This window comes from Callospermophilus lateralis, unplaced genomic scaffold, assembly GCF_048772815.1.
Source record: "Callospermophilus lateralis isolate mCalLat2 unplaced genomic scaffold, mCalLat2.hap1 Scaffold_1734, whole genome shotgun sequence".
Taxonomy (NCBI): Eukaryota; Metazoa; Chordata; class Mammalia; order Rodentia; family Sciuridae; genus Callospermophilus; species Callospermophilus lateralis.
The window spans coordinates 210898-282986 of record NW_027512799.1 but is presented as its reverse complement, the minus strand read 5'-3'; the positions used below and the strand labels follow the sequence as shown (position 1 = coordinate 282986).

The 72089-nt window shown below is 38.2% G+C and overlaps 1 protein-coding gene and 2 pseudogenes across 1 annotated transcript; 2 read left to right on the top strand and 1 right to left on the bottom strand.

Moving 5' to 3' along the window:
* The first annotated feature begins 24655 nt into the window (after positions 1-24655).
* Positions 24656-33729, top strand: LOC143387109 (olfactory receptor 14C36-like; annotated as a pseudogene).
* A 12349-nt stretch (positions 33730-46078) lies between these two features.
* Positions 46079-47038, bottom strand: LOC143387114 (olfactory receptor 2H1-like). The gene has a single exon (XM_076841751.1). The coding sequence runs from the start codon at positions 47036-47038 to the stop codon at positions 46079-46081; it is 960 nt and encodes a 319-aa protein (XP_076697866.1).
* A 12628-nt stretch (positions 47039-59666) lies between these two features.
* Positions 59667-60615, top strand: LOC143387115 (olfactory receptor 14C36-like; annotated as a pseudogene).
* Positions 60616-72089: the final 11474 nt, after the last annotated feature.

The window sequence follows — 72089 nt, the reverse complement described above, 5'->3', positions numbered from 1 at the left end:
ACTTTTGTACATGATCAAATTTAAGTTGTTATCTGTTTAAAACATATATTTATAAACCAAGATAAACTAAGATTGATAGATGTAATTCCCAAAATAACTACACACAGACACAGACACACACACACACACACACACACACACACACATACAAACAATATCTATATGTATTGCTTCAATACAAATGAGAAGTGAATCAAACATCACTACAAAAATAATCAAACACAAAGGATATAAATAAAGGAATGAATAAAAATGAAAAAAGCTCCAAGACATACAAAAAACAATAAATGGCAAAAAGAAGTCCTTCCCGTCATTAATATCATTAAAATTAACTGGATTTGATTGTCTAATCAAATCGCACACATCAGAAAATAGGATTTTAAATATCATACAACCTTATTCTGTCTCCTAGAGTATTGACTCAGATCTTAGTCCACACATAGGATAAGACCAAAAGGATGAAGAATGCATGAACAGCAACCCAAAGAGTCCAGGGTGCTACAACAATGTAAGAATGAAATTAATTCAAAGTCAAAAACTTTTAAAAATACAGTGATCATTACATAATGATAAAAGTGTTAATGTACAGGTGGGATTAACAATCAAGAGAACATACATACCATGTATCAGAGCTTCACAATAAATTAAGAAAGATTAGGCAGGAAGAAAAGAGAGATACAGCTCTGAAATAATATTCATACACTTCAACATCCAACTCTATTCAACTAGTAGCTCCAACAGACAGAGAAGAAATAGGAACACAGAAACTAGAAGAGCCACCCCAGTCCTACATACCCAACTCCACCCAGTAATGGGGAAGGCATGGACTTGGGTTCACAATGGATTGCAACTACATAGCGAAGACAGAATGGCAAAATATGGTAAATATACAAATATGTGTAAATTAACATTGTCTCCTACGAAAATAAGAGGTCAGAAAAGAAGTTGCCTTCTCTACCAGAAAATCTCCTTATAAAAGTGAAGTAAAAGCACAACACACTGAAATTGAAAGGATGCAGAGAGAACAGTGGGAAAGGGAGATTTGTATTTGAAAATACTCAGACTCATAAAAGAAAGATTTCATATCAGTCACTTAACTTTACACACTGAAGACATAGAACAAGAGAAACAAATTAGACACAAAGTTAGTAGCAAGTGGAGTAATAGAGATAAAATAAAAGGAAAATAAAATACAAAATCCTCAAAAAAAATCAATAAAACTTAGATTATTGATTCTTCAAAACAAAAATTTAAAGGAATGACACCAATCTTAGCAAATCACCAAGATTCTCACACAAAAATGAGAAAAAATAAAAACATTGAAAAGGCCTGGCGATGGAGCTCAGTGTTAGGGTGTCTTGTGTTCAATTCCTAGTACCACAAAAAATAACTTTTATAAAACTTATACAAAAACAAAAGGCAGAAAATATATCCTAACACATTTTTTGAGACTAGTATTACCTCATAGAAAGCCAAAGTCAAATTAGGAAAATTAAACCCAAAACAGATAGCCCTTATGAGTATTTTTAAAATCATACACCTTGGTACTTATCCAAAATAACTAAAACCAGTGTACTACAGTGAAACAGGTTTATCAATGTTTACAGCAATGTTTACTCTGGCCAGTCAAGGACCCACCCAGAAGCCCACCAACAGATGACTGGATTAAGAAAATGTGGTACAAACACACAGTGGGGTTTGACTCAGCCACAAAGAATAAGGATATCATGGCCCTTTCAGGTGAATGGATGGAACTGGTGAACAGCATGCTAAGTGAAGAAGACAGACTCAGAATTCAAGGGTTGAGTGCTTTCCCTAATGTGTGGAAGAGCAAAATTAGTAAAAAAAGTGAGGATATCATGAATGTAGAAGGAAATCCATGGAGTAACGGTCAGGAGTTGAGGGGAGTGAGGAAGGATGGGAAAAAGATCAAACTATTGTATGTTCATATGTGAATACATCCTAGTGAATTCCACCTTCAAAACATCAAATGAAAAAAAATGAATGGAAGGAATATCAGAAGAGCAGATGAAAGGGAACGTGGGGAGGGAGGCGAGTAGAGAAAAAGGAGACACTAGGGAGTGGATTAGAAGAAACTATGTCCCATGCTTGTACAACTGTGCCATTATAATCCCCAATATTATGAATAACTAGACTGCACTAATAAAATATTGAAAAATGATATCAAAAAGAGTTTAAAAGCACAATGAAAGTGTTACTCAGCAAAATAAGTGGTGTGTATCCCTAAATGCAAGAGAGTTTCAATACACACACACACACACACACACACGCACGCACACACACGCACACACACACACAAATCTCTCAATGTCACAAACAGGCTAGGAGTCATAAGGGAGAGAAATCACTCATGATTCTCTCCACTGGTGGAGAAGAAGCACTCTGTAAAACTCAGTATTTTCATGATCAGATATTAAACTGGAAATTCAAGGAAATAGGAATCCACAAAGAGAAACAATAGGAACAGAGAAAGAATGTGAATCGTAAGAAGTAAACACTAAGAAGAAAACTACCTCCAAATAGTCAGAATCTCATAGTAAATACCACAGCAAAGATAATGACCAACTCTGAACATCTGGGAGGTTCTTTTAAGATAAGAATAAGACAAATTTCCTGCTTTCACTATTTTCACTTAATGAAGTACTGAATGTCACAGGCAGAATTATGAATTAAATAAAAATAAATGAAAGATATCTGACAAAGTAACTGACAGAGTAAAATTATCTTAATTTGCCACCATAACGTGATCTTTAGTGTTAAAAAAAAAGTTTCCACAACAAACTGCAAGAATTACTAAATCAGTGCAGCTAAGATGCAGAATACAAAACTAATAGAAACAGACATTTATCTCTATAGCATAACCATGAACAATCAGAGGAGATAAAGAATTTCATTGTAGTAGCACCCAAAAGAATAAACATGATCTTCTTTTGCTCAGATTTCCTTCCAATGTTGACTTGAGGTCTCTCCCTTGACAGTGGCCAGAGGCCAAGGTTGGCACTCCCTGGATGAGCTCTGACTGACATCAGGTTCAGGTGTGTCAGACAGAGGGCAGAGGGGGAAGAGAAAGTCCAGTGCATGACACAGAAGAATTGTACTGCTCTCCTATGCTCATGTCCCAGAGGTGTTATAGGTGCCCACTGAGAGTTGGAAATGACAGGGAGTTGCAGTCAAGTTGCAGGGGAGACATCATGGGATTCTGCCTTTACCAAGGTCAATGGGCAATATCCATAGGCTTCCCCAGGGTACTGGCTAATTAAAAAACATAATAATAATAACACATGCGAATGGAGACATTTGTTCACCTAACTGTGGTGCTGGCCAGTAGGTTGGTAGTTGCAGGGGTGTTGGGTTGGGGCTCAATGTGATGGGAAACCAGCTGCCTCATCTCCACAACAATATGAGGAAAGCTTGTTTCACTCAGGGCAAAGGCAGGGTGCACCTGGGCTTCAAAGTGTTTAAAAAATTAAAAAATGCACACCAAGGCAGCAACTGTACTAAGCAAGGGCACAACAATAAAATATTCAGGAATCAACTTGAACAAGGAGGTTACAGTCTCATGTGAAGAAATCTCCAAAATGCTACAGAAAGTAGTCACAGTAGACATGGATGAATGGAAATGTATTCCACACCCATGTAGTTGAAGACTTGAACAACAACTTTGATAGAAATGTTCAAATTTGATAGAAATTCAGAGAACTTTGATAGAAGTGTTCAAGTGACCTAAAGACATTTCTCTAGATGAGATAAACAAATGGATTATGATAAGTTCAAATTATAATAAATTCTGAAGAGGATATGGGTAAAGGGAACACTTCACACTGTTGGTGGGACTGAAATTTAGGACAACCACTATGGAAATCTGTATGGAGTTTCCACAAAAGACTGGGCATGGAACCACCATTTGACCCAGGAATACCACTCAATATTTGTCCTAAAGAATTAAATTACTCACTCTACAGGGATACATGCAGACCCATATTTATAGCAGCAAAATCCACAACAGCCAAACTATGGAACCAAGCCTAGGTGTCAAACCATGGATGAATGGATAAAGAAAATGTGGTGTATGTACATGATGGAGTTTTAGTCAACTATGAAGAAAAATGAGATTATGTCATTTGCAGGAAAATGGATGGAACTTTAGCTCATTGTGCTGAAGGAATTAAGCCAAACTCAGAAGGTCAAGGGTATGTTTCTCTCATGAGTGGAAGTAGATTAAAAGAAAGAAAGAAAAAAAGAAAGAGAGAGAGAGAGAAAGAAAGAAAGAAAGAAAGAAAGAAAGAAAGGAGGGAGGGGGGGAGGGAGGGAGGGAGGGAGGGAGGGAGGGAGAGAGAGAGAGAGAGAGAGAGAGAGAGAGAGAGAAAGAGAGAGAAAGAAAGAAAACATGATTGAATCTCCTGAATATAGAAGGAAGATCAGTAGAGTAGAGCCAATATCATGAGAGAGAGGAGGAGGAAAAGGGAAATACTGAGGAATGATATTTACCAACTTATATTGTTATATTGTGTATGTGTGAATATGTAACAATGAATTCCACTAGTATGTAAAACTATAATTCACTAATAAAAACACATACAAAAGAAGATTAAATAATATATCATACAAACTCAATCCCAATTTACAAAATTATATTTAAAATTCTTTATCATGACAAAGATTGATTTATTATTTCAAAACATCAAATGTTGTTTAGTCTTATTTGAGAAGAGACATGTATCATAAGACCTTAGGGCTTCACAAGTCTAAAGATGAAGAAGCATCAAAAACAATAACAGAAGAATGTTTCCCATTTAGAAATATGGGAAAAGATAGATAATTTTGTATTCATTGAGAGTGAAATACAGAAGAGTGTTTAAAACATAATTTTGAAAATTTAATTTAAAAAAAAATTTGATTATACTATACAAGTTCTGAAATATTCATATGAGCATTAACAGTGCTTTATAGACAACCAGATTTCCATATGCAGAACAGCATGAACACCTCCCATCACATCCTATATGTATCAGCTCAACTGTATGAAAGACTTAATGGTTGGATAGTCTAACACTACCACACCAAGAATCTCAATCTCACCACTTCTACCACCCAGGGTATGGAAAGTACTAGGAGGAGGTAGCAGGCAAGAAAAAGGGATAAAAGTCACCCAAATCGAAAAGGAAGATATATAATGATCTCTGTTTACAGATAACATGAAGTTATATTTAGTACATTTCAAAGTAACACACACATACACAAAAAAACTGTTAAGACTAATAAATACATTCAAGAAAGTCCTTGATAAAAAATCAACATTAAAAGTACATCTTGGCACAGATAATTACCTAGGTAAAAAAGACATAAAGAGAATAATCCCATTTATGATTGCATAAAAATAACTGTAGAACTGAATTAAGCAAGGAAGTGAAAGATTTGTACACTCAAAACTGTGAGTACTGGTAAAAAAATATATACAAGGAATATATACATGGAAAGATAACTTATCTTCCTGTGTGGGGAGAATATATATGGTAAAATATACAAATAAAATATAAAATAACCATGCTACCAACAGAAATGTAGATATGGTGGAATCTTTATTAAATCTCAAAAGACATTGTTCACAAAAATAGAAAAAAAATTCAAAAAAATTGTATGAAACCAAAAACCTAAAATTTTCACAGATATACTGGGAAAGAAAAACAAAGTTGAAGGTATTCCACTTTCTCATTTAAGGTATTTTTACAAAGCCATTGCAATCTACAGGACTAGCATAATACTAACAACCTAGACAAATTGAACAGAGTAGACAGGGTCAGAACTATTCTAAACATATGTAATCAGGTGGATTTCAACAAGGGCACCAAGAAGACACAGTGAGGAAAGAGGAGTGTATTCCATACACATTGCTAAGAAAAATGTGAATTTCCAGAAGTAAAAGAATGAAACTAGGTGCTCATCTTACTTCACATGTAAAAATCAGCTTAAAATGGATAAGTGACATAAAAGTAATGCCTGGAACTATCAAACTTCTGGACAGGAACAAAAGGGAAAAATATCTCAATGCTGATCTTCACAGTGATTTTTTTTTATTATTTTTTTTTTGGATTCCAGCCCTGGAATCTTACAAACAGCCTGAACTCAGAAAAAGCACTCCCAACCCACTCTGGGTACAGTTAGAGGGCCACACAGGACAGAGGCAGAATAATGAGCAAAACACAGAGATAATCATTGGCTGGAATCATGAGGGGAAATTTGAAATCTGACAAATGAAATTTTGAAGAATCGTCATGGGACTCATTAAGCTAAGAAGGTAGAAGATTACCTCTGGGAGCACATCAGAGCTCTGTCTTCTGAGCATCCCTCCCACATGAACCCTGGTGCCTCTAACAGACAACACCCAGAGGCATCCCATGTGACCCTCAGGTGTCTGATGCAAGCAGGGATCTTAGGGAAAACTAAGGAGTCAAAAGGACTGAGAAAATTAGTGCCCCAAAGCATGTTGAAAAGTAAATTGCCAAGAAAGAAGAGAGAGGACTGAGATGCTGGGCTAATTATGCTGCTAGAGGAGCACTTGGCTCCTGGCATGAACAGGCAGGACATTCCATGTTTCTGTGAGAGAATACAGTTTACCTTTCTATCACATTTTTTTTTCAAATAATGTGAAAATAAAACATTGATAGTTTATATTTTTAGAAGGATGATTTTGATTGGCAATTATTTCCTTTGAGAAATGAGATAGAGAGGTGATTTACTAGATAATTCTAACCAATATTTGAAGAATTTATAGCAATCTTTCTCAAACTCTTTTGAAGAACTGAAGAGAAGGTAACACTCTCACTTTATGCTGAGAGGCAAATCATTTCCCTGAAACCTCAACCATGGAAATTACAAGAAAAGAAAGCAAAAGAGCAATATCCCCAAGTGACTAGTAACTCAAAAATCCTGAAGAATAAAAAAAACTAGCAGATTGAAGTGGACAGCACCTTTTAAAAAAAGCCATACTCCTGAGCAGATGGGATTTATACATGGCATGCAAGGATGGTTTAACCTATGTCAATCAATGTAATACAGCAAATTAAAAAAATGAATACAAAAACTATGATCATTAAAATTGATGTAGAAACATTTAACAAAACTGAACAAGATAAAAATGTACATTAAAGTAGGAATAGGAGGCAAATACATCAACATAGTCAAAGGCAGGCATAAAAAGCCCACAGATAACACCAAATGCAATGGAGAGATGAAATCTGTGCATTGAAGAACAGCAATAAGGCAAGGTCCCCTCTCTCAGCACTACTGCATAACAGAACATAGGATGTTACATTCTACCCAGAGGACACAGATATGTAGAAGCAGCAGGAGGCATTCAGATGCATTAGCACACTTACCAGTTCACATAGTTATCATTATTTTGATCTGTGGTGAGAACATTTAGGATCTGCCCTCTTCAACTATCAAGTACGCAGTGCCCTGAGTACAGTCTTCATGCTGGGCAGTTGCTGACCCGAACTTACTGACCCCACACAACATCACTCCATTTCAGCCTCACATACTTATGTGGGCTCAAAATTTTCAGATATCACATACAAAAAGTTTAATTAAAATTATCATTTTGTGCATACTGCACATATGCCTCACAAGTACCTGAAACAGGTATATCTTATATATGTCTATATGACATACACCTGTAATATATGTATGTAATAAAACATAGAAAAATTTTGGAAAATTTGTACGAAATCACAAAACTTTACATGTTCACAGACATAATGGGAAAGAAAAACAAAGTTGGAGGCATTCCACTTTATCATTTAAGGTATTTTTACAAAGCCATTGAAATCTACAGGATAGCACTGGCATAAAACCAGTATCCCAAGCAAATGGAACAGAGTAGACAGGTCAGAAATATTCTAAATATATGTAATCAGGTTGACAAATTTTCAACAAGGACATATTTATATAGTAAATGTAAGCAAATTTTGTTGTTTCATTATACCTCTATTAGATGGAAAAAATACCACTCTGAATATTCTTTTTAACAGTATTCTTTTTGTTTCCTTTTTCCTACAGCTCAACCGAGGTGTGTTTCACCACTGAACTACGTTCACTGCCATTTTAATTTTTGACCTTGAGTCAGGGTCTTGCTCCATTGCCAGACTGGCCTAGAACTTTTGATCATCCTGCCTTAGGCTCTCAAGTCACTGGGATCACAGGCGTGCACCACTGCACCAGACCTCAACTACACCCTCAAAGAGAAACAATCAATTCTAACTCCTCACAGTTCTACAAAGTCACTGCAAATGCTGGATTCATAAACACTGCCCCGTTGCCATCATGAGAAATGCAGTTTAGGCCCTGAAAACTCTGATTGCAACTGATCACAGCCTTTTCACCAACCGACTACACACATTCCCTGTTCTGTGCATGTTTCTGGGAGAGGACCTGCTTTTCAATGCACCTCATCACTGTCAGCGATGTGATGCAGGCCACACAAAGCTCATCCAATTGTAAGGCACATCAGAACTTAATAGTGCTCATGGACACTGGAAAGTAGGTCAACACCACACATGGGTGGCCTTCTGGACAGCAAAGCACCAAGAGCATAGTAACTAGAGCAGAGAGCCAGGACCTTGACAGAGAGAGAGGACACTGGTGTACGAATTGAGAGCCCAAAGAAGAAGAAGAAGGCAGAGTCCTGCTGCATCCTTCCTAAACCAGGAGTATGCATTGGGGTAACTAAAATAGTGCACTGTTCTTGAATTTTAGGAGTGGTCCTTAAGGGCTGCAAGTAGAGAGTCTGGGGTCACATTTGTGGGAAAATCACAACAAGCAAACTCACAAACACAGAATCTGCGAAGAAAGTTCAACTGTATGCGGTTTGATATAAAGAAGTCTGATAAACAAAATTATGAACCTATGACAAGAAATTGCCTCAAATGAAGAAACAACAAAAATTAGGGAAATTGTTTGCGTATATCACAAATGTGCCGCTAAAATGTTACCTTTAATTAAATTTATATATATATATATATATATATATATATATATATATATATATATATATATATATCAGGTGTAAGGATTGAAATTTTAAAAGAACTTAAAATATGTTTAGAGATGACAACATTTTACATGTAAAAAATCCTGAAAATTTACTAAAAAATTTGTTGGAATGGACAACTAATTCCAAGAAGTCTAAAGATAGAAACTCAACACTCAAAATTTTATAATTTGCATTAACAATAACAAATCACAAAAGGAAATTTAAAAAGCGGTGGATCCCATTCAATTATGTATCAAGAAGGATAAAGTACATTTAATCAAAATCTTAATGATTCTGCATACTGTGGGGTCAGGCTCCAAATTCCTGAATAGGACACCCATAGCACAAGAGTTAATAACTAGAATCAACAAATGGGACTTACTCAAACTAAAAAGTTTTTTCTCAGCAAAAGAAACAATAAGAGAGGTAAATAGGGAGCCTACATCCTGGGAACAAATCTTTACTCCTCACACTTCAGACAGAGCCCTAATATCCAGAATATACAAAGAACTCAAAAAATTAGACAATAAGATGACAAATAACCCAATCAACAAATGGGCCAAGGACCTGAACAGACATTTCTCAGAGGAGGACATACAATCAATCAACAAGTACATGAAAAAATGCTCACCATCTCTAGCAGTCAGAGAAATGCAAATCAAAACCACCCTAAGATACCATCTCACTCCACTAAGATTGGCAGCCATTAGGAAGTCAAACAACAACAAGTGCTGGCGAGAATGTGGGGAAAAGGGTTCACTTGTACATTGCTGGTGGGACTGCAAATTGGTGCGGCACATTTGGAAAGCAGTATGGAGATTTCTTGGAAAGCTCAGAATGGAACCACCATTTGACCCAGCTATTCCCCTACTCGGTCTATTCCCTAAAGACCTAAAAAGAGCATACTATAGGGACACTGCTACATCCATGTTCATAGCAGTACAATTCACAATAGCAAGACTGTGGAACCAACCTAGATGCCCTTCAATAGACGAATGGATAAAAAAAAACAGTGGCATTTATACACAATGGAGTATTACTCTGCATTAAAAAATGACAAAATCATAGAATTTGCAGGGAAATGGATGGCATTAGAGCAGATTATGCTAAGTGAAGCTAGCCAATCCCTTAAAAACAAATGCCAAATGTCTTCTTTGATATAAGGAGAGTAACTAAGAACAGAGCAGGGACGAAGAGCATGAGAAGAAGATTAACATTAAACAGGGATGAGAGGTGGGAGGAAAAGGGAGAGAGAAGGGAAATTGCATGGAAATGGAAGGAGACCCTCAGGGGTATACAAAATTACATACAAGAGGAAGTGAGGGGAAAGGGGGAAAAATATAAGGGGGAGAAATGAAATACAGTAGAGGGGGTAGAGAGAGAAGAGGGGAGGGGAGGGGGGAGGGGGGATAGTAAAGGATAGGAAAGGCAGCAGAATACAACAGACACTAGTATGGCAATATGTAAATCAATGGATGTGCAACTGATGTGATTCTGCAATCTGTATACAGGGTAAAAATGGGAGTTCATATCCCACTTGAATCAAAGTGTGAAATATGATATATCAAGAACTATGTAATGTTTTGAACAACCAACAATAAAAATTAATTTAAAAAAATCTTAATGATTCTTACATGAAAGTATAATAAAATCATTGTCCAAATAAATTAAAGTTATACATAAGTAGAATAATGTTCCATGCCTGTGGATAAGAAGTCTTAATGTTATTAAAATAACTTTAGTTTCTAAAATACTCTACAGATTCAATGCAATCATTCTCAAAAATTTTTTATTCATCTTTTTCTTTCAGAAACAAAAAATGTATTATAAAATTCATATAGAATAAAACTGTCCTGAAAAGCTAAAATAGTCTTGAAAAGAAATGAGCAAAATTAATGGTCTCACACTGAGGTTTCCAAATATACAAGAGGGAGATTATTTATGACAGCACCTGCATCCCTCACACAGTGCAAACAGCAGAAGGTCGAGCCTCACAGCAGCCCTTCCACTCTGGGCCTGGAGATTTTAAACAAGGGTGCTGAAATTACCCAATAGGGAGTCAGGCTTCTCCACTGCATGGTACAGGGACCTCTGCAAAAGGGTGACTTGGGCCTCTATACCGCACCTGATCTTAGCTCAAAATGCACAAAAGCCTAACTGTGAGCCTTAAATCCATTGAACTCCTACAAGAAAGACCTGTGATAAAGCTCCAGGACTCAGGACATGATCACAGTTTCATGAATCTGAACCTAAATGCAGAGGGAAAAAATGAAAAATAAACAAATGAAAACTACATCAGGGGCTGGGGATGTGGCTCAAGTGGTAGCGCGCTCACCTGGCATGCGTGCGGCCCGGGTTCAATTCTCAGCACCACATACAAACAACATCAACAAAGATGTTGTGTCCGCCGATAACTAAAAAATAAATATTAAAAAATTCTCTCTCTCTCTCCACTCTCACTCTCTCTTTAAAAAAAAAAAACTACATCAAACTTAAAACCCTCTGCATATAAAAAATATTGTAAGATTGGAAAGGCAACCTGCCTGTGGGATGGGAAAGAGAAATTTGCATCTGATACAGAATTTTATTCTAGATGTAAGTGACTTCTATATTCAATCACAATAAGCCTGATTAAAAGTGGGCAAATGACAGATATTTTCTCCAGAGATAAAGCAAAGCACATCCCTGTGTGGGCTAACATGCACATGTGTGAGTGTGAGCATGCATGGGGATGTCCATCACTGGGCATTTCCCAGCACTGCTGCTCACTTCATGTGGTTTCTTATGAAATAGAAACATACCCCCCTACCCTGCAAAGTGTAGAACACATAGCATATGGCAGTTTTATTCAGACACATACAAAATGAACAGGAAGTTCCTCTCCTTCCTAATGACCTCTAACTTGGTAAATAAAAAGTGTTTGAGTGAGTCAATAACTCTAATTTATTTTCTGAGAAACTTTTTTCTAAAATTACTTACCAATTCACAATTTCCCAGTTTTATGGGATTTTATAAAATTAGAATAATAGAATACTTCTATCCCAGCTACTTATGCTATCTTTTGTGATATCTTTCCTCCAGGCTCCAGGAGGAAAGACTGTGTTGTTTACTTCACTGTTCTAACTGGTGCAACTAGAATTGCATGTGGATGAAATACAAACATACCAAATAAAGTAATGAGTGCTTCCTCCCTTCACCCAGAACATGGAGTGGGTGCTACCCATTGTTATTATGGTGGACAGAGTTTGGCATAGCTACTCACATGTGGGAAGTGAAACTTCACAACCTCAGCCCCTTAACTCTGGGGTAGAATGAAGCCAGTTGCAGAAGCTTTGCAGATGTAGAGGGAGGAGAACCAGTCATCTCCACATAGCATAGTAGTCACAGCTGTGACACTGCCTTGCATAATGTTTCTTCACTCTTTTCCATTAGATGACGTAACCCTGATGTAGACAACACCACTTTATCTCAGGTGGTGACGCATGAACCAGCTAACTCCAGAGCACTGGGAGCGGTCATCTCTTTAGGGGCCTCCCTTCTTCCTGGATATTAGTGCTACAGAACCTCACAAAACGAAGGAAATCTCACCAACAACAAGGTAAAATTATGAACCTGAATTTTTTGATGTATTTGAGAACCTAACGTGCATGGCACAAATTATAATTTTTTTTTCCAGTACAATTTTTGAATGATGTTCCAAATTAGCAAACCATGTAATCTTTTTAATTTTTTTTAGTTTGTCCTCAAACACAATGAATTTGATTGATTTTTACTGAGAAACCTGTTTCAGATTGAACAAAATGGTAAACAGAAGATAGGAGATAGAGAAAATATAAAGCAGCCTGTGTACATTTCTGTGAACACCTCCATGTAACTAATTAGGTGTCTCCATTTCCTTCCACATAGCTAGTATACAGGAAATATGCAGATATAGCTCTTTTATCTACATGTGCACAAACTGTTATGGGGAAGACCACTCAGAAAACATACCAAGTCCATTTTGTTCAAATTGGAGAGTCTTTATTTACCTGGCCAGCTGGCAACTGCTCCCTACAGCACCCATAAATTTTTCAGCAAGGAACAGCCCCAAGCCTGAGCATTTCAAGTTCTTTAAAGGCAAAAACTGCCAAAACTACATCTGGGTTGATGTAGCTGCAAGCAAGCAGGGGCACAGAAGCTACACTGAGCAGTTAGTAAGACAATGCAATGGGTACATTGGTATTTCCCATGGGTCTTTCCAGGTTGGCATAGCAGCAAGCAAGCACAAGGGAAATGGTTCAAAATGACGCTAGTTGAGTACAATTTAGAGAATGGTTACTAACATCTAGACAATCAATCTCTGACAGGGTACACTGCCCATGAAAAATGGGAACCAAAGAGAGAACAACTTCAAATTGTATAAGAATTGCCAATTTATGCTGCAAACTTGCTATGCTAAGCAACTATTGATAGGTACAGAGGCATAGTGTTTCCATGGGAGATGCATTTCTTACATGACATGGAGTCTTAGGGTAAAATGGAGTCTGTTTGGTCATTGCCCATATAGCCTGACCCATAACACAAACAAAAAGGCACTGAGCTCTATATTTCCTTTAGCATATTTACAAGTAAATAAAGAAACTTCTTTGCCATTTATAATTCATTTTAAATAGTTATTACATTACAGTTTCTAAATATGCATCAACTTCATTGGAACAATTATATATCTTACTGGATCCTAACTTATCAAATTCCTCCACTGTTGATTGTTATACAAATTACTTTCAGATTTCACTACCATAACTGCAATTCACAAAGCCCACACTGTTTACTTGTTGGTTATTTTCTAAGTTTCTAAAAGTGGAATTTTAATCAATATTGTGATAACCTACTTACACATGTTGCTTGACTTCTTAAAAATTGTACCAACATGTGTTCTAGCTAATATGAAATGGATTGTTAATTTCATGATGTCATAAATTCTCAATAATCTTCATATTAACTGATTTTCAATTGAAAAGCACATGGTTTTGTTCATTATGAAACAAAAATGTAGAGCAAAATAATGACAAAAATGATAATGTCCCTGTTTTAGTACATCCTAATTCCTGGGCATTCTATATTTATGAATCAACTGATTATTTACTAAGACAGACAAGTAAGAATGCTGCTTACTATTAATTTAGTAATAATATCTATAGAATATGCATATTGAGAGTGTGATTCATCCAATTCTCCTACCCTGAAGGCACAGGCGTGAACTAAGCAAGCTAAAGAAACAATGTCACCAACAAGCAGAAGCTTATTCCAAGGGCTCACCCAGACTACCCTGTATACTTACACTCTCATATAGCTATTTAATTAGACCAAAATATTACATGGTATCTGTACACAGACTTTCCATACATGTAAATGGAAGTACTGAAAACTCTAGTAACATTCTAATGTGACCCTTCTACAGATAATCAAATGGTTCCTTGGGTAGTGCAATGTTCACCTGAAGTTTGTGTTATCTTTCTAGCTGTTGTGAGAGATCTCTGGACCCAATGGACCCTGGAGGTTCCTGGTGTTGTCATCTAGGGCTCCTGCATTCACTGGAAGCTCTATGTCAAGTCATGTTGACCACATCAAAATTGATAAAGAAAAACTGAGACCAGTATAATGTAAGAAAGTTTACTGCAGTGAGAAAAATGTCTTAGCACTGGCCAGCATTCCACACAGAAGGACATTGCTAATGTGCCCCAGGCCTCACAACCAGGAAGACAGAAAATGGCATGCAGGGAGTCCCCAGTGGATGAGGCCTGGCCTTGGCCTCATTTCAGCATCACTGGACAGGCTTCGGCCTAGGATTGGCTGAGGCACAGTTGCTTAGATATAAGGACACACTGATGGGTCATGTTATATCCTGCTTGGAACCCAGCTAGGTGTAGTTCATGTATGGAGGCTGGTACATGCGTACTCATCATGAACACAGAGGCTTCCCTGATCTCCCTCAAATAATGATAGATTTAACAAAACTACAGATGTGGGCAGTGACAGCACCTACTGCCACCATCACAGGCAAGCTGCCTGATACCTGTGCAGCTTATGTCACAATGGCATTCCATTTAGGTGACTGTTATGCTCTCCTTTATTATGCCAGTCACAATAGCACCATGATACATGAGAGATAACTGCCTCTAGGTGTTCAACAGCTCTGGGTGATTACAACACAACCCAATATCCAGAGAAAAAATACCGAAAAATACACACTTCCTCATTAAGGAGAGTCTCCAGGATGCAAGCTAGTCAATTTTCAAATTCCTTTTCATTACAACCTTTTCTTGTTTAAATGTTAAACTTCTCTAAAAAGGAAGAAAACTGGCATCAAAAATATCATTCCAAAAGGAGAAGAAAAGCAAATCTGCTTCCACAGCTGGACAGTTGCTTGAGGTCAACTGCACTGGCCAACCAGGTTCCTGGAGCACCTCTCAGGTTTAAGGCTCAGAATATCTCTTCATGCCAATCCACACTCAGTCTTCAGAAATTCATCAGCATTGTCCTGTAAGTTTATGGCCCCAGCAGCTCTGCACCAGGCAGCTGCTCTTGGTTGCCCATCTACTCTCCCCTATTGTATCCTCCATAGTCCAGGGAGGGGCAGCAGCTCTGCAGCCTTTAAACAAAACACTCAGGAAACTCCATTAGAAGCAAGTGACAGATGGGCACCCAGCTTCAGTGATTTATCATTTGACAAAACTCTGAATAAAGACAAGGCAAGCTTCCGATGGACACTCTCCTCACCTGCAGAAGGCTTCCTGGGTCTGGTCTCACTTTTGGTTTTTCTCCTTGTCTTGCTTGTTGCTGTTGTGTTTCTATAGGTAACTCAGAAAATCTGTTGGTTACAAACAAAAGATATTTCAAGGAAAGAAATCTACAGACCAATGTTCCTGATGAACATAGATGCAAAAATGCCCAATCTTTTTCAGAAAACACATTTAAAAATACATGAAGAAAATAATAAACCATGATCAAGTTATATTATCCCAGGGATACATGGGTGGCTTAATAAATGCAAATTAGTAAATGCAATACACCACATAAATAGAATAAATAGATTTAGAGCTATGGTAACAAAAAGGGTATGGTTATGGCACTAAAATAGATATGAAGTCCAATGGAATTGAAAGTAGTTGCAGAGACAAACCCATGCACAATCGTCTGACTCTTGACAAAGGGGTCAAAAATATATGTTGGAGAAATGATTGCTGTGTAAACATGGTGCTGGGAAAACTGAGTATCCACATGTAGAAGAATAAAATTATGTCATTATATCCCACCCTGCACAACAGTCAGATCAAAATGGATTGAAGATGTAGAAATCCAGTCAGAAACGTGCAACTTCTAGAAGAAAGCATAGGGTCAGCAAGTATTGGTGCATCCAATGACTTCCTTAGCAAGACCCCTGAGGCTCAAGAAATAAAACCAATGATCAGTGAGGTAGCATTAAATTAAAAAGCTTCTGCATAGCCAAGGAAATCATAAAGAGTGTGAAGAGAGCACAACTTCAGAGTGAGAGAAAATCTGTGTCAGCTATTCTTCTGACAAGAAATTTATATCTAGAATATATAAAGAAGTAAACAATCTGAATACCAAAAAAAATCAAATAACCCAATAAAAATTAAAAGAACTAAACAGATATTTATTTAGAAAAGAAATACAAATGGCCAGAAAATATATGAAAAAATGTTCAACATCTCTAGCAATCAAGGAAATGCAAGTCAAAATTACATACAGATTTCGTCTCATACTAGTCAGAATGGCAATTGTCAAGAATAAAAATAATGAATGTGGGCAGGATATATGGGGAGGAAAGGACCCTAATGGGACTGCAAATTAATATAAACATTGTAGGAAGCAGTATGGAAATTCTAGGAATGGGATCATGATACAACCCAGCTTTACCATTTCTTGGTATTTATCCAAAAAGCTAAAATAAATATACTATAGAGATACAGCCATATCAATGTTTATGGAAGCACAGTTCACAATCGGCAGTTATAGAACTAGCTCAGATGGTTGTCAACAGATGCATGAATGAAGAAAATGTGATATATGTACACAGTAAATTTTATTCATTCAAAAGAAATAATTAAATTGTGGCATTTTCTGGTTAATGGATGGAAGAATGAAACATCATGCTAAGTAAAATAAGACAGACTCAGAAAGTCAAGGATCAAAAGTTTTCTCCCAAATGCAGACTCTAGAGTAAAGTAAGGGGGGAAATGGAGTTGGATATCATAAAGATATATGGAAGACCAGTGGAATTGAGGAAGGAGATCCGGAGAAAGGGAGAGGGATTGGAAATGGTCATGTGCATGTATAAATATACAACAATGGATTTCAACTGTATGTGGATCTGTAAAGCACTATTAATTTAATATAAACATTAATTAAAAATAAAGATAAGGCAGACCAGTCGAATAGAAGATGGGGAATCAGGGGAGGAAGAAGAGGAGAGAAAAGAGGGGAAATCAAGAACTATAATGCAGTAAAATAAGTTCAATGTACATATGATTATGTGAAAAATAGTCTTTATGTACAACTATAAAGCACTAATAAAAGAAAGATAAGTAAATAAAATAAAAAGGTTCCCATAAAGTAATTCTGAGATAAGCAGTTACTACCTTTGGAAATGTAGCATATCAAGTAAATGCTGGGTACTAGGGGAGAGATGACACCTTAAATCTTCAGAAGAGACTCCTGAAAGGAGGGTCTACTAGTGAAATTGACATTGGGAGTTCTGAGCTGGATCTCGCAGTGCCAGGATGTGGACTTCAAGTAGGGAACTGTGCCTGGCCAATGCAGGTATCCCTGAAGAGTTCAAGGAGGCTGGTTCTCAATATGAACTGAGTTAAAGAAGAATAACCCAATGACTGTTATTAACCACTGTTCATCACACACAGGGGAAACTGTAAAAAGAGACTCTCTAATACACTCCCTTCTCAGAAATTAATGGTGAAAACCTATAGAGGATTGATATTCATTGAATTACAGAAGAGGGTGTGATAGAGGAGAAATTTTTGTGTTGGTGAATATGCCTACAGTGGCATTTCTGTTCATTATAATGTACTATCAAAAATCAATTAAGAAAAAATCATATTTACATTAGCATCAAAACTATGTATACACTTCACAATACTGTGATCCTGATTAGAATAAGATGTACTCCATGTTTCTATAAATATGTCAAAATATACTCTACTGACATGCAAAACTAAAGAAAATTAAACTATAGATCAACTATTTATGGAAAATTTAACCTAAGAGTGAACTATCTGTGGACCTAAACTACACAATATTGATGAGTGAAATTGAGAAAAAAATTAAAAAATGGTCTCAGATCTCTGGACCAGGTGGTGTGAGCTGCTGTGTGTACAGCTTGGCCAGGCACTGAGGACAAAGGGCCACCAAAGCTTCAGTGGCAGCATCCATGTCTGTTTAGGGACCCTGGGTCAGGCAGAGAAAAGCTGTAGACAGAGCAAAAGAGACAGTGGAGGAGATAAGATCCCAGAAGATATGCAACATAGTAGATTGGATATTCCTGCTTTAATACCCAGTGTGAGGACTCACAGTGAAAGGAGAGTCTCTGAGCCACTGTGAGAAGAGAGGAACTCCCCCTCAAGGTTGGTGACTGAAGGTGTGGGTCGTATTCAACATGAATAAATTAAATAAATAGCAAAGGAGAGTAAAATGATATTGACTAGCCGTATACTTAGGTCAGTTGGTGAAACTCTTGTAGCTATAGTTGAGAGAAATCAGTGTACTCGCATATTGCTGAAAAGAACAAAATTAGCTCAACATAATATGCACAAATTTTTCCACCAAATATTGGCATAAATGCATACTGAAACAATGCACAGAAATGTTGCCTGAACTGGGTACTTTGTATGTATTTTGTATGCGTGAAAATGCGTGCCATTTTATATTGATTGACCATTCTTCCATACTTCTGAAGCTGGGAAAATTTTTGTTTATGGACTTTTTTCTGATGATCAACTTCCTTTGCAAAAATAAAAAGTAAACTAACTTTAAATTAGAGACATTTGAAGACATTAGAAAATATTCATTTTACTAAAACTATTAATGAAAATGCAACCATAACATAGCAAAACCTATGACATTCATGAAGCACTACTAAGGGAAGAGGTGTAATACTAAATGCCTACATCAAAAAAGCAGAAAGTCTAAGAACAGATCCTACAATGACAGTAAAAAAGCAAACACAAATGACACTTAAAGTAAGCAGTTGAAAAATCAATGATAGATATTGGAGAAGAAATAAATAAATTAACACTAAATAGCAATACAAAAAGTATCAATGAAAGCAAAAGTTGTTTATGAAAATACAAACAAAATCAACACACCTTTAGACCTTTAGAACTTTAGACCTTCTACACTAACAATAAAAAAACCCAAGGTAAATAAAATATCACAGAATAAAAGAAACCTTATAGCTGGTGTCACAGAAATGCCAAGATCATTAGCAACACTTTTGAACAACCACATCTCAACATATTGTAAAATATACAAGAAAAGGATAAATTTGGGACAAATATAGCATACAACATCTGAATTATGAGAAAATATATGACCTGGACATCCATAATGACCAAGAAATTTGAATCAGTATTAAATACTTCCGAGTAAAACAAACAAAAACAAAAACATAAAAACCTCCAATAGCTCATGGCTTCACTACTGTTCTATACCAAACATTCAAAGAGAGGTGACCCCACCTGTCTCGAAACCACTCCAGGGAATTGAGATGAATTTCAACTCCTCAAGTCACATTCCACAAAAAAACATCATTTCCCTAGTATAAGATCCAGAAAATTACACAAAAATCACAAAAAAGAGGATTACAGACCCTTATCCTTCATCAAGACCCATGCAAGCATTCTCAGCAAAACATAGAAAATGAATTCCAACAGCACATCAAAAAGATAGCACCCTTTGTACATATGGAATCTTTCCCAGAAGGGGAGAAGCTCAAAGACAATGACAAGCAATGCCACACTATGATAACAGAACAAAGGACCAAATGCTTATAGAAGGATATATAGACTTTTAAAGTTGCTGGTATACATATATAAAATGTTCATTCTCTAAAAGAATAAAATTGTAATAAACACTACAATGTGGATTAATTTGAAAAACATTCGACTGACCCAAGTCATAAAAAAGAACCCATACTAAATGATTCTACTCAACCAAACCTGCAAGACATAAATTTAAACATGGAGATTATACTTAGTGTCTTCAAGTGACTGTAAGTAAGGATACGTAGGGACAATGGATAGTGTTTCACTGAAAGTGATAAAAATATCTGGGAACAAGATGTATTTGGAAGTTGCACAATTTGTAATGTGGTAGATAACACTGAATTGATAATCATGAACTTTTACAAAGGTTAACATGATGTCATGTAAATTTTATCTCAATGGTAAGAAATTTTTGCAGCAAAACTGCAGATAGTGTTAGAGGTTTCCCATTTACAGGTTGGCGAGTGAATGAGAGTTGCCCACTACTCTTAATATTATCTGACTCCCAAATACCCCTAATTCACACTGAGGTGAAGGAGGGCAGAGATGGAAACACACAGTGAGAAGCATCAGTCTCTCCTCAGTGTTTCTCATTTCTCCACTGATGTCCAGCAGAGGAATTCCACTGCTTCGTCCACTGTCCATGCTGGCATGTGGCCGGGTCCTTTCTCCTGGGCTCAGGAGGGATGATACCTGGTGGTGTGCTCAGGCCTCCTGCTGTCTCTGCAGGCTGAGCTCTGGGCTCCCTGGAGTCCTGCTACCACTGGGCAGGCACCAGGTTCACATAAAGCAGAGGGGAATGAGTCTCCCACATCCCACATAGCATTGAGCTGACTGCACACATGCACCCTGGCTGCAGACAGAGTTGATGGGAAAAACCAAGGAGAGATGCAGTTCTGCTCCCCCCAGAGAACAGGAGACACTAAGGAGTGAGTACTTGGCAGTTAGAGTTCAGGCACTTCTGAGCCTTATTTTCATGCTGCTCAACAAATTGCAGTTTCATCCAGATTGTCAGCCACCCCAGGAAAAAAAATGGTTAATTCTTCAAAGAATTATAGGAACAATGAAGTCTTGTAAACACAGTACTATTTTCTGATTTCCAGTGGACTGGACGACTGCACAGTGTTTGCAAGTAATACATGTGATAGTTCTTCATGTTACTTCTTATTGGTTTAAAATTCTTCTATTCAAATAGCTTTTATTTACCACACACCTAGAAAATGCACAAAATTATCTGCACAGTTTTGATGGCTGACAAAGAAATATATTCAGATTAAGGCACAGGGACAAAATGCCAAATACATTGCAGATGACAGGGAGGTAGATATGAATTCATTTATGCAAATTACATACATTCATATTTTTCAGTAGCTGTTGGAAATAAAAACATCCAATATGGTATATAATTTTCATTGAAATATTTTGAATTCATCAACCTCAACTTTTTGTCCTAATCACAAATATGTTCTCATTTTCAATAATTGTTCACATTTTAGAATGAAAGCATATCATTTAATGAGGATGTGAGTTTAGTGGTAAAAATATAACTATAGGGTCATGCAGCTTTGGAAGCACAGTATGAGGGTCAGAAGTGCTAAAGTGCTCCTCAGCATCACTCAGTAACTAATCAATAAAACTAAACCATAATTGCTAATATAAAAATATGTAATTTAGAAAATAATTAAAACCTGTATTTTATAACACAAACAATCCACTGCATTTTTTAATGCAATCTACTTATTTGATAGTTAAGAACTGTCAGAGAAGTACCAAAAGGAAAAACTCCCAGATTTCTCCACTAACAGACAAAAGTATTTGCAGAAGCCCTTCTTCAAATTACTGGCATTAAAAATATGCTAATTTATCTTTATGATTCTATTCTTGACCTTTTTGTTTCCTGACCTTTGTTTTATTTATGTCACCAACTTTTGGTGTTTATGGGAATTTTCAATAAGCATTTAATTCCTTAGAGGACAATGTAGTTCTAAACATGCTAAAATTATGAGGTCAAACTAGAAAATTGAAGGCTTATTTCTTATTTTTAAAAAAATCTAGGTGAAGAAATTAATCACATTTTGGAGATCTACAAGAATACTTGGAGGACCCCAGGAAATAAGGTAGTGGTCCCATATTTATTTTGTCATATCCATAATCTGAAGTTTCCTGTGAGACTGATCCATGAAAAAAGTAAGTCAAATATAGAGAAGAATTTTTCAAGAAGTAGTTAAACACATAAGCAATGAAGGACATCAATTAAATTCATATGATTCAAACTGATTACTAGAAAATTTACTAAGTTCTATTGGAAAAATAAAAATAGTACATGGGTTAGTATAAAAAGTGGAAACAAAAAAAGTCTCTGTAGTTTATGCCAACTTCCAGATCCTGAGCACATATTTATTTATCTTATATTTGACACAAATGTCTAGGGGTGGTGAGAAAGGACTCCTGTAGTGTCTGGAAGTCAGTATAAAAGGATGAAAACCTGCAAAGTTTTTAATATGCATTTGTCTCTTCACCCATCACCTTCTGAATTTGTCATATGCATTTATATTTTCACATAATGTATTATTGTATTATTTCTCTTAGGGTAATCAATTTACTTGAAAATACCAATATTTTTCTTCTTTCCAAAACTTAACCATCAAAAATAGCTGTAGCCATAGTTGTGTCATCGGTTATGCTTCTTGAGCAATTACTGCTATAAAGACATCTTACCTTGCAAGTGCACAGGGCACCTTCGATTGCATGACCTCCCACCATCCTGCACTGTGTATGCTATAGTAGTGTAGAAGGGGCAGAGCCTGCTTGGGAGCTCTTCATCTGTAAGTCAGTAGCATAAAGAAATCCAATCCAGGGGAGTGATCAGTCAACAAAGCCACCAGGCATTAGTTCATTACCACTGTGAATGAAGTCATGCACAAGCTACTAAAAAAGATGAACAATACAAGGTCCCAAATCAAGAAATTTTCACCAGTGATCTGAGTGATGAATACATACAGATTTAATTCAAAGCAATACAATATGTCTCTTTCTAACACTGTGCAGAAGGGGGAAAAGTTTAAGATTGTAAAGCAGTTTCCAGAGGAAAAGTTTCATTTGAGCCTTCTTTAAAGCCCAATACACAGTAATGGAGAAAAGTATATCAAACTATGTCACAGTTAGAAAAGGCTTCTGTCAGCAAGTTCCAAGGTATGCTATAAACAAGGGGGTCACGTGGGAGTGAGCCTCAGGTTTGTGTCAGGGAGGAATGGGGGATGAAGCAAGACAGTGTTCAGGTAGACAGAGTAGGACTCCTTGAACTTCACCCTCACTGTAAAATTAACACCAACCTACATGTGTCTGGCTACCCACCCCTGACCCTGGGGGACACACATTTCCAGAGGAACCCAGGGAGGCTCAATAGGAAGATCACTTTTCTAAGGGTAAGTGTGGTTAACCTAGAAGGCCCTGAGAAGGACCAGGTTTGCAGAGGGCAGAGGAAATGACAATATGAGTGATTCTGAATTGAGTCACCTATGGGTGGTCTGAGCTGCTGTAGAAGTGTTGTAACTAACCATGGGAAAAACATTCTTTTAACATATATATTCAGTACTTTTTGTATAATTATGATGCCATTGAGATGAAAGAAAAATAATGGAAGTGTCAACAAAAAAAGTATAAATTATTGTCTAGACAAAGGAAATTTCAACTTCATGGTGCTGAACACAGAGTGAGAACATATAAATATACAGAGTAGAGGTTTAGGAGAATGTCAGCTGGACGGGGACCCAGAGGCTCTGAAGACCTTACCCTGATCACCTGGAGAGGAATAAAGAGCCCCAGCAGGAGCTGGAACAGGTCTGGCTGAGGGTGTGTGTCCATGAGACAGCACCACCTTTGTCCTCGGGAGCACCAGGGAGAGTGGGGGATTTCAGCAGAGTTCAAGGGCACTTAGGTCACCTCAGTTTTCCACAACACTCTACTTGTGATGCTGGAAGGGGAAAATTTGAAATCTTGAGATGGTTTTCTCATGAGTAAAATGTTTTCATGTTCGTAGTGATCAGTACTCCACATGATATATATAGATCTTTAAAAAAAAATACAATATACAGTATAAGTTGAATTATTAGGTGTGGACGTAACGGCAAAATAATATTGAATTTTGTCTATGGAGAAGGATGAAGGTAAATAAACTACAGATCATTAAACAATGAACTGTCACACAGGTGGGCATGCAGGCGAGGAGGTGGGCAACCCTGGAAATGCTCTGCATGGAGTCTCTGGAGCTCAGGGGAGGCCTTATGGGGAGCTGAGCACAACCCGTGCAGGTGAGGCCCAGACCCTGTGCTGCAGACTTCAACACCAGCACTGGGAGGTTCACTCTGCTCAGAAATGAGTAAACATATCAGAAAAACAAGAGTGATGTTTCAATGCAGAGAAAGTGACTACAAAATATAAGAAAATTATTTGGACATGAATGTGTGAACTAATTGCATTAATGAGGTTTTTTACTTCCTCTTTTTAACTCTTCATCATCTCAAACAACCAGAATTTCTAGTAAATGGCCAATTCCACCATGGTAACTGAATTTCTCCTCATGGGCTCTCCTGATGGCTGGGATCTGAGTTTCCTCTATTTCACAGTATTCCCAATGACCTACCTGGGTACCCTGTTAGGGAACCTTCTCATCGTCACTGTCACCACTGCTGACCAGAACCTGCACACACCCATGTACTTCTTCCTCTTGTTCCATGTACCTGTCCATCTTGGACATGTGCTACATTTCAGTCACTGTCCCCAATGCCTGTGTCAACTCTCTCACTGGCAACAGGGCCATTTCAGTGGCTGGCTGTGCAACACAGACCTTCCTGGTCTTTTTTTGTGCATATGTGGAGATGCTATTTCTTACCATCATGGCCTGGGACCGCTATTTGGCCATCTGCCAGCCCCTTCAGTACCTCTTCATCATGAACCCCCAGATTTGTGTCCGCATGACCCTGGCCACCCTGATCAGTGGTGTGCTGTATGCAGGTATGCACACTGGGAACACATTCCAGCTGTCATTCTGCCAGTCAAACGTGGTCTATCAGTTCTTCTGTGATGTCCCCTCTCTGCTGAGGCTCTCCTGCTCTGACACCACCAGCAACATGATTCTTATTCTTGTCTCTATTATAGTTGTTGGTGGTGGCTGCTTTGCTATAATAATCATGTCATATATTCACATATTTTCTGCTGTGCTGAAATTTCCCACCAGAGCCCCAGGGAAGGCCTTCTCCACCTGCACCCCTCACATCCTCGTGGTGTCCGTCTTCCTCAGTTCTGGCACAGCTGTGTACCTGAGGTCCTCAGTAACCTCTGACACTCTCCAGGACATGGTTCTCTCTGCCTTTTACATTATGGTTCCTCCCTTCTTGAATCCTCTCATCTACAGTCTCAGGAACAAACAGGTAAAGGAAGCTGTGAGGAGAGTTATGCAAAGACAGTTGTTCTCAGAGAAATGATAAAGTTGCATTTCAAGATTATCCTCATTTCCCTGTTTGTGGTTCTTAGATAAAGCTCTTCACATTTGGACTTTCCATCTAACCCTGCCTACACTGGGATTACATCATTAGGAGCTGAGTTATTTTATAAGGTATATATTGTGATTTACCATATTTTTCTATGGATACTTCATAACGTGTAATTTTGTCATTGTATACATTTTTATTTTTAATTATTTGTTTTAATTTGTTATACATGACAGCAGAATGCATTTTAACTCATTATTCTAATTGGAGTATAATTTCTTATTTTTCTGGTGGTATATGATACAGAGTTTTACGGTTTGTGCAACCATACATGTATGTACGTAGGGTGATAGCGACTGCCTCATTTTGCCAGCCTTGTCCACCCACATCCTTCGTCCCCTCACTCCCTTTTGCTCAATCTAAAGTTCCTCCATACTTCCCTATGTTCCCCCCATTTATGGATCAAAACTGCATATCAGAGAAAACATTTAACCTTTGGTATTTGGGGATTGGCTTATTTCACTTAGCATGATATTCTCCAACTCCATCCATTACCCGAGAATGCCATAATTTTATTTTTTGAGGCTGAGTAATATTAAATTGTGTACATACTACATTTTTGTTATCCATTCATCTGTTGAAGGGCATCTAGTTTGGTTCTATAGTTTAGCTCTTGTGACTTGAGCTGCTATAAACATTGATGCGGCTGTGTCATTATAGCACGTTGTCTTTAAGTTCTTTGGGTACAAACCAAGAAGTGAGATAGCTGGGTCATATGGTGGTTCCATTCAAAGTTTTCTAAGAAATCTCCATACTGCTTTCCAGAGTGGTTGCACCAATTTTCGGTCCCACCAGCAATTTATGAGTGTACCTTTCCTCCACATCCTCACCAACAGGTATTGTTGATTTTTGTTGATAATTTCCATTCTGACTGGAGTGAGATGAAATATTAGAGTAGTTTTGATTTGCATTTCTCTAATTGCTAGAGATGTTGAAAATTTTTTCATATATTTGTTGATCAATAGTATATCCTCATCTGTGAAGTGTCTGTCCAGTTTCTAAATCTATTGATTGATTGGGTTATTTGTTGCTTTGGTAATAAGTTTTTTGAAGATATATATATATCTGTCCTGGAGATTAGTGTTCATTCATGTACATGTGGTAAAGACTTTTTCCTATTCTGTAGGCTCTCTCTTTATGTTCTTGATTTTTTCCTTTGTTGTGAAGAAATGTTTTAGTTGATATCCTCCCATTTATTGATCTTTGATTTTATTTCTGGTGTTGTGGGAATCTTTTTAAGGAAATCATGTCCTAAGCCAACATAATGAAGATGTGGTTCTAATTTTTCTTCTACTAGGCACAAGATCTTGGGTCTACTGCCTAGGTCTTTGATCCACTTTAAGTTGAGTTTTGTGCAGGGTGAGAGATGGGGATTTAGTTTCATTTTGCCACATATAGATTTCCAGTTTTTACAGTACTATTTGTTTAAAAAGCTATCCTTTCTCTGAAATATTTTTGGCACCATTGTTTAGTATGTGATAATTGATATTTATGTGGGTTGGTCTCTATGTCTTGTATTCTGAACCATTGGTCTACAAGTGTATTTTGGTGCCAAAACCATGTAGTTTTTGTTACTATAGCTCTGTAGTATAGTATAAATTTCTGTATTGTGATGCTTCCTGCTTTACTTTTCTTGCTAAGGATTGCTCTTGCTATTCTGGATCTCTTATTTTTCCAAATGCATTTCAAAATTGTTTTTTTCTATTTCTATAAAGAATAACAATGGGATTTAATAGAAATTGCATTAAATCTGTATAAAGATTTTGGAAATATGGTCATTTTGACAACATTAATTCTGCCTATCCAAGATCATGGGAGGTTTTCCATTTTCTAAGGTCATCAATTTCCTTCTTGTTTTTTGTTGTTTTCATTGTAGAGGTTTTCTACCTCTTTTGTAAGATTGGTTCCCAAGTATTTTTTATCAATACATAATTTAATAAAAAGTATAATTCAACATATTTGCTGAAATTCTTTGAGGATATATATATATATATATATATATATATATATATATATATATATATATCATCCAATTCATCCAATATGTCCTCTTACAGATATCAAATACTGTGAAAGAGGAAAAATTTACCAATTTAAACTACAGATAACTTATACTCCATAATCTATTCTTACTCAGAGCCAGTGTCAAATATGCAAGAACTGTGATATATATTTTTGTCAATTAATTATTTGAAAAAAATACAAAAATCAAATCCTAAAGAATTTGTGACCAAAAATCCAGAGAGAAACACAATAATATTTCTCTCCATCTAGAACATTAAAAAAGAAGAATTTCTTCGTCCATGAAGTATTCAGAGGACCATTGTTACCACCCCCTGAGTCCTGATAATAAATCCAACTGCTGGGAAATAGACCCCACCTTTCTTAGCTGTTCATGAGTGACCCAGTGTCAGGGACCAAACCCCAAGGCTGAAATGCAGGTCATCTTTTGGACAGTTTTCCTCCCACTATGTAATTGTCTGGCCTCAGTGTCTGATTCCATGAACACTTAAATTTCTCTCACTTTACTAGACTTTTAACTTCTCTCTGTACTTGTTTCCTAAAAGCTTGGGGCAGTTTATTTAATTATTTATTTTTCCCAGAGCAGCAATTGAATCCAGGGGAGCATCTTCATACTTTTATGTGTTTAATATAGAAACAGGGTCTTAGTAAATTGTTTACTGTCTCATTATGTTCCTGATGCTGGCTTGGAAACTCTTCTTCTCCTGCCTTAGCTCCTGATGCACTGGAATTGCAGGGGTGGGCCACTTCCAAATCTTGTGGCAATTTTTCATCATCTCACAAAAGTTATTACTCTCCAAACATTCTAGTGTCCTCACTGACATATGCTTTGCCAACTATTAATTATAGCTGACATATGCTCATATCAAGTTACCTAGGAATACTTATATAACAAAAAGAGAAAAAACATATATATATATATATATATATATATATATATATATATATGAAAATAATTACATCAAATTCTAACTTTTGAGAAACAATTTTATTCACCAGTACACTAATAGGAAAAAAATGCAAAAAAAAAACCTATGTAATTATTACCTAGGTAAATTTAAAAGCCTGAACATATTTGATTGATTAGTAAAGGCATTTCTTAAAGTTTGCAGGTAGGGGAATGCTTGTAATAGGAACCAGTGAACACCTCAGCACTGGCTGCTACCGGAAGCCTTGACTTGCTTAACAGGATCCAAACAGAACACAAGCTCCACTGTGTCTATGGTTTCTGGTTCCCACTGCTCCAATGTTCCCTGCTAGAGCAAAAAGACCTTCAGAGTATCCCAGATGAATTCTGCAAACCCCACATTTACATGTATTTCCTCCAGAACTATAGCTTACTGAACCTCTATGGGTGACTTGTATCAACAATTTTTAAGTTAAGTTAGGTGGGTAAAGTTTATACTTAATATATGAATTAAGAATGAAATTAAATTGCAAAACCATCCCAAATGACATGTATCTATCTTGATGAAGACTTTGGATGTTTTCCTTATGTTATAAGATGTTTTATATTGAAAGATTTGGTGATGAAGGAAACCAAAAGAGAAAATATTGATATAATAACTTCATGATATTTCATATCTTGTGTCAAATTACCCAAAAACACTGTAGCTGTGTGGGTGTGATATGAAACTTCTTCAGAATTTAGAAAAAACTTTACTTTGTGTGCAAGTTTTGTACAAAGAAACAAATTTTTATAGTAAGATAAATTGTGTGATAATATCTACTGTAAAGAGAGCCACCAACAAAACATTATGGTAACATAATCTACTGATTGCTTTCAGATAATATTCATGACTGACAATATTATGCCATAACCATTACATTTTTCCATGTTTTAAATAGCCTTTACAATATTCATATAAATACCAGAGACATATAGCACTGTAAGAAAGCAGTTGCTTATTTTAGTAGAGTTAAAATCCATATTTGATAAAGAGTTTTAACGTGATCATTGAGAAAATGAGGGCCAAGGAAGGTGTGGTGGTAAAGTCATTGCAGTCCCTTAAGAGATGTCAACTATTTCAAACTGACAAAATACAGAAGAAGCTTAGGACATGTAAGGAATTTGCAAGACCACCTCTGTTGTACACTCAAGGATGTAGAAGACAAATTTCATTCCAAACTGCCTTGGGGCCACCCCACTATCACAGGGGCCCAGAAAGTGAGTTTTCCCTGCTCAGCAAGGAAGTCATTCAGAAATCATCACAGCAGTAATTTCAGGTACCCAACTGTAGTGCAAGCTGTCAACAGACTTTGGCATTATATGCACTGTGCTGGCTCTGCAGGAATGCAGGGTGCTCAAGTTAAGGGGTCATGCTTCCTTTCACCACCATCTCTAAAAAAGGCCTCATATGCCAATCAAACTGTAGTAGGGTCTGAGGCCCTGCGGGCTGCTCCTGATCAGGTGATAGTTGAAGCTCTGAAGGTGAAGCCAAAGTTTGAATGGAACTTCCAGAAATTAGAGGTTACCAAAAGCATGAACTGCAGGCCAAGAAAAGCTACTGGCTACAGAGATAGCTAAAGTAAAAGAGAGCATTTGCCTGTGCTCTGCAAATGGCAAAGCCAAAGAGCAGGAATACCTAAGCACTTTGGAAATATCTTCTTGTAGTCAAGGGTCTTAGATGCTACATGAGGATTATAGGCGGAGTTGAGGGACATATTTGTTCAACAGGGTTTTGCATTTTTTCATCCCTAATCCATTCTTTATATGCCCCTATTGCTGCCTTTTGTTATTGGAAGATTTACTCTCTGCTAGTGAATACTGGATGTATGTAACTTCTTTTGATGTTTTATAGGGGTTCACAGCCAATAGTTCACCTACAGTTTCAGGAAAGATTTTGGATTTCCACTTTGGGGCAATGCTGGAATTATTAAGACTATGAAACACTTGGAGATGGACTAAATTAATTTTGCATTGTGAAATGGACATGGGGTTTGAGGGGCCAGCAGTAAATGTTATGAATGGGATGTGAGGTGTCTCCAAGTAGTTCCTCTGTTAAAGCAGAAGTTTTTGACATTTGTCTCTGTGTCTTCTATTCTGTACCATTGGTCTACATGTCTCCTTTGGTGCCAAGACCAGGTCATTTTTGTTACTATAGCGCTGTAGTATAGTTTAAGGTATGGTATTGGGATGTCTCCTGCTTCACTCTTCTTGCTAAGAATTGGCTATTCTGGTTCTTTTATTTTTTCCAAATAAATTTTATGATTGCTTTTTCTAGTTCTATGAAGAATGTCATTGGGATTTTAATTGGAATAGCATTAAATCTGTTTAATGCTTCTGGTAGTACAGCCATTTTTACAATATTAGCAGAAGCATCCTATGACCCAGCTATCCCATCCCATTATTTATGCAAAAGAACTACAATCAGTAACTACAGTGATACAGCCACATCAAATTTTATGGAAGCACAATTCACTATATCCAGTTATGAAACTAGTCCAGATGATGGTAAACAGATGAATGAATAAGGAAAATGTGATATATGTACACAGTAAAGTTTTATTCATTTAAAAGAAATAATTAAATTGTGACATTTTCTGGTTAATGTATGGAGGAAAAAATCATCATGCTAAATGAAATAAGACAGACTCAGAAAGTAAAGGGTCAAATGATTTCTTTCATATGCAGAATCTAGAGGAAAGTAAGGAGGCAAATTGGGTTGGATATTATAAAGACATAGGGAAGATATGTGGAATAGAAGAAGAAGATCCAGAGAAAGGGAGAAGGGATAGGAAAGGGTCATGAGTGTGTGTAAATGTACTACAGTGGATTCCACCTCTATGTGCATCTATAAATTCCAATAAAAATAAATAAACAGAAGCTGGGGTTGGGGCTCAGTAGTAGAGTGTTCACCTAGCATGTGTGAGGCCCTGGGTTTGATCCTCAGCACCACATAAAAATAAATAAATGCAATAAAGGTATTGTGTGCAACTACAATGAAAACATAAATTTTAAAAATAAATAAATAAACAGATGAGGATAAGGTAGACTAGTAAAATAGAACAGGGGAATCAGGGGAATGAGGAGGGGAAAGAGGGGATCCAGGGATATAATAGAATAAATTAAGTTCCATGTGTGTATAAATATATTAAAGTGAATCTTTGTGTATAATTAAAAATAAACAAAAAAGGCAAAATAAGTAAAAAGAGTTCCATGAATAAATTCAGAGATAAACATTTACTACCTTTGGAAATGTAGCACATCAGGTAAATGCTGGGAACCAGGGGAGAGATGACCCCTCAAAGCTCAGAAGAGACCTCTGAAAGGAGGGTCTGCTAGTGACCTTAGTATTGAGGGTTCTGAGCTGGATCTAACAGTGCCAGGATGTGAACTTCTGGTAGGGAACTGTGCCTGGCCAATACAAGCATCCCTGAAGCCTTCAAAGCAACTGGTTCTGAATATGACCTGTGATAAAACAGAAGGACCCAGTGACTGGTATTAACTACTGCTTCTTACACACAGGGGAAACTTTAAAAAAATGTATAATATGACCAATTCTCAGATATTAATGAGGAACACCTATAGAGGGTTTATATGCAATGAACTACAGAAGAGGTTGAGATAAAGAAGAAATTTTTATTTTGATAAATTTGTCACCAGTAGCTTTTCTGTTCATTTTAATGTACTACCAAAAAATCAATTAAGAAAAACCATCATATTTACAATAGCATCAACCTATGTATATGCTTCAAAAGACTGGGATTCTCATTAGAATATGATGTATTCCATGTTTGTATAGGTCTGTCAAAATACACTCTACTGTCATTGATAATTAAAAAAGAACAAATTTTTTAAAAAAATATAAACTAATTAGACTAAATTTAACCCAGGAAATAAACAATCCGTGCACTTAAAATTACAAAATATTGATGAGTGAAATTAAGACAGAAAAAAAATGGACTCAGCCCTCTGTACCTCAATGCACACAGCTGGACCAGGTACTGAAGGCAAAAGGCCACCCAGCCTGGAGTTGCAGCTCCCCTGGTCTGTTTGGGGACACCAGGCCAGGCAGAGAAAAGACGTGGAAAGAGCAAAAGAGATAGTAGAGGAGATCAGAGCCCAGAAGACATGATACACAGTAGACTGGATTGTCTTATCTTTATACCCACTGTAAGGGGAGCCTCTGAACCACTGTGAGGAGAAAGGAATGTCCCCTCAAGTGTGTGACTGAAAGTGTGGGTTGTGTTAAAAGTGGATAAATCAAATTTTTAAAAAGAGAGTATATGTCTTGATCAAGGATCCATATACAAGCATTCTCAGCAACACCTAGAATACCAAATCCAATGGCACATTGACTAGTCATAAACTTCAAGTCAGTTGGTGGATCTCTTGTAGCTAAAGTTGAGAGAAATCAGTGTACTCACATACTGCTAACAAGAACAAGAGTTAGTCCAACATCATATGCACAAACTTGTCCATCAAATATTGGCAAAAGTGCATTCCATGGTCAACCCACGTAACCCTAACCCTAACTTTAAATGAGAGATATTAGAAGCCACTGGAAAACACAGCTTTTACTAAGACTATTAATGAAAATAGAACCATACAAGGAAAAATGTATGACATTCATGAGAAACCTATGGCATTCACTACTAAGCGAGAAGGTGTTGCACTAAATGCCTGCATCAAAGAAACAGAAAGAATAAGTGCAGACCCTACCATGACAATAGAAAACAGACAACCACACGTGTAAAAAGCAGTTGGAAAAGAAATGATAAACATTAAATCAGAAATAAGCAATTAACACTAAATATCAAGAGAAAATATCAAGAAAACAAAAATTTGTTTGTAAAAATAAAAACAAAATTAGCAAATCTTTAGCTATGCTAACAATAAAAAGACCCAAATGAATAACATATCAAAGAATAAAAAGAAGACCTTTTCACTAATATTACAGAAATGATAAGACCTATTAGCAACTCATATAAACAAATACATACCAACATACTGGAAAATCTATACAAAAGGAATAAATATGGGACAGATGTAACACACCAGAACTTAATAATGAGAAAATATATGACTCAGACATTAATATGACCAATAAATTTGAATCAGTAATAAAAGATTCCTAATAAAGAAACCTCCAGCAGCTCATGGCTTCACTACTCTTTTACCAAACCTTCAAAAAGAACAGACACCACGTCTCCTGAAACCACTCCAGGGAACTGAAATGAACCTCAACTCCTCAAGTCACATTCCACAAAACCATCATTTTCCTAATATAAGATCCAGAAAACTACACAAAAACCACCAAAAAAGAGGATTATAGACCCATATCCTTGATCAAGACATATACAAGCATTCTCAGCAAAACTTAAAAACCAAATCCAACGGCACATGAAAACAATAGCACTCCATATATATGAATGTACCCCAGGAGGTAACAAAACCCAACAGACAGTGATTGACAAATCACACACTATTTAAAAGAACAAAGGACCAAAATGGCTATAGGTAGATATATGAATTTTAACAATGCTGATATAAATATATAATGGAAACTTATTCATCCACTAAAAGAATATAATACTAATAGATTTTATAATGTGAAACAATTGTGAAAATATCAGGCTTAGTGAAGTCATAAAAAGATCACATACTGAATGATCTACTTATACAAAATCTCCAGGACATAAATTCAAACATGGAGATTATACTTAGTGCCTTCAAGTGATAGTAAGTAAAGATAAGTTGGGACAACGGATAGATGTTTCATTAAGACTGAAACAAATACTTGGGAATAAGATGTACTTGGGTGTTGTACAATTGCATATTTTTGTACATAACACTGAATTGATAATAACAAATTGTTACAAAGGCTAAATTCATGACATGTGCCTTTCATCTCCATGACAAAAAAATTTGCAGCTAAATGGCAGATAGTGTTAGATTTTTCCCACTTTCAGGTTTTGGAGTGAGTGAGAGTTGCCCACCACTCTTGATGTTAACTGATCCCCATGAACACCCCTAACTCATACTGAGGTGAAAAAGGGCAGAGATGAAAACACACAGAGAAACATCAGTCTCTCCTCAGTGTTACTCATTCCTCAATAATGACTCTTAAAGTGATGTCCAACAGAGGAGTTTCTAAGTGTCATCCACTGTCCATGCTGGTACATGGCCAGATCCTCTCTCCTGGGCTCAGGAGGGCTGCTGCTTGGTGGTATGCTCAGGCCTCCTGCTGTCTCTGCAGGCTGAGCTCTGGGCTCCCTGGGGCCCTATTCCCACTGACAAGGCACCAGATTCACTTAAAGCAGAGGTGACCTAGCTCCCCACATCCTACATACCATGTGCTGACTACCCAGATGCACCCTGACTGCAGACAGAGTGGATAGGAGAAGCCAAGGAGAGACTCAGTTCTGCTCCCACCTGGAGAACAAGATACACTCAGGAGTGAATTCTTGGCATTATACTCCAAAGGCATCTGAGCCTCATCTTTATCCTGCTCAGCAATCTGCAATCTCATCCAGATTATCATCTAGACCAGAAAGAATTCTGCAAAGAATAACTGGCACAGAGAAGTCTTGTAAACACTTTAGTTTTCTCGATGATTTCTGTTCTTCACTGATAGTGTACCTGGAGTGTGGTGAAGATCTGCACAGTGTTGGCAAGTACCGCACGTGATATTTCTTCATGCTGCCTCTTGTGGGTTAAAATTCTTCTTTTCATACCACACACACAAATGCACAAACTTATCTGCACAGATTTGAGAGATGACAGAGAAATATATCTAGATTAAGGCAACAAGGACCAAGTACCAAATACATTGCAGGTGACAGGGAGGTAGATGAATGAATTCATTTATACAAAGTACATACTAACATATTTTTCAGTAGCTGTGGGAAAAAAAAAACATCTAATATTGTATACAATTTTCATTGAAACATTTTTAATTTATCAACCATACCTTTTTGTCCTGATCACAAATCCATTCTCCTTTTCAATAATTTTCACACTTTATACTAAAGGTATATCAGATGTGATGAGGATTTGTGTCCACTGGTAGAAATATAAAAACTACAGTTGTGCAGTCTTTGCAAGTACATTAAGAAGGTCAGGATGTAATAAAGTACTCCTCAGTATTCCTCTGTGGCTGATCAATAGCACTAAGCCATAATTAATAATATAGAAATATATAATTTAGAAAATAATGAATTCCTGTATCTTACAACTCAAGAAATCTTTGCATATTTACATGCAATCTGTGTGCCATACCTTTACTCATGTTAAGCACTATCAAGGGAATTATCAAAAGGGAAATCTCCCCGCTGTCCCTACTTTAGGAGAAAAGCACTTGGAGCCATCCCTCTTATACTTCTGGCATTAAACCCATGCTAACCTCTCCTCCTACTTCTCTTCCTGATGCTCATGCTACCTGACATTTGCTTTATTTATGTCCCCATATTTTGGATTTTATTAGGAAATTTTTAATAATCATTTCACACTTTAAAGGAAGATGTAGTTCTGAACACTCTAAAATTATTGAGGTCAAGGTAAACAAACTAAAGCCAATTTCTTAGATTAAAGAATCTAGGTTCTAAAGTACTCATATTTTGTAGTTCTGCAGGAATGCTTTGAGTGCTTATGAATGTTAGATGGTGATGCATATATTTATTGTATCACATCCATAATCTGAACTTTTCTATGAGACTGATCCATGAAAACAGTAAGTTCTATTCAAAAATGTTTTCAAGTTGTAATTAAATCACATAAGCAAAGAAGAACAACAATTAGGATAATATAATTCAATCTACTTCATGGAGAATTAATTAATTTCTTTTGGAGAAACAAAAACAGTATATGTTTTAGTAGAAATAAACTAGAAACAAAGAAAATGTCTGCAGTTCACATCAGCCTCCAGATCCCAAACACATATTCAATTGTCCATCTCATATTTGCCACAAATGTCTAGAGGTTTTCACCAAGGACTGCTGGAGAGCCCAGAAGTCAGTATAGAAGGGTGGAAACCTACAAGGTTTTTAATATGGATTTATCTCATAACGTAACATCTTCTGAACTTGTCATATGTATTTATTTTCTTACACTCTGTATCATTGTATTATTTTTTCATATTAATCAAATTATATAAAAATACCAATACTTTTCTTCTTTCCAAAACCTCAGCATCTGTGACACCTGTAGTCATATTTGTATCATTGGTAAACACCTGTTGACAAATTTCTGCTTTAAAGAGATTTTACCTTGCAAGTGCACAAGCCCCTGGGCTTGCATGACCTATCATCAGCATGCACTGTGTGTGCTACAGCCATATAGAAGGGACAGAGCCTGTTTGGGAGCTCTTCATCTGTAAATCAGTAGAATACAGAAAGCTAGTGCAGGTGAGTAGTTAGTCAACATAGGCACCAGGCATTAGTTCACTAACCACTGTGTAGGAAGTCATGCACTTGCTACTAAAAGGAGAAAAACATGAATGATACAATATTCAAATCAAGGAATTTGTACCAATGATTGTATTATTGATTACATAGTGATTTAGTAAAAAATAGTATAACACACTGATTTCTAACAGTACACAAAAGTGGAAAAAATTTGAAATTCTACAGAGTTCCCAGAAAAATTATTTTTATCTGAGCCTCCTGTGTAGCCCAATACACAGTATTGGAGAAAATTAAATCAGCATGTCAAGTAGAAAAGGGACTCTGCCTCAAAGTACAAGGAGCATGCTGTGAACAAGGATGTCACTCAGGTGTGAACTTCAGGTTTGTGTCCAGGAGGAACTGGGCTGGGGAGAAACAGAAAGCAGGTAAACTAAATGGGACTACTGGAAAATTCATGCCCATTGTGAAATAAACACCAACCTCCCTGATTCTGACCACCATCCCTGTGATTGCATCCTCCAGTGGAAGGTGGGACGGGTCCAGGTCTGAAGGCGTGTGGTCTGGAGACAGGACCATCCTCTTCCTGGGGCGGTAGCCGGGTGAATGGGGAACAGCAGGAGAGTCTATGTGGTGTCAGGTCACCTCAGTTCTCCACAGACTGGTCCTGTGATCCTGGAATAGAAAACTTTGAATTCTACATGGTTTCCCATGAGTGAAAATTTTTCATGTTCATGGTGTTAAGCACCTCAAGATTATGAACATATTCCAACATAGAAATGTTAAGAAATAATTATAATATGAATTATTATTCATGATTTAAATTGTTAAGTGTTGATACAATGGCAAAATAATGTTGAAATTGTATTTATGGGAGAGGACAAAAGTAACTTATTAATTAGCTAAAGAGAGAATTAAAGAACACACTGTCAAACAGTTGGTTACAGAGGAGAGGAGGTGGGCAACCCTGGAAGTGCTCTGCATGGGAGTCTCAGGAGATCAGGGGAGGCCTGATGGGGAGATGAGGACAAGCCCTACAGGTCAGGCCCAGACCCTGGGCTGCAGACCTCCACACCTGCACTGGGAGATGTACTCTGATCAGAAATGAGTAAACATATCAGAAAACCAAGAGTGAGCTTTCCTCTGCAGGGAAGCAATGGCCAAATAAAAAAAAAAAAAACACCATGCACACCAGTATGTAATGCAATTCTATTGATTACATTTTTGCTTCTCACCTCTTATCTCTTTACCTTCCTAGACAACCAGAATTTCACAGCAATGCCAAACTGACACAGTTACTACATAATCACATAGAGTATAAAGTGTTCACCAAAGATGTGAAATATGGCAAAACATATGATAACCAGTCATTCACAGTATAATAGAGAATGAAAAAAATATTTCCACAAGTAGATGTGTTGACTAAAATATTTCTGGCATATGCATATAATGGTATGTCATTCATCCTTAAGGAATGAACAAATGGTATATGCTACAAGGTGGATGAATCTCAATGATGTTAGGCTAACTTCAGTCAGAATAGAGACCATACACTGAGTGATTTTATTTTTATAAAATTTCAAAAATATGTACATTCAAATATACAGAATATCTGTAGTGTTTTCTAGTGACTGATATTAGGGATAATGTGGGCAATGTGTATAATGGATTAAGGGGTTAATTTGAAGTAAAAATTAAAAAGTAGGGGAGTGAGTGAGAGTTGCTCACCACCCTAAGTGTTAACTGATCGCCATAAACACCCCTCAATCACACTGAGGTGAAGGAGGGCAGAGATGAAAATACACACAGTGAGCACCATCAGTCTCTCCTCAGTGTCAATAGTTTCTCCATAACGACTTAGGGCGATGCCCAGCAGAGGAGTTCCTATGTATCATCCACTGTCCATGCTGGCAAGTGACCAGGTCCTCTATCCTGGGCTCAGGAGGGCTGCTGCCTGGTGGTGGGCTCAGGCCCCCTGATGTCTCTGCAGGCTGATCTCTGGGCTCCAGGGGCCCTGCTTCCACTGGCCAGGCACCAGGTTCACATAAAGCAGTGGTGACTGAGCTCCCCACATCCCACATGTCATTGTGCTGACTGCACAAATTCACCAAGGCTGCACATACATTGGATGGGAAAAGCCAAGGACAGATGGGGTTCTGTTCACAAACAGAGACTAGGAAACACTCAGGAGGGAGTACTTGGCAGAGTAGAGTCCAAATACATACGAAGCCTCATTTTTATTCTACTCAGCAAATTGCAATCCCATCCTTCATTTATCGCTAGTCCAGGGAGTGAAGTGTTAATTATGCAAAAGTAACAGGCACAGAGAAGTCTTGTGAAAACTGTAGTATTTGCAATGATTTCTAGTGCTTCAATAGTAATATGCATGGAGTGTGTGAGAGGTCTGCACAGTGTTTGCAAGTACTGCATGTGATAGTTCTTCATCCTGCCACTTATGGGTTTGAAATTATTTTTTTCAAATTAATTTTTCTTACTATACACAGAACTTGTCATATATATTTACTTTTTATGTATTTTATTATTGTATTTGTCTTCTAATAGTAATACAATTATTTTAAAATTATATTATTTTACAAAACCTGAAGATCTGAAATATTTGTGGCCCTATTTGTATCCTCAGTAATACTTGTTGAGCAAGCACTGATCTAAATAGACTGACATTGCAACTTCACAGGGGCCCAAGGCTTGAATGACCTCATGGTAGCCTACTCTGTATGCTACAAAAATGCAGAAAGGGCAGAACGTGATTAGTAGCTCTTCATCTGTAAATCAGTAGAATGAAGAAGCCAATCTAGGTGAGTTGTCAACAATGCCACCACACATTATTAGTTCATTAACCACTGTGCAGTTTAAGGTCTGGAATAGTAATGCCACCAGCTTCACTTGTTAAGGATTACTTTGACTATTCTGGGTCTCTTATTTTTCCAAATGAATTTCATGACTGCCTTTTCTATTTCTGAGAGGAAAGTCATTGGTATTTTGATTGGGATTGCATTGAATCTGTATACTGCTTTTTGGTAGTATAATCATTTTGACAATATTAATTCTGCCTATCTAAGAACAAGGTAGAGTTTTCCATATTCTAAGGTCTTCTTCAAATTCTTTCTTTAATGTTCTGTAGTTTTTACTGTACAGATGTTTCACCTCTTTCATTAAGTAGATTCTCAAGTATTTTATTATTTTTTGAGGCTATCATAAATGGGGTGGTTTTCCTAGTTTCTCTTTCTGAGGATTTGTCATTGATCTACAGAATGTCTTGGATTTATGAGTGTTGATTTTATATCCTGCTACTTTACTGAATTTATTTATTAGTTTTAGAAAATTTCTGGTGGAATTTTTTGGGTCTACTAGGTATAGAATCATATATCATTGGCAAATAGTGCTAGTTTGAGTTCTTCTTTTCCTATCTGTATGGCTTCATTTCTTTTGTCTGTCTAATTGCTCTGGCTAGATTTTCATGAACTATGTTGGATATAAGTGGTGAAAGAGGGCATCCCTGTCTTGTTTCAGTTTTTAGAGGAAGTGCTTTCAATTTTTTTTCCATTTAGAATGATGTTGGCCTAGGGCTTAACATAGATAGGTTTTACAATGCTGAGATATGTTCCTGTTATCCCTAGTTTTTCTAGTGTTTTGAACATGAAGAGGTGCTGTATGTTGTTAAATGTTTCCTCTGCATCAATTGAGATGATCACATGGTTTTTATCTTTGAGCCTATTGATGTGATGATTACATTTATTGATTTCCATATGTCAAACTAACCTTGCATCCTTGGGATGAACCCTACTTGATCTTGGTGTACTATCTTTTTAATAGTTTTTGTATTCAACTTGCCAGAATTTTATTGAGAATTTTTGCATCTATATTCATTAGTGACATTTATCTGAAGTTTTCTTTCTTTGGTATATCTTCGTCTGGATTTGGAATCCGGGTGATATTAGCATCATAGAATGAGTTTGAAAGTGTTCCCTTTTTTCTATTTCATTAAATACTTTGAGGAGTATTGGTGTTAGTTCTTCTGTAAAGGTCTTGTAGAACTCAGCTGTGTGTCCATCTAGTCCTGGGCTTTTCTTGGTTGGTAGGCTTCTGATGGTGTCCTCTATTTCCTTGCTTAAAATTGATCTGTTTAAATTGTCTATATCATCCTGACTTAGTTTGGGCATAGCATAAGCCTCAAGAAATTTGTGAATGCCTTCAATATTTTCTATTTTATTGGAGTACAAATTTTCAAAATAATTTCTAATTATCTTCTATAGTTCTATAGTGTCTGTCCTGATATTTTCTTTTTCATCACATATTTTAGTGATTTGAGTTTTCTCTCTCCTCTTTGTCAGCATAGCTAAGGGTCTGTCAATTTTATTATTTTTTCAAAGAACCAATTTTGGTTTTATCAATTTTTTCAATTGTTTAAATTTCATTGATTTCAGCTCTGATTTTAATTATTTACCATCTTCTACTGCTTTGGGGGGATGATTTGTTCTTCTTTTTCTAGGGCTTTGAGATGTAATGTTAAGTCATTTATTTGTTGACTTTTTCTTATTTGAAGGAATAAACTCCATGCAATGAACTTTCCTCTTAGAACTGCCTTCATAGTGTCCCAGAGATTTCTATATATTGTATCAGTGTTCTCATTTACCTCTAAGAATTTTTTAATCTCCTCCTTGATATCTTTTGCAACCCATTGTTAATTCAATTGCATATTATTTAGTTTCCAAGTGATGAAATAGCTTTTATTTTATATTTTATTATTGATTTCTAATTTTATTCTATTATGATCTGATATAATTCAGGGCAGTATCTCTACTTTTTTGTATTTGCTAAGAGTTGCTCTGTGGCATAATATATAATCTATTGTAAAGAAGGAACTATGTGCTTCTGAGAAGAAAGTGTATTCGCTCCTTGATGAATAATATACTCTATATATGTCAATTATGTCTAAGTTAATGATTATATTATTGAATTCTATAGTTTCTTTGTTCAGCTTTTGTTTGAAAGATCTATCCAGTGGTGAAAGAGATGTGTTAGAGTCTCCCAGATTTATTGTGTTGTGGTCTATTTGACTCTTGAACTTGAGAAGAGTTTGACTGATAAACACAAATGCTCCATTTTGGGTGGCATATATATTTATAATTGTTATATATTTTTGATGTATGTTCCCCTTAAGCAGTATGAAATGTCCATCTTTATTCCTTTTGATTAACTTTGGCTTGAAGTTATTTTGTTTGAGACAAGGATGGAAATCGCTGCTTGTTTATACAGACCATGTGAATAATACATTTTACCTCAAACTTTCATTTTCAGTCTGTGGATGTCTTTTCCTATGAGATGAGTCTCTTGAAGGAAACATATTATTGGGTCTTTTTTTTTAATCCAATCTACCAGTCTAAGACTTTTGATTGGTGAGCTTAGGCCATTAATATTCAGAGTTATTATTGAGACATGATTTGTATTTCTGGTCAATCTTATTTATTTAAATTGACTTGGTTTCTCCTTTGGTTTGTGTTTCCTTTATTATAGTTCTTCCCTTTGCAGATTTTTATTGTTGTTTTTTATTTCCTCCTTGTAGAATATTCTGCCAAGAATTTTCTATAGTGCAGGCTTTCTTGGTGTAAATTCTTTTAGCTTTTGTTTATCATGGAAAGTTTCTATTTTGTCATCAAATATGAAGCTTAATTTTGCTGGCTATAAGATTCTTGATTGGCATCCATTATCTTTTAGAACTTGGTATGTGTGTTGTTCCAGGATCTCCGTCCACTCCAGCGCTCTGTGGCCCAGCAACCCAGAGAGAGAGAGGCACCCCTTGCTAGGTTTCTTTTTTACCAAAGTGTGGCTCCACAGCCCTACATCAGGGTAAATATAGGCTTGAGGGTGCCATCACCATGAAACTGGAATATCACTGCTTCTATCAAGGGACAACAATAAGGACCTGGTAAGATATCACCAAGGTCCCTGTGGTCCTGGTTGCACCAGAGTTATCTCTACTAGGGTTGGTAGCAGTTATCCTGTTGCTGAGGTGACAGGGAGTCTTGCATGGGTTTACCTATCTCTTATTTCTTCTTCTAACAACAAACTTCTTATGATTACCCTCTAATTAGTCATATAATCTAATACCTCCATACTCTCACATCCTACCTCATAAACATCTCAGCCAAACCCCCAGGCCCCCCTTCTACAATTAGAAACTGCAAACCATTACATAAACCTATTGACTATATGGTATAAGATAACCAAACTCATTTATAATTATAGTGACAAAAGTGTAAATGTAAAAATGGAAGCTAACTGATCTATGGCTGCATGTTGGGTACAGTGAGTGCTGTGATATTGATCTCCCCCTTAAAGGTGAGGTATTGGTAACCTATAGAGACATTATAAGACAATAGGGCAGAAACTGTAATACATTCGATCTACGCTGCAAGAGAGGAAGTCACATAGACATCATGAAAACACAAGGGAGGAAAGTGCCCCAACAAACCAAGATACTACAATAATAGAATCCATAGATAGCACCATAGATGATGTATCAGAGAAGGAGTTTGGAATATACATAACTAAAATGATCTGGGAATTAAAGAACAACTTAAGTGAGCAGTTACAGGCAAAAATTGATCACTCCAACAAAGAGATAAGAGAGAAAATACATGCAACCATCAATCACACCAACAAAGAGATAAGAGAGCAAATACAGGTAGCAAGAGATTACTTCAAGAAAGAGATAGAGATTCTGAAAAACAAAAAAACAAACAGAAAGTATTGAAATGAAAGCAACAATAAGCCAAATAAAAACACAATAGAGAGCATCAACAACAGACTAGATCACTTGGAAGACAGAACCTCAGAAAATAAAGAAAAAATATACAATCTTGAAAATTGGCCTCACAGTGAAGATGGTAAAAAAAAACCATGAACAGAATACTCAAGAATTATGAGATACCATCAAAAGACCAAATTTAAGATTTATTTAGAGAGAGGAAGGTTCAGAGATTCAAATCAAAGGAATGCACAATCTCTTCAAAGAAATAACAGCAGAAAATTTCCCAAGCATAAAAATGAATTAGAAAATCAAATACAAGAGGCCAAATGTACAAAATTACAATATATCTACACCAAGAAACATTACAATGAAAATGCCCAGCCTACAGAATAAGGATAGAATTTTAGAGGCCACAAGAGAAAAAAAATGAAATTACATATAAGGACGACCAATTCAGATCACAGCAGATTTTTCAACCCAGATCCTCAAAGGCAGGATATCCTGGAACAACATATTATCAGTTTCTAACTTGATTTAGTTTCTCCTTTGATTGGCATTTTCTTTAGTGTATTTCTGCCCTATGCTGGTTTTCACTTTTTTTATTTCATCCTCATGGTATATTTTGCTGAGAATATTCTGTAGTGCAGGCTTTCTAGTTGTGTATTATTTTAACTTTTGTTTATCATGGGCAGTTTTTATTTTATCTTCACATCTGAAGCTTAATTGTTTTGGATATAAGATTCTTGCTGGCATCCATTTTCTTTTGGAGTTGGTATATGTTGTTCCAGGAGCTCCTAGCATTGAGGGTGTGGGTTGAGAAATTAAATGAGATCCAAAATAGTTTCCCCATAGGTAATCTCATAATTTTCTCTTGCGGCTATTAAAATTTTATCCTAATTCTCTGTGTTAGGCATTTGTGCATTCATGTAGGTCTGTTGTAATTTTGTTCATTTGGGGATCCTGAAAGACTCTTGTATTTTACTTTCCATTTCATTTCTCGTTTGAGGAAATTTTCTGTATTATTTCACTGAAAAGATCATGCATTCCTTTGACTTGTATATCTGTGCCTTCTTCTATACTGATAAATCTTACATTTTGTTTTTTCATATTTTCCCATAATTCTTGGAATTTTGGTTTGTGGTTTCTTAGCATCATCTCTTTGTGGTCAACTTTATTTTCAAGTGCCGCAGTCTGGCTGGGCACAAAATAACCGAGCCGCCATGAGGCACTTGTAGGTTCAAAACAGGAACTCCTTTATTGCCCAAATGCCCATGAATGCCACCCACAGGGCCCTTCCAGGAACACCACCAACCAGAAATCCCTCCTCAGGAACTTCTCCAACAAATGTGAACTCCCCAGACATCCCTGCAAGAACTCCAAAGTAGCGGGTGCCAGAGGCAAACATCAGGGATCTAATATACAATTGAATACACAGCTTAACATAACCATCATCATCTCAATGGCTCGCTGGCATCACCTCTCAACCACTCCCTTCTGGCAAAAATGCCATGCATCCTTCCAACTCGGCTGTGGCTCTCAGCATTCAAGATTATAGAATTTTCTTTTTTTTTTTTTTTGAATTTTTTAACATATATTTTTTTAGTTTTCGGCAGACACAACATCTTTGTTTGTATGTGGTGCTAAGGATCGAACCCGGGCCACATGCATGCCAGGGGAGCACGCTACCACTTGAGCCACATCCCCAGCCCAAGAGATTATAGAATTTCTGTTTGATTTCATTTCATAATCTGTCTTTATTGAAGTTATATTTTACCTCCTAAAATTTGCCTCTGATTTCACTCTTTCCATCATACTTTATGTGACAGATCAGCTTAACTACACACATTCTGAACTTCTCTGATATTTCTTCCACTGTTTCGTCAATGGATTTTATTGTTCTAGCATCTTTCTTTCTCTGGGGCACTTTGTTCCCTTGTTTTTTCATGTTGTTCATGTGGCTTCTCATACTGTGGATCTGAGGCAGCACAGTTTCTACCCTATAGACTTATATTGTCCCCTAAAGTCTTCAATATCTCACCTTTAAGAAGGAGATCAATATTAACAGCACCCAATGCAAACAATATATAGCCTTAAACTTAATAGCTCTTACTAAACATCCACAGTTTTGTCACAAAAAACAGAAATGGTGTGATCAATTGTAGTTTAACATATAAATAGTATGTTTGCAAAAGGGTTTACACCTCTTTTGCAGAGAGATTCTGTTTAGGAGACTGTGTGCATGTCATTAATAAGCTTCCTTTTTGATTCAAATCCTCCACTATTTGCTTTTCCTTGGGCTCACCCACTTTCCCAGCTGTCTCAGCCAAGCGTCCTGTACCTCTTGGTTCCTCAGGGTGTAGATGAGAGGGTTCAACAAGGGTGTGACCACAGTGTAGAAGAAGGTGAAAAACTTGCTATTCTTTGAAGCAAAGTTGCTCTTAGGGTCAGTGTACACCATGGCCACTGTCCCATAAAACATGAAGACCACGAGGAGGTTAGAGGAGCAGGTGGAAATGGCTTTCTTCCTTCCTTCCTCTGACTTTATGCTCCTCACAGCCTGAGCTATGCAGCCATAGGAAGCCAGGATCAGCCCCACAGGGACCATGGTGAAGATGACAGCTGTGATGGTCATCTGCCACTCATTGGCAGTGGTGTCTCCACAGGCAAGGCACATGAGGACAGGCACCTCACACAGAAAGCCATCCAGGAGGTGATGGTGGCAGAAGGGCAACTGGAAGGTGGTGAAAGATTGGAACAGAGACACTATCAGACCAGACAGCCAGGCTAGGAAAACCAGCTTCCAACAGAGTGGACGGTGCATGAGGACAGTGTAGCGCAGGGGCTGGCAGACAGCAATGTAGCGGTCAAAGGCCATCTCCACCAGCAGCATGCCTTCTGTGGCTCCAACACAGAGGAACACACTCAGCTGGATGACACACCCTGTGTAGGTGATGCTCTTGTCTGCCCCCCACAGGTGAGACAACATCTGGGGCACAGAGGCTGTGGTTAAGCAGAGATCCAAGAAGGAAAGATTGCCAAGAAAGAAGTACATGGGGGTGTGGAGATGGGGGTCCATGCAGGACAGCAGGATGATGCTGGAGTTGCCGAGGATGGTCACAGAGAACAAGAGGATCACAACCCAGAAGAGCATCCTTTCCAGCTGGGGCCACTCAGAGATCCCAAGCAGGACGAAGCCCACAGGGAAGCTCTGGTTGATCCTCCTTGTGGTTTTTGGCATCAGGGCTCGAACATAATGGTAAGCAAAATTTTGTGTATAAAATTTGGAGAAAGACTCTACTGCCATTTATTTGGAGAGGATAATTGGATGCAATGACTTTCTTATAAATTTCTGTTTAAAGGTGGTTTTGCAACACTTCTTGTAACTGTTCTGTAAAATCTGCAGACCCTGCATTCCCAGATGAAAACCTTACATGGTCACCTTAGAATACTTACACACTCCTTCCAGATTATACACTCAGCCATGCTTATACATGGAATTAAAAGTGGAAAAAGCTTAACTTTCATTTATCTATGTTTTCTTCCAAAAGAAGCAGATATTATTTAGCATTATTTGGTGATATTAATAGAAATGCATGGGCTATAGATTATCCCAGAACCAATAGTCCTGTGCCCCCAGTGTAATCTTCAGTACCGTTCTCTGAGTGATTAAAGCAGTACCTGGGCATAGAAGAGATACCAGTGTTTAAGGAGTGTAAAGTGGGTTGGGCACCACTTCCTTGGCCTTAAGCAACTTAAATTAAAGAACCAAGCATAGCAACCCCATTACTGTTCTTACCTGATGAATGGCTACAACAACCATTGCCATAGAGGATTCTGTTCCAGAAGAAAGGGGGCGACAGGTTCCTTCCAGAAACAAGTGCTGACATTCCCAGAACTGGTGAAACTGAAATCACTATAACTGCTGTTTGATTCTACCCTATACCTGTCCATCATCGTAATCCTCAAAAACCAACTAGGAATAACATATAAATATCAAGAAATTACCATTCCTGAAAAATAGAGATAGACCGGGTGCAGGGAGCTCAAGTGACTTCAAATCCAGCCTTGGCTATTTCTTGAGGGTTAAGCAACTCAGTGAGTCCCTGTCTCCAAACAAAAAATAAAAAAGAGCTGGGTATGTGGTTCAGTGGTTAAGTGCTCTTGGGTCCAATCCCAAGTACCAAAACAGAGAGAGAGAGAGAGAGAGAGAGAGAGAGAGAGAGAGAGAGAGAAATTTTTCTACTTGGCAAGGTGGAAAAGGTTTGGCAGAGGCATTGGTTAAATAAACTAACTAGGTCACAGAACTTAGCACCAGAATACTGATTTTTTTTTTTTTTTGTCTTCCCAGAAATGTAAAAATCTTCCAAAGAAATCAGGAACGTGAGAGGCAGAGGACATAAAACTTGGTTTAGGTGAAAGGGAATTGTAGTTGTTCATTTGGAAATTAGCCTTTGAATGTGGCCAAATAGTGTAAAATCTTATGGAACATTCTAGAAACCTATCACTATTCTTCAGTAATTGATTCTCATGAGCCAGGTGCTTTGCTCTGATCGGTGGACATACTGCAAACAAGAGATGAAATTCTTGCTTTGGTGCAGCTCAGAAGTCCATGGAGAAAGTAAGTACATTGATGAACAAATAAATCATAAGCGTCCCATTTTTTGAAACAATGTGTTCTACAAAAGCAAACAAGGCTGGCTGTCATAACTGCAGATGGTGGTGAAGGGGGCTAGAAGTGGAGATGGCTGCTGCCATGAGGACTGGAAGCCAAGCACTGAACAGGGCACAGCCTGAGAGCCCAGCAAGGAGGGCAAGGGTGCAGGAGCAGAGACCACAGGCCTGCAGCTGAACTCGCCCCTCTCCTGGGGTGCCCACCACGTCTCAGGACTGACCTGCACTGTGTTATGTTAGGAGTTCCCCCTCCTCCGGGTGCCCCATCCCCTGAGTCTCACGTGACCACTTACTTATGCTGACTCTGGCACTGGACTCTGGCACTGGACTAGAGCTTGCAGGTTATGCACTGGGATTTGACTTTTGAAACGACTTCAACAGGTTCTGGTTCTTCATACAAAAGGAAAAAGTAAGTTGAGGTCAGTGATATTATGTGTTTACTTTTAAAAAAATGTATTGAATTATATTTGTAAAAGATTATATGCTTTCTTTATAAATGAATTTTGTGAATACTACAAATAAAGATACATTAAAAAGAAGCAATAAAATCAACTGTAATCCCACTGTAACTTCAATAAAATATTTACTATAGAGGTTTGATTTCTTATTTTCATAATACATTTTATTAGATGTGATGTGTAAATATACGTCACTGTTTTTCATAAAGGATGCCAGATATGGATTAGAATCCCAAGTCCAGGAGCATTACAGTTGTGCATGCAGCCTCATGTCTTTAAACTCCTTCATAAGTGTCAATCCTTGAGTGTGATTCAGAGCTTCATACTACTTGACCTTAGTGCCAGACTTTGTGTAATTATTTTAATCATATTTTGGATGTATTTTCTATTCTTTTTTTTTTTATCTAAACACTGAGAAAAATATCGGTGTAAATAATTCCTCCATTCTTGCCATGAGTGCATTTTTTATGAGAGCAACCCATCTCTTTCCAAAATCTATAATGACAGAGCTTCCAAGCAGGGATGGGAGATGCCCTCCCCCTGCCCCACGTGCAGGGTTGATTTTTACCTAACTCATCACACCACCAATAAATAACCTCTGTATCTCCTCTCTGTAATTCAGAACTAAGATGGTAAGGCCCTCGTGGGCATGTGATTTACATTTTCATTACAAATCTATTATTTTGTATTCAGGATCATCTGTGAATTCTTCCTCACTAAAATAAAATATTTATGATTCTATTTAAATTTATGTAGTTTATTTTTCTAAAGTTAATAGTACTCATTCCCTGATAATAGGAATTAACCTTTGAGCTTATACCTATATTTAAATATGTTTTAGCTTATTTGATATTTTAGCCTTCATGCTTAGCCTTGGATTATTATATAAACAACACAAATCCCCAATTAAAATCATTTAATATTGTTTACCATCCTTTCTTCTTCTATGTGATTTTTTTTTCTTTCTTCATTTTTATTGGTATTTCATTCATTGCCTTTTTTATAGTTTAGGTAAATTTTTACCAAGGCATTTGTGTCCTTGTTTTCTAATATCACTTTCTGCACCTAAAGTTTAAATCAATTGGATTTTGAAATGTTGAAAATGAAATGCAAATGCAATTCCTAACTTATTAAATATTCAGAGTACTTCACTGAGACCCCTCTTTCATCTCACTGAAACAATGGCCATTTTGCACTGGTATTTTCCAAAAGCCACTATTGTCCAGGTTAAGGCCCCAAACTACCTCATCTGCTGAGGGAGAATCTGCCCTGCTCCTGCCTCCCTCTGGAATTGTCAGATTTGGGCTCAAGAACACCTCAGCTGTTACATCAAGTTATCTTACATAAAGAAACGTGTGCATTTCAATTCTAACTAGGTATAGTTTTACTATGACTGATTGTGATTCTTTCGAGCACATGTAAAGTGAAGAAATGTGTGATAATTAATCACTAGGCTTGTTGACAGTGATGCTTCACTAAATAATCCTCCACCTCACTTCACACCTCTCAATACGAGGTGTTTTAAGTTCATTGCTGTGGTGTGGAAATGAAAATGTGCTAAGAGATTTCTGCAACAGTAGTGAAAACAGATGTGTGTGAGTGTGTGTGTGTGTGTGTGTGTGTGTGTGTGCCTGTGTGTGGGTGTGTGTGTGCTGTAGCATGAAAAATCTACAACACAAACATGATATTCTTGAGGTTGATAATTTGTGTGTTTTTAATATATTCTGCTCCACAGTTGCACATAGCTTCAATCCCCTTCAAGTCTGAGACCTGTTATGCCTTCTGAGCCTTTTCTAGTTTTATTTATTCTATTGTCATATCTACTTTCTATCTCACAAAATCAGCAGCTTACAAGTGAGGAAGCAGGTCAGCAACAGAGCTGGGCAAAGCAGGGTCCAGACCAGGCATCACCTGCAGACCTACCTGTCTTGAGACTTCTCTCAGCCCTGAATATCTCTGTATTTAAATACAAGGAGGGCACAGACAATAGCAGTTGGGAAGTAAAAGGGCAACAACTTTTTTTTTTCCATAAAGAAAGAAAGTGATTAGAAGAAACTGTCTCTAGGGCATTGTTCCTCAAAGTAATTAGTGGCCAGTCCCAAGATGTGGCAAGTTGAAAGAATGAAAATAAAATAAAATGAATTAAATGTTTCCCTTGTCTTCAGTGAATAAATTCCCTACTTCATCAACTGTTATCACTTGACTGTTTAAATTCATTGCCATGAACACTGATCAATTAGTTTAGTGATTATATCTTCTAAAGGTTGCAAGAGGGCATGGTTTATTACTCATGACATCAGGTTCACTGAATGCCTGCTGCAACCCACCCTGCAACACCTGTGAAGACAGAACAGAGACAGGAGACAGCCAAAAAAGGCCAAACAGCTTTGTTGCCTGTCTGACCTTAATTGCAAGTATTATTCCAAAACTAAAACAGAGATATTGGACAATTCAAAGAAAAGTTACATCAGACAGAATCACATTTTAATATGAGGGTTGGGATGCTTAATGACAAAGTAGAAGATGAAGACAAAGAGGTTCATCCCAGACAACCTAAGCAGACAATTAAATTTATTTTTAGATATCTTTTGAAACCATTAAAATATATTGACTTCTTGATTTGTTTTGTAGCAATTTTGCTATTACTCTGTAGAGATGATACTTGTTTTGTGTATTTATTTTGTATCCTTATTTCTTCTTGAATTTGTTTATTATTTCTAACAGTTTTTGGTGGAGTTCATCAATTATCCTGGGAATCATCCATAACATAGCAGGTGTAGCAGGCACAAACTCATCTCAAAAAAATATTCTGAATACAGACCTTGATGGCTTGGAATAAAAACATTCTTCTTTTAAGTTTAAGATACTTCAGTGTAAGAAACATCCTGATCAAATGTAAAAAAGTTGAAGGAAATGTGAGAAGAAAGTCAACAACAGCATGATTGTGGGAGACCAACCTTGTATGTGACTGAGTCACTTTCTGGCTGAGTGATTGAGGCATTTGGCAGCAGCCATGCCAGACTGCCCTGCCCTTTGTGGGTTCCAGGGACATTGTCTTGCTACAGCCCCATGGGTGGAGCTATGCTCACCTGTTCCTTTGTAATATAACCCCTTGCCCTGTTTAGGATAGAGTGTTCCATGGAAATGCCTTTGTGTGTCCCCTTATCTTACTGTGCCCTTGGGTGTGGCCTACCAGGTGTCAGTCAACCTGCTGACAGTGGGCATCATGAAGCTAGACTCAGCCCTCTGAAACCTGACCCCTTGCCTCACTTGAATAGCTTCTTCTCAATAAAAGTGTTCAGAGCATTCTCTCTCTCCCTCTCTCTCTCTCTTTCTCTCTCTCTCTCTCTCTTCTTCTGAAGACCCTTATAGTCAAAGGAGCTGTCACAGCGACCCCAATGAAAAAGGTATTTGTATCTCTTGTGTGGTTATTTTGAACAGCCCAGTTAGCCCAGTTCCCCTGGAATGACCCATGAGTGTTTTGGTCATGAACAAAACCCAGCAATTGGAGTCCCTGGGTGGACAAAAAGATCTAAGCGCTTAAGCCCCTGGGGAAAAAGCCTCACATGATAGAAAATTAGAATCAGAATTGATGATAAAAATAATTTTCTTTAAAGAAAAATGTAATATTTGGTGATGCTATTGTGAAATAGAACTCAAATATTATGTATGAGGTATCCAAGGAGAAATATAAAACAAAAATTGAAGCTAACATTGTAAGTCAGCAAACTTGGGGTTTCAAATAAAAGAGAAAAAATAAAATTATGTAAAGAATAACTTAAAATGTAGAAACTGCTGCAGATGTTTAATAATTTGAAAAAGACTACTTAAAATCTTGAGTTAAATAAGACAAAATTCAAAATATTAAAAGAGAAATAATTAATTTGGAAGACAAAAAAATTAAGATAAAATATAATTAATAAATTTGAAAATATAAATGAATAGAAAGAGAAATTCAAACAAAAGTATAATTCAAAATTCTAAACCACATTGCTTGCCTCAGGATACACCGACAGGCCACGGTTTGTGTGCTCACATTAGAATTCTTTGTAGTAAACCATGCCAAACTGAATGAAATTCTTACTGAATCTTGGTTTGGATTTCATTGAGATTTGGGACATTTAGAAGATGTCTATCACTCTTTGGCTTTGGATCCTGCCAGAGGTCCTGGGGCACAAGAACTGCTCCCCTAGGTGCTATGGACATACTGCCACTGGTATTCTTGAGACAGGGTCTTGCTAAGTTGCTCAGGTCCATACTTAGTTACCCAGGTTTTCCATGAACTTGTGATCCTCCTGCCTCAGCCTCACACTGAAATTACAGGTACTTGCCAACCTGTCCAGCCTTTCCCCCATTTTCAAGTGGAACAGTCTCAGGAACAAGCAGGTAAAGGAAGCTGTGGAAACAGAAATGCAAAGAGAGTAGTTCTCAGGGAAATTATAAAGCTGCCTGTCAGCATTTGCCTAACTTTACTGTTAAGATATATGATTAGATGAAGGTCTTCAAATCTGGGCTTTGCAAGTTACACTGCCTACCCTGGTATCACTTAATTAAGACCCATGAAAGTTTTAATATAATAATTTTGTGATTTACACTATTATTTCTATTCAACCTTCATAAAATGACATTAGGTTGAACTGTAGAAAAAGAGAAAGCAGTAACATATTTAAGACTTACTCCACATATGAGACTACCTGCTGAGCTATGAAACAGCATCCACATTTTGGCAGTAATACATTTTATCCCAGGCACAAATATAAATAATAAAGACCATTCTGAGTAAAAGGTGTTTTTTCTCTGTGTCCCTCTGCATGTGAGAGGATACAAATGTATAAATTCAAATGGAAACTCTTGGGAGAGCAGCCAGGAGGTCTCTCGGGGACTCAGAAACTTGACACAGAAACCACTGACCATGCCTGTGGTGCATGGTGGCCATGACTCTGAGTATGATCAGGGAGATGCATGGAGCAGATGGGCTGCTATTGAATGCCAGGATCAGTATGGCTCCAGCCTCTGCTGAGAAAACCCTGTTTTCACACTGTGCTTGCTGTAGATTAGAGACTTAATGCATCCCTCTAAAGAAAAAGCCCACAGGACAACTGGATTTGCTTTAGCCTTGAGCACAGGCCTCCCACCTCCACAGAGGCCATCGTGCCAAGGAGGGGCAGGCCCCCAACTCACTTCCCCTTCACTCTGGAGAATGTTTGATGAAGGTTGTGTTCATGAGGACTCTGCATCTGGCTCTGCCCTGAATGATGCTGCTGGCCTCTCTGAGGTCCTGAGGGATGGGAGGAAAAACAATTCCAATAGTCCAGGGACAGTCCAAGGCCAAAAAGGACAGGATTCCATGGAAGGTCATAGTGTTCCTCTCCCTCCATGGTGAGCACTATGATTCCCGGACCCCTCTGGGGCTCCAAGAAGCAGATTCCTCTTCTTCATTATTCTTAACTTTCTTTCCTGATTTCTTAATAATTCCTTCTCATAAATATAAAAACAGAGGAGTCCTTTTTATCTGGGATCCCTCGCCTATAGAACACTGCTGATGGATTGAAGAGAAGGTGTCCATCCACATCATTCTTTCTCCATTAAACTTCTTTCTAGGCATCTGACTTAGTATTCTTTTATAATACATTTTGCATTTTGTACTTTCTTCCTAGACAAAGGGAAGATTATACTAGAAATGATAGTTAACCTGGGAAAGCTAGACGGATCACCAGTACACCTGAGATTGTTCTTATTTTAGAAACTACATTGTTCTGATGACCAACACCAGGTCTTGTTCACTATGTCTCACATGAAATGTCCATAAAGGAGTGGAGGCTGCTGGCCTTGGCCCAGGATCTGCTGAAGATCCTGAATGAGACAAGGAGACGATGCTCACGGGTCATTCTGTGACAGTCCTTTATTAGGCTTCCCTCTGTGGCTCATCATAATCAGTGTTCCTTCCATGTGCTGGGCTCTGGGTCTTAGTTTGGTCTGTACCAATACAAGTACAAAAGGTTAAACATTCCTTTGTAATTTTTGAATTTTGAGGAATGTAGGATCACCCTCTAGCTGTACAATGGTGACCAAGTCAAATACTGAATCCTGTTCCTGGACATTTCCCTTCTTTTCATTGTCTATGGGACTCAAAGTCAAATAAGGTGCATAGACATAATAAGTAATGTTGTCTCTACTGCAGATGAAGTCACTTACATTGTACTCTTTTCCTAGCCTCGGAGCCCCCTAGGACCATAAAGTATGCCTGCTTATTGGGTGTTTCAATCTCACAGACCTAGTGGCCTAAAGACCAAGGTGGCCATCATTCCTATGGCTATAGATACAGGGTCTTTTTCTCTCATTTTCTGGATCAACACAGATTTATTTTCTTCCTTATTTTTTCTTTAGGACAGGCACAAGGTGGGGGATGAGGAGTTAAAGACAATATGGAAAATGGCAGCACAATGTGGGGTCAAATGCATGGAGTTCTACATACAAAGCATACATTAAGGGCATCTGAGTGGCAAACCATCCCCCATGCTAGGTGTGTGAGCGGCAAACCTCTTAACCCATAGGCACAGACCTGGGCATGAGGCATGAGGCCCTGTGTTGCAGTCCCTGTTCTTACTCCAAGGCCTGCTCCTCAATTGGTCACTGCAATGACAGTTGGCCAAAACTTGTGTTGGTGTTGGCATGTAATCTGCTTGGCTACTGCCTGAGTATATATACATGGTAACTGCAAATAAAATCAGACCTGCTTCCTGCTTGGTCTCTGGAGGTCTTCAATAGTGACTCCACAGCCACATTCTCCTCTACCCTGTTCTGTGAACCTCCTCACTGGAGAAGAGAGTGACCACAAAGTACAAGAAAAGAAGATTACATAATTATTGCTTTGATCAGAATATAGACTAACATTCTCAATAAAACCTAGCAAAAAAGTCCAGCCACACATCAGATGGATTATAGACCACATTCATGTGTACTTTCTCCCAGGATGCAAAGAAGCCCCTATAGAAGATCACCATCAAATCCCACATTGTGTTAAAAGAGCAAAGGGAAAATCATCTATCAGTGGACATGGATTTTTTAACTGCTGGTGTATATATATAATGGACTCTTATCCATTGACTTAAAGAAATGAAATAGTGGTAAATGCCACACTGTGGACTAATTTTGAAAACACCAAGCAGAGTTAAGACATAAAAGCAACACATATTGAATTATTGTAGTCAAACAAAAAATCTAGGACATATAAATTAAAAACTGGAGATTATACACAGTGGTTTCCAGTGACTGTAATTAATGATAAGCAGATATAGTGTGTGTAATATATTAGATGGTTCATTTGAAGAAATAGAAATATTTGGTAACAAGATATAGTTGGATGTTGTGCAATTTTGAAATATAGTATATAACACTGAATTGATAACCATGGACTGTTACCAATGTTAACTTTATATCATGAGGATTTCATCTCAAAGATAAGAAATGATGCTGCTGACCTGGAGATACTGTTAGAGGTTTCCCACTTAGAAAGAGTTGCCCATCACCCTTATTGTTAACTGATCCCTTGTAAACACCCCACACTCACACTGAGGTAAAGGAGGGCAGAGACTAAAACTCACAGTGAGCACCATCAGTCTCTCCTCAGTGTTACTTGATTTCCAATAATGACTTTGGGCTATGCTCAGCAGAGGAGTTCCACTGTAATATCCACTGCCCACCCTGGCACATGGTCAGGTCCTATCTCTTGGGCTTTGGAGGTGCTGCTGCCTGGTGATGTGCTCAGGCCTCCTGCTGTCTCTGCAGGCTGAGCTCTGGGCTCCCAGGGGCCCTGCTCCCACTGGCCAGGCACTAGGTTCACATAAAGCAGAGATGACTGAGCTCCCCAAATCCCACATGGTACAGAGCTGGCTGGACTGACCCATCTGGCTGCAGACACAGTGGATGGGAGATGCCAAAGAGAGACAGAGTTCTGCTCCCAGGTCGAAAACAGGTGAAACTCAGGAGTGAGTACTTGGCAATTAGAGTCCAAACTCATTTGAGCCTCATTTTGATGCTGCTCAGCAAATTTCCATCTCATTAATATTGTGAGGTATCCCAGGAAATGCTTGGTTAAATTGTGCAAGAATAACAGGCACAGAGAAGTCTTGTAAACAGTGTAGTATTTGCTATACTTTCTACTGCTATATCTATAGAATATAGAATGTAAGCTGTCCCCACTTAGAGAGGGAAGCACTTGGAGAAGTCTCTCTACATACTTCTGGCATTAAACATTTGCTAACATTTCCTTGGACTTATTTTTTGAACCCTCAAAATATCTGTTCTTGGTTTTCTTCTTTTTTTTATGTCCCCAACTTTTGTGTTTTCCAAGGGAATTTCAATAAGAATTTTTCACCCATTAAAGGAGAATGTAGTTCTGAACACTCTAAAAATATGGAGGTCAAACTACAAAAATTAAAGCCTATTTCTTATTTCTCAAAATCTAGGTTCATAAAGTAATAATATTTTGGAGATCTTCAGAATATGCTGAGGACCTATGAAAGTTAGGTGGTGATTCATATATTTACTCTATCACATACATACTCTGAAGTTTTCTAGGAGACTCACCCATGAGAAAATTAAGTTAAATTTAGAGAAGTTTTCAAGTTGTAGTTAAACCACATAAGCAAAAAAGGACATCAAATAAGTTGATATAATGCAAAATACTTACTAGAGAAATTACTAAATTCTGTTGCAAAAACAAAAACAGTAAATGGTTTAGTATAAAAAAAGTGAAACAAAGAAAAGGTCTCAAGTGGTTCTATGTCAGCTACCAAATCCTAACAGATAGTTGATTTTCCAACTAATATTTGTCACAAATGCCTGGGGTTGGTCAGCAATCACCCAGTAAGTACCCAGAAGTTAGTATAGAAGGGGGAAAAACTGCTGGTTTTTTAACATGGAATTATCACATCACCCATCACAATCTCAATTTGTCATATATATTTACACCTTAGGTATTGTGTTATTATATTTGTCCTCTAATGGTAATCAATTTATTTTACAATACCAATATTTTTTTATCTTTTCAAATCCTCAAGGTCTGAAATACCTGTCACCATATTTATTTCCTTAGTAATATTTGTTGGGCGAGTACTGCTTTAAAGACATTTCGATTTGCAGGTGCACTTGATCTCACACCACCCTGCACTGTGTGTGCTACAGCAGTGCAGAATGGGCAGAGCCTGCTTGGGAGCTCTTCAGCTGTAAATCAGGGGCATTAATAAAGACAGTCTAAGTGGGTGGTCTGAACAATGAACCAGGTGCTAGGTTATTAACCATTGCACAGGAAGTCATGCAGTGCTACTGAAAGGTAAAATGGAGGATAATACAAGATCCCAAATCAAGGAATTTGCACCAGTGACTTGGGGTGATGAATATATATTGATGGGCTGAAAGGTTTTATATCATGGTGATTTCTAACACTCAACAAAATTGGAAAAATAAAATAGAAATTATGAAGGTTTCAGAGGAAAGATTCCAGTGGAGTCTCCTTTAAAGCCCAATATCAACTAAAGGGAAAAGGAAATTAATACATTGCAGTAAAAAAGTCAGCAGTGAACAAGAGGGTCCCTCAGGCTAAATGTCAGGTGTGTGTCAGGAGGAACAGATTGCAGGTAGACTGACCCCTTGAACTTCACACTCACCACCAAATTAACAGCAACCTACCTGAGTCTGACCACTCACCTATTGCCCTGGAAGACACACAGACTTCCAGAGGAGCTCAGGCAGGATGAAAAGGAAGGTCTTTTTTCTAAGAGAATGTGTGGTTAACCTGGCAAGGGGCTGAGGAGGACCCCAGTTTGCAGAGGGCTGAGGAGATGAAGATGCAGGTGACTCAGGAGTAAACTGGTCTGAACTGCTGCAGAAGTGTTGAAACTATGAGCAAAACCTTCCTTTTAGGGTTTACAGCCAGTTTCAGTTTGTGGGATTATGATGTGGATAAGAAATCAATATAATAGAAGGTGTCACCAAGACTAAGGCAAATTATGTGTTGGACAAAAGAAGCTTCAACTTCATGGTGCTGAACATGAAATAAAAATAGAACAAAGTAAAAGTAGAAGTTTAAGTCAATTCCAGCTGGGCTGGAGGCTAGAAGTTGAAAAGTTCTTATGCTGCTCAGTTGGAGAGGAAAGAGCCTCAGTGGGGTTTGGGACTGGTCTGGCTGAGGTCCTGTGGCCATAAGACAGTACCATGCATGTCCTGGGGAGCAACAGTGAAAGTGGGAGACTGAAGGCAAGTCCAAGTGCAGTCAGGTCACCTCAGTTTTCACAACACTGGACCTGTGAGCCTGGGCGGAAAAGTGAATTCTTGAGATGCTCTCCAAAAGAGGCCAATTTTTTCGTGTTCATGGAGATATATTCTCCACCATTATGAACAGTTTCCTATATATTAAAAAAAGTAGAAAGTAATTATTATTTGCAATACTAAGGGTGAATAGAATGGCACAATAATATGGAAATTATATTCATGGAATAAATTAAAGGTAAATAAATCTGAGAATATTAAAGAATGCACTGTCAGACAGGTGGTCATGCAGGAGAAGAGGGGAAAACCCCTGGAAATGCTCCACATGGGTGTCTCATTAGGTCAGGGAGGTCTGATGGGGAGCTTAGGACAAGGCCTCTAGGTCACACCCAGACCCTGTTCTTTTTTTTTTTTTTTCTACTTCTCTCTTCTCTCTTTATCTTCCCAGACAATCAGAATTTCCAGCAAATGGCCAATGTCACCATCGTAACTGAATTCCTCCTCCTGGGATCTCCTGAAGGTTGGGATCTGAGTTTTCTCTATTTCACAGTATTTCCAATGACCTACCTGGGCACCTTGTTAGGAAACCTTCTCATCGTCTGTCACCACTGCTGACCAGAACCTGCACACACCCATGTACTTCTTCCTAAGGAACCTGTCCATCTTGGACATGTGCTACATTTCCATCACTGTCCCCAATGCCTGTTTCAACTCTCTCACTGGCAACAGGGCCATTTCAGTGGCTGGCTGTGCAACACAGATTTTCCTGGTCATTTTCTGTGCATGTGTTGAACTTCTGTTTCTCTCCATCATGGCCTGGGACCGCTATGTGGCCATCTGCCAGCCCCTCCAGTACCCCCTCATCATGAACCCTCAGATTTGTGTCCGCATGACCTTGGCTTCCCTGCTCAGTGGTCTGCTGTATGCAGGTGTGCACACTGGGAACACATCCCATCTGTCCTTCTGCCAGTCAAACGTGGTCCATCAGTTCTTCTGTGACATCCCCTCTCTGCTGAGGCTCTCCTGCTCTGACACCACCAGCAACATGGTCCTCCTTCTTGTTTCTGCTGTGGCAGTTGGTGGGGGATCCTTTGGTATAATAATCATGTCATATTTTCACATATTTTCTACTGTGCTGAAATTTCCCACCAGAGCCCCAGGGAAGGCCTTCTCTACCTGCACCCCTCACATCCTCGTGTTTTCCCTATTCCTTAGTTCTGGCTCAGGTGTGTACCTGAGGTCCTCAGCAACCTCTGACACCCTCCAGGACATGGTTCTCTCTGCCTTCTACACAATGGTTCCTCCCTTCCTGAATCCTCTCATCTACAGTCTCAGGAACAAACAGGTAAAGGATGCTGTGGGGAGAGTAATGGGACACAGTTGTTCTCAGGGAAATGATAAAGATGTGTTATCATAATATTACTGAGTGGAGTCAATGAGATTAAGGGATCTTCCTATGTGGGCTTTACAGGTTACACTGCCTACCCTAAAGTCACCTTATTATAAGCTAGGTTATTTCATAAATTCATTTTTTATGATTTAACATATCATTTCCATGGATCCTTCATGAAACGTGTAATTTTATTAATGCATTTAAAATATAAATATAATTCACTGTTTTCTGAAATCATTTGTAAATATATACATTAAAGTTTCATTATATATAAACAGTACCTGTTTCAGTTGCTGTCACAGAGGAAACCTTTACAAATAAAACATGGAGATAACACATAGCCGAATAGTCTGCTCTTGCAGAGAGAAATGGAAAGCATATTTTAAGCGTTGTGATACATAATTTTGTCAGTTTAATATGAAAATAAACAAAAGTCAAATCCTAAAGAACATTTTACCAAATACTTAGAGATAATCACAATAATATTTCTCTCCATCTGGAATATGAAAAAGGAAGACACTCTTTGTCCGTGAAGTAAACAGAGAGTGATGGTTACCACCCCCTTTGTCCCATAGTCACATATGTCCACTGGGGAAGAGCACTTGCCTTCCTGAGGCACATCGGCTGCCAGGATTTTAGTGTGTCCTCGAGTGACCCAGTGTCAGGGAGCTAATTTGGGGGTTGAGTTGAGGTCAGCCTTCTGATCATTCCTCCCCCAATGTTTACTTGTGTAATGTCTATGGGGATGTGTCCTGCCTGAAATGACCAAAGATGGAATGTAAGTGTCTGACCAAAGAGTGTGTCTTCCGTCGACTTCAAAATTCCCCCCAGTTTCCTGGAATTCAGAAAGCAAACCTGTCTCTGTCTTGTGGCTATCTTTACATTGTTGTTGCTGTTGTTTTCAGTAGGGGTGAACCCAAGGGCCCAGCTCCAGCCCTTATTCTGTTTAATCACAAAAAACAGGGTCTGGCTAAGTTGTTCAGGTACATTCTAAGTTGCTGAGGCTGGCTTAGAACCTGAGATTCTCATTCCTCAGAGTCCTGAGCCACTGGGATTGCAGGTGTACACCCCTGAGCCCACTTATGGCAACACATCATCTCACACAGATATTCCTCTCCAAAAATTTTAGTGTCCTCCCTGGCATATGTTTTGCTAATCATTAATTATAACTGACATAGGCCCAAGTCAAGTTACCTAGGAATGCTTATATAACAAAATGAGAACAATCGTTTATGCAATATTACAATCAATATATTAAATTCCAAATTTTAAAAAACAATTTTGTTCACCTGTACACTAATAGGATAAAAGTGGAGAAAAGCATAAGTGTATTTATTACCAAGGAAAATAAAAAATCTTCAATATGTGTGATTAATTATCTAAGGCATTACTTAAAGTCTGCCGACAAGGGAATACTTGTAATAGGGACCAGTGAAATGCCCAGCACAGGCTGATGCAGGTAATCTTGATCTGCTGTAACATATCCAACCAGAACACAAGCTCCACCCACACACTGTGTCCCATAGCTTCTGGTTCTCACTGCTCCAATGTTCTCTTCTAGAACAGAAGGACCTTCAGGGAACCCAAGATGAATTCTGCCAATTCCATCTTTACATGCATTTTCTCTGCAACAAAACTAACTGAATCTTAATTCATGAGTTTTTCATGAGCTGAGGTGGCCATGAAAATGAAGTTTAAATTTAATGGATAAACTTGGAAAGACATTGAATTGCAACCACCAGTCTTATTGAGAGGTGTCCATTTGATACACACCTTTGGGCATTTAATTATGTTTTATATTGAAAGGCTGATGGTAAAGGAGATGAAAAAAGGAAATATTGATATAAGGATTCCATGATATCTCACATATTACATCAAATAATGTAAAACCCTCTAAGTGTGTGGATGTGGTATGGAAATTCTGCAGAATTTGGCAAAAGCATTTATTTTGGGTACTAGTTGTGAACCCAGGAAACAATTTTTTATAGTAATATTAATTATGTCAAAAATATATTTTGGTAAGCCAGGTTTTCTGAAATATCATGTCTCCCCTTATAAGGACACTATATTTAGGAGTCCTTGGTAGAGCCTTTTTTTGTGTTTCTGTTTGTCAGTGCTTTATAGAATCAAAACTATGGAAGACAAAGACTTAGCACAGCCAATAGTTAGAAATCTTTTGAGAGTTTAGCTACCAAAAAGACATAGTAACTTAATTTAAAGAGTGTTTTAAGGTAGTATCCAAGACTGAGAATATTTTGCCAGAAGCAATAGACTTTTCAAGTTTTATAAAGGCTTTAGAATGTTTATATCAATACTATAGACATATAGCATTTTAAGAAAGAATTTGTTTATATTAATAAAGTTAGATACCAGATTTGATGAGAATTTTAAAGTGGTCATTTAAAACTAATGCCAAGGAAGGTGTAGTTGTAAAGAGATGGCAGTCCCTTACAGATGGTAAATATTTCACAAAGAGACTAGGAAAGAAACTGAAGGAATGTAAGGAATTTGCAAGACCACACACCTTGCAGACTCAAAGATATATAAGGGAAAATTCCCTTGAGAAGTGTCTTAGGGGCACCCTGATTGCACAGGGGGCCCAGGAAATTATCTTTCCATGCTCAGCAAGGAAGATATCAGAGACGACCATGGTAGTAATTTCAGGGACCCAACAATGGTGTGATCTGGTAGCTGCTTTATCATCATTTGTGTGGTGCTTGCTCTGCAGGAATGCAGGGTGCTCAAGGTAAAAGGGTCTGGAGGCTTCCATCATCATTTCAAAAAAGTGTCTGAGAAGCCAGGCAAACTATAACAGGGCATGAGGTCCTACAGGCTGCCCCTAACAGGGTAATAAGTGAAGTTGTGAAGGTGAAGCCAAAGTTGGGATAATACCCAGAAATTAACAGATGCAGTACAAAGAACTCTCAGCCAAGAAAAACTGCTCTCTGAAAAGATGGTCAAAGCCAAAGAGAGCCCTTGGGCTCTGCAACTGGGAATTTTAAAAAGGCAGGAATTTGCAAGGGAAAAGCCAGCCTCTACCTGAGAGCAAAGCCTGTCCAAGGAAGGGGGCACAACCTTGGAAAGATCTGCAGAGCACTCCTAGGCCAATACCCACCCTGCTGATTTTTTATCTACAAATAACAGGAGAGATCTGCTGTGCCAGGTTTCTGATTCAGTCAGGCTAGGTGGGAACCCATAGCAACCCCCTAGCAGCCACCAATCAGCATGAGACAGGGAAATACCTGGGATGCCAGATGACCCCCAGTAGTTTATGGTGGGGTGTTGGGAAACCATGTAGTTCATCACATACTCTCAGTGACACCAGTTGCTATGTGCACAAGCTAGTTTGCAATAAACACCTCTTCTCTGCTTACATTGATCTTGGTCTCTGGTGGTCTTTTGGAGGTCCTGAATTCGAGCATAACATAAGCCCTTTGAATTTGCCTTCAGTTTCAGGTGAGATTGTGGACTTGGAATTTGGGGCAGCACTGTAATTGACCCTTGGAGATGGACTAAGTTGATTTTGTGTCGTGAAATGGACATGAGATTAAAGGACTAGCAGTGAATGTTATGGGTGGAATGTGAGGGTGTTTCACAAAAGTTCTGGAGTTGAGGCAGGAAATTTCAAAGGTCAAATAATGGGTGCTGAGAGCTACAAGCTATTTAGTCTATTCTGGTTTGCATAATGTGACTGTGTAGTAGCTTCAGATATGTGGGAACATTGCTGGAGGAGATGGGACACAGAGTTAGCCCTGGAACTATTCATCTTCCTGCATCACCTTTCACTTTCCCTGTCTTTGTTTCCATGAAACCATAAATTGAGCAGCTTCCATCTGCTGCGTCCTTCCCCAATGTGCCCTCACCATGGGCACAAAGCCATGGAATTGGCCAATTATGGAATAAAACTCTGAACCCATGAGCTGAAATATGCTTTGGCTCATCATACGTGGTATTTGTTTATTGTGGGTTTTTTTGTTTCTTTGTTTTTTTGTTATGAAGGCATTTTGGTCACCACAATGCAAAGCTGATTGACACAATTATTCAACATCATCATAGAGAATGCAGAATGCGAACCAGAAATATCAAGGATAGCAAAACATATGAGAACCAATAAATCAGTCACATTATTTTAAGAGAAAGAAGAAGGATATGTCCAAAAATGGATATGCTGATTAAAATATTTCTGCCATATACATATAATAATGTTACCACTGTTGACCGATGACAAGTTCTTGCTTCCCCAATGTTGAAGAATAACACCAGAGAAGCACGCTGAGGCAAGGTCAGAGTGGAAAGTAGAAGTGGACAGCATAAAAGACTTATCCCAGAGGAAGAAGGGGACCCAAGAGATGGAATCCATTGAAGGGCGAATGTGTTTCACTTTTTATAGTTTTCAGTGATGGAGTGTAGGTGGGAAGGCCCCAGGTGGGCCAAAGAAGTAATCTGGGCAGGAAGGACTTCTGAGTCAGCATCTTCAAGTTTGCTGGGGGCTGTTCATTAACACTTCTTTGGGATGGGCTCTTGTCTTGGGCTTTTCCAGGACTTCATTAACATTCCAAGAGTTGTTTAACTTTTCCCAGAATTCATTCTCAACATAGCCTCCATTTTAGATCTCACTCGATATTAGACCTGATTTACCTAACTACACTGACTACCTAACTTTAAACCTGGCTTCATTCCCCCCTCTAATTTTGGGAACTCCTTACTGCTATAAGGAAAGGGGGCGAAGATTGTTCTGGCTTCTCCAGGCTGAAAGGGAACAATGTTGGGCAAGCAGTTTGGAGTCCCCTTTTAAAAATCGGGTCTATCGACTAGTGCATGATAGAAGTCCGATTGAGAAGTAATAGGCTGGAAGGCCATTTGAGTGATGGGTGGTCTATAAGAGAAACAAGAATTCATTAATACTGGAACCATATTGATGCAGCAATAAGTGCCACAGTACAGGAATATGCCAATGAGTATGATGACAAAGACAGAGACTAACAATGTCTTCCACCAGGAAGTATCAGAGAACCAGGAGCTCAGATATTGTTCCCATGACAAGGTTGGTGAGGACATGGCTTCTATCTGATCATGTAAATCTTTAAGGATATTTGACACATTGCTAGAATTGTCAAGGATGTAAACACAACATTCAGTTTTAATAATGGCACCAGTATCACCTTGAACTGCAGTGAGGACATCTAAAGCCATCTGGTTTTATAAGATGACCTTCCTCATATTAAGGAGAGAGATACTCTCCTCAACATCATGGAGGGCAGTTTGAGTATAATTGTTTAAAGTCTCTACATGCCACATTACATCTTCTAAACCAATTTGTGGGATAAACAGAGAAGCTAGATAATCATACCAACGAAACACAGATCATCCCCATCTGTGTTTGAGATTGGGGAGGTTTGCTGGATGCATTATATTTGGGGTCCATCTCCCCTGCATTCAGGGGTATCCATTAGTACATCTTCCTATCCATCCTGGGGGAAGCAAGGGCCAAAGGTTAGTTCTACATGTCCACTGAGTCCCATTGGGTGCTGGCCAAATAGTTTTAGGTCTAGAGAGCCAATTTGTTCCAAACCAATCATTGGCTTGTAAAACTATAATTTGTTGGCATTGTGACTCTGGGGTCCATCCTAATTCTCGAGTAGCATTAGGCCATGTGTCAGGTATGGTTTCATTGTTCCCAGTAGATTGGGGCTTTTTGGTTTAAATGCCCAATAGTGGGAGTGAGCTGTAAATCTCCATCCCAAATCTGACAGATAATTTATATCTGTGACATATTGATGGTGCAGGTGGTGGAAGGAAAGAATTAGATGGGCCTATATGGGATTTAACAGTGCTGGAAGTCTGAAGGTTGGTCTGATTTAAAATGAAAATCTTTCCATGACCAGGTTGTGATAAAGTTTCATTTATAGGCCATAAATTAACATCTGCACGAGAGGCATTTTATAAATAGGGTCTTTCTTTCTTTTGTTGTAACATTAAGGATTGTAAATTTATCCAGTCATTTCCTTGTAAGGGGGATACCCACCAAGGTAGTTCAGAAGTGCTGGAAATTACAGAAATTATCTTTCTGTAATCTAGTGGCATATTGTTGAGCCCACATTAGAAAAGAGTTAACCTCAGTTGATCTGTTTATGGTAGCAAAGAAAGAGAGAAGGAAAAGTTTACATATCACCATTTTCTCTGCAGAAGAGATATCTTAGGTTCTCTACTGGAGTGCAGGAGTATCGTTCCTCAGTTTCTTGGGAAGAAGAAGTCTCTTTGGGTATCGGCTCAGAGTGGCAGGCTTTGATCCTAGAGTGGTGGATCCAATTCTCCTTTCCCAGCACATTTACTGCAGAAGGGGTGGATAAGATTACAGAAAAAGTTCCTTTCCAAATAGGGTCTAGGTTTGGAGAGTTTGAAGGTATGGTCTTAATCATAACTAGATCTCCAGGCTCATATAGAGGTGGGAAAGTACCAGGCTCAGATATAGGATATTTGTGAATTTCAGATTGAAATTTGGTCAACTTTGTGATATGAATCACTAGATCTGCAGTTTCTTGCTCTTTAAGGATATCATCTCTTAGGAATTGTCTCCTGTATAAGAGCTCAAATGGTCTGAGCCCTAATGTTTTGGGGGTGTTCCTGATTCTGAGCAGTGCTAAAGGAAGCCATGGGTAGTGGGTTTCTTGAGTGAGTTTCCTTAGATGTCTTTTTAAAATATCATTAGTTTTTTCTACCTTTCCTTAGGATTGAGGTCTCCGTGCACAATGGAGATGATATTTGATGCCTAAGGCTTTGGATATCCCCTGAATGATAGCTGCCTTAAAGGCTGCTCCATTGTCACTCTGCAAACTTCAAGGCAACCCAAATCGTGGGATTATTTCCTGTAATAATGCTTTGACTACCTCTCCTGCTTGTTCAGTTCGGGAGCGGTAGGCTTCAGTCCATCCAGTAAAAGTATCTATCATAACTAATAAATATTGAAATCCATTACTCTTAGGCATATGGGTAAAATCAAGTTGCCAGTCTTCCCCAGGGAACTGTCCCATCCTTTATAATCCTGGGGGCTTTTTGGCAGAATTAAGTGGATTATTTCTTTGGCATGTGTCACAGGCTTTGACTATTTGGTGGATAGTCTTTGAAAGATCCTCTCCTTCAAATATCTCTCAGGTTGATTTGAGAGTATTTTCTTTTCCTAGGTGGAAAGATTGATGTAAGGTATGTAAAATCTTCCACTGGGAATTAGCAGGTAAATAAAGTTTGTCATCTTCCATTTGAATCCACCCAGAGGGTAAAAGAATACCTCCTTTAGATAGTGCCTTGTTAGTTTCCTCCTGGGTGTACTGAGGTCTTATCTCTGGCGAAGGGCCTGTTCATATCAAAAGGGCTAAGTAGTTATCTGTGAATTTCCCTTAGCAGCCTCTTTGGCTTGTTGGTCTGCTAGTCTGTTCCCATCTGCTATCTCATCTATCCCTTTCTGATGTCCTTGGCAATGAATTGCTGCTACCTCTTTGGGTAAATGGACAGTCTCTAGCATTCTTAAGATTTGCTCATAGTTCTTAAATAGACGTTCCCCCAGACGTTTGAAATCCTCTTTTCTTCCAAATTGCTGCATATGCATGCAGGATTAGGTAGGCATATTTAGAGTCAGTATAAATATTAATTCTCTGTTGTTTCCCTATTTCCAATGCTCTTATTAGGGCTATGAATTCAGCTAGTTGTGAGCTTGTGACTAGGAGCAAAGATTGTGCCTCTATGGTGTCATGTAAGGTCACCACAGCATATCCAGCTTTGAATTCTCCATATTCCATAAAGGAACTCCCATCTGTGAACATGGTGAGGTCTGGATTGGATAGAGGAAGGTTTTGAAGGTCCTTCTGAGCCGAGTAATTTATAGCTAGGACTTGTTGGCAGTTATGTTCAGGATTTCCCTCTAATTTCTCTGGGAGGAAGGCAGCAGGGTTTAAATTAGAACAAGTCCTAATTTGAGTTACAGGTCCTTCTAAAAGTAGGGTTTGATATTTTAGAAGGCGATTATCTGAGAGCCATAGTTTACCTTTTGTATTTAAAATTCCTGAGAGATCGTGGGAAGTGTAGACTATAAAGTCTCTTCCCAGGGTGATTTTAATTGCCTCAGGGACTAGCAAGGCCACAGCTGCTACTACCCTCAAACAATGAAGCCATTCTTGAGACACTAGATCAAGCTCCTTACTGAGATAAGCTACTGGCTGTTAAACTGGTCCTTTCTTTTGTGTGACCACTCCTAGGACTATTCCTCCTCTTTCAGTAACAAATAGGTTGAATTTTTGTTCAGTGGGTATGCTGAGGGCAGGGGCTTGGAGTAAGGCCCCTTTCAATGCCTTAAAGGCTTTAATTTGTTCTGGTTCCCATATGAGGGAAGTCATTCTTTGGCGTAGTGTCTCTTTGAGGAGGCTATAGAGAGGTTTAGCTATTTCCCCATATCCAGGGATCCAAAGCCTACAGTATCCAGTTATCCCTAGGAAGCCTCTAAGTTGTCTTATGGTTTGAGGTAGAGGATATTGTCCTATTCTTTCTGGTCCTAGCTTGCGAGTTCCTTGAGACAGCTGTAATCCTAAATATTGAACTTACTCTTGACATAATTGAGCTTTTTTCTTTGAGACTTTATAACCCTTATCAGCTAAGAAGTTTAAAAGCTCTTTAGTAGCCTTTTGACATTCCTTTTCAGTAGTGGCACACAAAAGTATGTCATCTACATATTGTAGGACAGTCAGAGATGTCTTATCTCTGAACTCTGTTAAATCCTTAGCTAGGGTTTGGCCAAACAAATGAGGACTGTCTCTAAAACCTTGGAGTAATACAGTCCAAGTTAGTTGAGATCCACTATCTGGTTCTTCAAAGGCAAACAGATACTGTGATTGGGAATCTAAGGGTATACAAAAAAAGGCATCCTTTAAATCTAACACTGTAAACCAAGCAGCGGCTGCTGGAATCTCAGATAACAGAGTGTATGGATTAGGAACCATAGGGTGGAGAGGAACAACTGCTTCATTAATTATTCTCAGGTCCTAAACTAGTCGCCATTCCCCATTGGGTTTTTGAATTCCTAAAATGTGTGTGTTACATGGGCTATTTCAGGGCACTAAAAGTTTCTGTCTTTTGAGGTTCTGAATGATCTTCAATAAGGCCTTTTTGCCTCTGGGCACAGGGAATACTGTCTCTGATGTGGAAAGACAGAAGGGTCCTTTAAGACTATTTTGATTGGAACTGCAATTTTTGCCCTTCCAATTTTGCCTTCAGTAGCCCACATTTCAGGGTTTATATCACATTCTAATAAAGGCAAACATAACAGTCCTTTCAGTCCTAAATTCATTGTAATGGATGTCTGAAGTTTTGAAAGTAAGTCCCTTCCCAATAAAGGGGTAGGACATTCTGGGATTATCAGAAATGCATGAGAAAACATCACCCCGTCCCACTCATAACTCAGTGGGGGAGTAAGCCTTCTGGTAATAGGCCATCCAGACACCCCTTGTATGGTTACAGTATTAGAGGAAAGGGGTCCAGGATAAGAGTTGAGCACAGAATAACTGGTGCCAGTATCTAAGACAGAGTTGACCTTTCGGCTCCCTATGGAGAAGCATACCCGGGGCTCACATGCAGTGATAGGAGTTATGGGAGCCAGAATAGAGCCCGGGCCCCATCATGCCTGTGTGGAGGAGTCTGGCTTCAAGGACCTATGCCTCTGAGGACAGTCACTCTTCCAGTGATTGCCTTGACATTTAGGGCAGGGCCTTTGAGGTGGACGCTTGACTTTTGGGCAATCCCGTTTGAAATGTCCTTCTTCTCCGCAATGGAAACAAGTCCCTTTTGTGGATTGAGGAGCATTTCATCTTCCTTCTTCACCCTGGGAGCTTACTCCTCTAAGAGCAAATACCAGCGCTTCAGTTCTTTTTCTGTCTCTGAGCTCTTTCTCCTTTTTTCCCTCTATATCTCTATTATAAAAAAAAACCGAAGTAGCAAGTCAGAAGATGTTATCTAAAGATTGATCAGGGTCATATGCCAATATTTGTAACTTTCTCCGGATGTCTGGGGCTGACTGAGTGATAAATTTGTTCTTTAAAAGTAATTGGCCCTCTGTGGATTCAGGTTCCATGGTGGTGTGTTTTCTCATTGCCTCTCTGAGTTTCTCCATGAAAATAGCAGGGCTTTCTTGGGGTCCCTGAATAATTTCTGAAATCTTGGAATAGTTAATGGACTTTTGCTTGATTCTGCTAAGGGCCTCAAGGATCAAAACTTGGAAATGGCTAATTTTCCAAGCATCTTGCTCATCATTTGGGTCCCACTCAGGATCATTTCTGGGCACTGCCTGTGCTCCAGATGGGTAATTAGGTTTGCTCCTAGTCTGTTCTGCTGGGGAAGGAGCAAGGTGTAGTTCATCCCCAAATTCCTCAGCTGCTCTCAGAGTTGCTTCCTTCTCATTGAAAGTCAAGGTCTGGTTGAGTAATAACATAATGTCTTTCCAGGCGAGGTCAAATACCTGGCATAAGTTTTGAAATACCTCAATATATTTATCTGGGTCCTCCAAAAATCTCCCCAAGTCAGTTTTTATCTGCCTTAGGTCTTGAAGGGAGAATGGATATGTACTTTGATTGGCCCAAATTCTCCTCCTGGCATCTCCTAGAGAGGTAATATATTTGGTTTGCCTGTTGGAGCAGATGCAGAGAGGCCAGGATATGGAGGACAGGAAGGCTGTTGTTGTGCACAAACAGCAGATGGAGATTTTATGGGTTCTCCTGATTCTTTCTCCTCAGTAGGTGAGTCCCCAAGATTTTCTCTCTTCATGGCAGATATCATGGCTAAGTCTACTTTACATTGTTGGCATAATTTAGGATTTTTCCTTAGAGCAAAGAAAACCTGAACATACAGCACCTCACACCATTTCCCTTCCTTTTTGCAAAATTTATAAAGCTGTAAAATTGTATTAAAGTTGATACTTCCCTCTGGTGGCCAGGTTTCTCCATCAGGGAGTTTGTATTGAGGCCAGGCCTGGTGGCAGAAGAAAATGAGGTGCTTTTTCTTGAGTATCTGAGGGTCAAATCTATCCCAATTTTTCAATATGCAGGTAAGTGGTGTACCTGGAATATTGGAGAGTGAAGCTCCCATCTGAGTGAAAAGAGAAAAAAACAGGACTCAGGTGCCCACGCCAGAGAAAACTGTTCATCTCCCTAAGCTTGAGCTTCCTAAACGGTCCAGAAAACCTGTCTCTCACCTTGCTTTGCCAAGGAGGTTTCTGGTCCCCCTTGGCAAAGTGCTAGGGTCTCAGTTTGCCCTGTACCAGAGACCCTGGGAGGATTCAGACTTAAGGGCATTACTGCTTATCCTCCTGTCCACTAAAAATCCATTGCAAAAGAGAATCATGCACTCTTTTGTTGCTTTTGCTCTGTAGACTAAAGGAACCGCCTAAGGGTAAGGGAAATCTACTGGTTGTAAGGTAGTACTTTCTATCAGAGAGATTACGGGAGGAATGGATTCTAAAA

Coding starts and splice junctions, on each gene's coding strand:
- LOC143387114 (XM_076841751.1), bottom strand. CDS start 47,038: ATGCCAAAAACCACAAGGAGGATCAACCAGAGCTTCCCTGTGGGCTTC.